Here is a 72089-nt window from a genome sequence, read left to right as displayed (position 1 = left end):
CATAACAACTATAAAGAGCTCAACAACTTATTTAGGTAAGTTCAACGTTGCTCGGCTCTATGATGCTAAGGTATGTCACTACTCCTCCACCTCCGTGTCATCTGGTCCGTAGACTATCCCATAGTCTACGCCTTCCACTCCGTCGGTAAGATCAGGTTCTTCGTAGACCAGCTCGTAGCTTCCTTCTGGTGCTCCATCGTTGATAGCCTCCACTTCCGGATCACAGTCTAGCAAGGGTGTCGAAAGAAAGTGAGTACAGAGGTACTCAGCAAGTTCTAAAAGAGTAAAAAGGTGTTTGATGCACTAGCTACGACCATTGATCAGGAAATCGCAGGTCAATGCATGTTTTTTGAAATCATTTCTTCAAAAGGTTGCTTTTATTATGAAAACTATGCCCGTCAGTCTTCACAGGTTGACTAGAACTTCATGGAGTTCCTTTCCTGCCGCGTTCGCAGTTCCCTTCCTGGAACAAGGAGTGACAGCCACAATTTGATACACTCTGCAGAGGTGCGTTACTTTTCCCACAAGAGATCTCACCCTTTTTGCCATCCGCAGGGACTTGCCCCCGTTCACACTTCCTTTGGTGTGAGGCCAGGTATAAAGATCCAAGCCCACACCGCCTTCTCCGCGACTGCAAACCCACCCTTTTGTCCACCCGCACACCTCCAGTAGACTTTCCCCGATAATACGGCTTTACTCATGGCGTACTTTGGACAATCCTTCATAGATCGTAGAGCCATCATCACTAATGGATGGGGATTTAAAAGGCTATCCCAACCTACGGCAGTGTCTCCAGCACCCCGCTGGCTCTACCAATCCGTTGGCGTGCAGAAGGGAAAAAATACGACTGGCTTCCCCAGAGCCATTATAGATCTCATGGTCAACGCGATTTGTACGGCGCTAGAATCACTGGACGGCATTGGTAATTTAATCCTAGGGTGATATAACCCATTGCAATGGAACCTCCACCATATCAACACATACCATGGTTCCATTGCCAGCCACATAGTCATATTCATAGTTGTAAAGTAACATTTCATTTGCGATGCAGGAATGATAAGTATATAGATTTGCATTAAAGTAGTATAAAATACTCAAGTTGACATGAGCAAGGGTGAACTTGCCTGTGGACTGCGAGATAGTGCAGTTCAATGCAGTTGATGGAACCTGGACCTCGGGTTCTGTAAGAAGCATCATTGTCCGGTAAGGACAATGTTATAAAATCCAAATAATGCAATCATGGATGTATTATTTTATGTTGAATCCCTTTACCCCGTTGAGTTATTACAATTTAGGGTTGTATTTAAGATTTATGTCTTTGACAGTAATTTACAATTGATTTAAAAGTATAAACCATTTTAATTCACACAAAGTACAACAATTCAAAGTAAAACTATTTACTTGGTGATTCCTTTAATCATTCTAAAAATAATTGAAAATTATAGAGTTACCGCTATAGTTTTTGGAATAAAAGGAATATAGTATTTTTCTGAGAAAAATACCCTTTTTTCAGAAGAAATGACTTCGAATAGTAGAATTTCATTTTGAAATGTTTGAAAATAAGTATTTGAACTTATTTGAGATTTTTCCTTGAATTTTAAATACAAGGAAATAATAATTTTAAATTCCAAGTTATTATTTAAATTCTGAAAATTCATAATTTTGAATTTGTTTCATAAATTCCATTTCATATTTTATTCTTGTTAAGATTTATTTTTCATTCATAAATCCAATTTTTATTGGATTTTTAGAGTTGTTTTTGATTTATTAAAATTTGGTAAAGTTTTTGTCTTTTATTAAATGTAAAAAGACCAAAATACCCCCCTGGACCCATATTGGGCCCAGCCCAATAACTTAAACCCAGGGACGGCTGATGTCTACTTCCCCCTCCTTTTCCTGTAGACAGTGTTGGGCCTCCAAGAGCAGAGGTTTGTAGAACAGCAGCAAGTTTTCCCTTAAGTGGATCACCCAAGGTTTATCGAACTCAGGGAGGAAGAGGTCAAAGATATCCCTCTCATGCAACCCTGCAACCACAAAGCAAGAAGTCTCTTGTGTCCCCAACACACCTAATAGGTGCACTAGTTCGGCGAAGAGATAGTGAAATACAGGTGGTATAAATAAGTATGAGCAGTAGCAACGATGCCAGAAAATAGCTTGCTGGCGTGTTGTCAACACCCGGATTTTTAAGTCCGAATGCCTATTATGTCATACATCGCAATCCCAGGAATATTGTTGTTGCGAGGCATAATAGTTAAGTATCACAGTCATCATTCATTACAACCCATAAGTCTTACAAATTGGAATCACATGATCCATATTACACGAATAGTTGATCTATTGATCAACGAACAAACACAAGTTCATAGTTCAACATAGCGGAAGCGTAAGATACAAGGACTCTCTAGTCCACAGGCCAACGCTTGACGTCGGAAAGCGCTTAGTTGTTGTAGGCGTCCTGCTGGTCATCTCCTTGTTCATCTTCATACTCTGGCCATTTGAATAGCCAGGGACAAAGCCGTGAGTACGTTGAGTACTCGCAAACTAATTCAAGAAAAAGTGCTAGACATTCTAGTAGGGTTTGCTAAGCTCTAGTTTATTTGCATAAAGCTAGTTTTGGTTCACAAAGTTTTGAGAAAATCTTATTCAAGTGCTAACTAACCCAAGGGGGGAACATTAGTGTCATTCCCACCATTCAAGTGGTGATTCCAATTCAATTCACCACAAGTCAATTCACCATCACCTTTCAACATCCTTTTCAAAGATATGACATCGGAAACTGTATGGCCTTTCCAACCGTCCGTAACCGTGGACGCGGCTATTCGAATAGGTTTACACTCTGCAGAGGTTGCACACTTGTGCCACAACATTTGATTTCATCCGTCGGGATTTCCCGAATAATCGTAACACGCATCGCGGATCATCAACCATAACCTTTCACTTACGAATCCTAGTATGAGCACCTCTCCCCATGAGCTTGGCCTCCCGGTGAAGACCAACCGTCAACACTGGAACCGCACAGGCTTGGGCCGGACATTCACCTCCTTTCGCATCATATCGTATCGTTTCTTTTGTGGTAGAGGCAGCTTTCGGCATAACCCCGATGACGCTTGTTTAGAGGGAACCCATACTAAGACGCATAAACTTCCAGTTAAGCCCTACCCATAATCAGGTATTGTGGGGGTACTTGAGAATTGGAAAGGTATCGCATTCAAACCCACATCATGTTTTATCAAAAATCACCATCTTCTCTTGGTCATATTCACCTTCAAAACTCATTCAATGGAATGCATCTTCATTCCAAGGTTTAAAAATCCTTTCAAAATCACAAAGTTCCCATCTAGAGTAGTTAAGGTTAGTTCATTAGCACTAGCTCTAATTCATGAGAGGTGCTACCTTGCTTTGCTTGGAAAGGCTAACTCCCTACTCTAAAAACCACTTGTATTTTGACCAAAGTTAACTATAAAAGGAAAATCATTTGGAAAACAAGTAAAAACTTGGGATGGGTTCACATAAGAAAAGGTAAGACATGGTGCCTTGCCCCAAGGGGCTTTGCACTTGGCAAGAATAAAAGCTTGCATAGTAATTTAGCTTGCCTTGGTAGTTCTCAAACTGTTCCTCTTCCTCCTCCTGGTAGCAACCTTCTTCTTCGGCATACTCTCCGGTGCTACCGTCTAAATTTGAATACGAGTATGATTACTCACTAATTCCAGGGCTATTCCACACATCACAAATCAACACACCACTACTCTAGGCACACACATAAATAAACTAGGGTGCATGGGTGGTGGGATTTAAATAGGATTTGTATTCTATGTGTAAATGATAGTTTCCATAGGGTTCTTGAGAAATAATTTCCTCTCATTGAAATCTTCTTAAGATTTAATTTCTCCAACAATCATGGATGAACTCATCTTGACCTAGATCAAATGTTCATCATCATCATCATTTAGTAGAATGATTTAAATGAGGTGGAACACCTCATGCCATTTAAATAACACTATATTTGATTTAAATCTCAAGAAATTCATATAAGAGAGTTTGGAACCAGGGGTCCAAACATCCCATGAATTCATGTGAGACAAGTTTAAATGAAGTGTAAGACTTCACACAATTTAACTTTAATAGTTTTGGATAATATCAACTAGTTAAACTAGTCAAAATATCCATTCATTAAACCATGGCATGATCATGCAAAGTGACCACACCCTTTTATTGCATAAACAATTAGTGTAAGTCAAAAGTGAGCTATTAGAGTTGGAAAAAACTTAATATCTATTTTGGTTGATTTTTAAGAATTATTTGAATAGGGAAAAGTCCCTGGCTTGTTATTTTTGTCACATTAATTCTACAAAGAATTTGACCAAGAGGCCAGTGGCATTGGATAGAGAATTTCAGTGGCTTTCTAACAATGTCAAATTCACTAAATTTGGTTTAGCCAATTGGAAAAGGTTGAATTTCAAAGTTTGGGCAGTATTGGAAAAGTTTGGAAATGGTTTAAATCAAATTTGAATAAAAGGGCCGGCGGGAAAGCGAAGCTGGGCCGATTTGAATTAAAACGGCCCACTCCAGCCCACCACGGTTCACAGACGCGCGGCGTGCTGACAGCGTGGGGTCCACGCGTCAGTGGCTGTTAAATCCCGAAACGGTACGAGCGACGTGGCGCGTTGGATTAGAAGACGATCCAACGGCGCACGGTCGTCGTCTTCTCCGGCGAAGCGAGAGGTTCGCGGCGAGGGCAGGGGGTCGGAGCGCTTACGGTGGCTCCAGCTAGGGTTGGCGGTGTGCGTGGTGACGATGTCGACGACGGCGAAGCTCCTGGTACCGGCGGCTCGTCTGGGCGGCTCCAATCGACGGCGAGCTTCGCGGCGACCACGGGCAGTGAGGCTTCAATTGGGCGGCGTCAGTGGCTAATCGAGGCAGTGGAGTGGCTCAGGTGATCGAGTGAGAAGAGGGGAAGGTGATGGTGTGCTCAGATCGACGAGGAGAGGTCTCCTTTTATAGGGACGCGAGGGTGCTGCGGGGCCGTGGAGGAAGTCGACCATGGCGCGGCTCCTCCGGCGAGCTATCGAGCTAGGCGATGTGGTGGCAGTGTTCTACGGCTCCTGGCGATGCTATTGGCGGCGACAACGGGGTCGGGCGGTGGCTTGGTTGGTCGCGTTGCTTCCGCGACGGGCACGTCTGCGGCGGATCGGGGTTCTCTTCTCCGGCGACGGCGGGCACGGGTCGTGGTCGAGATCATGTCTAGGCGCGCTGCGGTGTCACGGTGAGGCTCAACGTGTTCGCCGGGGTCCAGGGGTGCTCGAGGTCATGGCGTGGCGCGTGGCCGGGTGTGTCCGCGGCGTGCACGCGCTCGACGCGAGCGGCGTCCGTGGCGCCATGGACGCGTGCTGGTCTGGCCAATGCGGGGCTCCTCCTCGACAACGGCCGATGCTAGGCGACTCAGTAGAGTGAGGTGGAGTGCAGGGACATGGTGGCCAGGGTCGGCGATGAAGGAGAGAGGGGGAGGTGCGGCATGGCCGGCATGTGGCCGGCATGGCCATGCCATGCATGTTCTCTCTCCCTCCCTAGGGTTTCTATGCTGGGGTTAGTGAGAGAGGGGACCAGGGGACCATTTGGGGTTGGTTAGAGTAGGTTAGTTTGAGTAGATCACTATTTGCTATAGTGTATGAATAGGGTTCAAATTTGGAAAATACAAAAATATCAAAAATGGAAATAATTCAAATGGTGAATGTTTTTGAAAAGTGAAAGTTGAGATAAGTTGTACTTGACCAGAGATGAGTTGAGGTGGTGGTGGAAAGATTGGATTTCAAAAATGGCCCAAAATGGCTAAGTGAAGATTGTTGAACTCATTATAAAGTTGCCACTTTGGGTGAGCATAGCTAGTGATCAAAGATGAATTTGGCAGGGTGGTCTTCATCAAAGTTGTTCACCTTGATGTTGACTTTGAAATGGTGCAAGGAGTTAGCAAAGAATGGTTTGGGAAAATTGAATTGCAGGGGCTCAAAGTGGTGATCGACCGAAATTGGCAGATTTGGTCATCATCACATGTGAGTGGGAAAAGTGTTGGAAATTCATTTGAATGGTGAACCCTTGATTCCAAAAGTTGTAATAAGTGTTTCACAACATTATTCAACTAATGGTGAAGACCAAATAGGTCTAGGGTTAAAATTTCGAAAAATGCCATAGGGCATATGTGAGGGTTTTTAGGGTTTTTCAATTATGGGAATTTCTTCCCTTTTTGATTTATTTGGTTGGTGATCTCCACATGATCACTCTAGGGTTTTTAGAGCATATCAATAACAAGTAATAACAATCATCATGGCATATCACTCAAATGCACAAGTCCTATGCATGGTACTATATGCAAAAGAAAAGTTTTTGTTGGTTTGAAAATTTGTAATTCTGGAATTCTCTAACTTTCTTTTTCATTGAAATTTGGGGTGTTACAAACCCTTCCCCCTTACAAAAGATCTCGTCCCGAGATCAAAAAGAAAGTTAGGTACTAAAGAGATCTGGGTACTCCTTCTTCATGAAGTCTTCGCGTTCCCAGGTGGCTTCATCCTTGGTATGATTGCTCCATTGGATCTTTAGAAACTTGATGCTCCGGGTGCGGGTGGTTCTGTATGCTTCTTCTAGGATGCGAATCGGCACTTCGCGGTAAGTCAGATCCTTGTTGATATCCACCGATCGGTGATCGATGTTCTTGAACACTTCGGTCTTCTCAGGGACTTCAAGACATTTCCGGAGAAGTGAGATGTGAAAAACGTCGTGCACAGCCGACATTTCTTCAGGCAACTCCAGTTGATAAGATACTTCACCTCGGCGGCTGAGGACTTGGAAAGGTCCCACGTAGCGAGGTGCAAGCTTTCCTTTCAGCTGAAACCTTTGCATCCCTTTCAAGGGGGATACTTTGAGATAGACAAAATCTCCGATCTCAAAGGTCATCTCCCGACGTCTCTTGTCGGCGTAGCTCTTCTGTCTGGATTGCGCAGTCTTGAGGTACTCACGGATCTTGTGAACCTTCTCTTCGGCTTCACGAAGAACGTCTGGGCCGAAAACTTGACTCTCTCCGACTTCTGACCAGTTCAGGGGGGTACGGCACTTCCTTCCGTACAAGGCTTCAAAGGGGGCCATCTGTAGGCTGGCTTGATAACTATTGTTGTATGAGAATTCTGCGTAAGGTAGGCAGTCTTCCCACTTGGATCCGTATTCCAAAGACGCATGCTCTAAGCATGTCTTCCAAGATTCTGGTTTACTCTCTCGATCTGTCCGTCGGTCTCGAGGGTGATAGGCGGTGCTGAAATTTAGGCGAGTGCCTAGTCCTTCATGCACTTTCTCGCGTAACCTTGAGGTGAACTGTGATCCTCTATCTGACACTATCGATTTGGGGGTTCCATGCAAGGCGACTATTCTGGAGATGTAGAGTTCAGCTAACTTGGGGCCTTGATAGGTGGTTTTGACGGCGATGAAATGGGCGACTTTGGTCAATCTATCGACCACTACCCATATGGAATCATTGCCTTTGCTGGATTTGGGCAGTCCGGTGATAAAGTCCATTCCTACGGAGTCCCATTTCCATTCCGGAATCTGAAGGGGTTGCAACAGTCCGGCGGGTCTCTCGGTGTTCTGCCTTAACTCGGCCGGGCAGATGTCACACTTAGCGATATAGCTACCGATCTCTCTCTTCATTCCGTGCCACCAAAATTGTTCTTTCAGGTCCTGGTACATCTTGGTACCTCCGGGGTGGATTGAGTAAAGGGTGTCATGGGCTTCTTGCAGGATGACTTGTTTCAGGTCAGAGTCCGATGGTATGCAGAGGCGTTCTTTGTACCAAAGCACTCCGGCTTCGTCAATGGTGAATCCGGGGGCTTTTCCTGCGGCTATCTGTTTCTTGATTCCATCAATGCTAGCGTTGTCCTTCTGGGCTTCCTTGATCTGACCAATCAAGGTGGGTTGCGCTCGATGCTGGCTAGGAATCCTTCACTTACAAGTTCAAGTCTGAACTGTTCAAACTCTTGGTGCAAACTAGGCTGTTCGGTTGCGAGCATGGAGTTCAAGCTGCACGGCGATCGACTCAAAGCATCCGCTACCACATTGGCCTTGCCGGGTGGTAGTGAATCTCCATGTCGTAATCCTTGATCAATTCGATCCATCGGCGTTGTCTCATGTTTAACTCCTTCTGGGTGAAAATGTATTTGAGGCTTTTGTGGTCGGAGTAAATCTCGCATCGATTACCCATGAGGTAATGACGCCAAACTTTCAAGGCTAAGACCACGGCTGCAAGCTCGAGGTCGTGGGTCGGGTAGTTCTGCTCATGTTGCTTGAGTTGTCTAGAAAGGTAGGATACAACCTTTCCTTCTTGCATAAGCACGCATCCAAGTCCAGTCTTGGAGGCGTCGCAATATACGTCAAAGGGCTTTGCGATATACGGCATGATCAGGATTGGGGCTGTTGTCAGTCTACTCTTGAGCTGTTGAAAGCTCTCTTCACACTTGTCGGTCCACTCAAACTTTCTGTCCTTTTTCAGCAGTTGGGTCATTGGTCGAGCGATGCTCGAAAAACCTTCTACAAATCTGCGGTAATATCCGGCTAATCCAAGAAAAGCACGGACCTCAGTTTGTGTGGTCGAAGCTTTCCATTCCATAACAGTTTTGATCTTGGCGGGATCTACGGCAATTCCTCCTGCAGACAAGATGTGTCCGAGGAATCCAACTTCTTCCAGCCAAAACTCACACTTGCTAAACTTGGCGTACAACTCAGTGCTGTCTCGGGGTTTCTAGAACAATCTCCAGATGCTGTTCATGTTCTTCTTCGGACTTGGAGTAGACCAAAATGTCGTCGATGAAAACAACGACAAATTTGTCCAAGAAGTTCATGAAGATCTTATTCATGAGATTCATGAAATAAGCGGGAGCATTGGTCAGTCCAAATGACATGACGTTGTACTCATACAACCCATATCTGGTGGTAAAGGCAGTTTTTGGAATATCGGTGGCTCGGATTTTCAGTTGGTGGTATCCAGTTCTAAGATCAATTTTCGAGAAAACTCGGGATCCGGTGAGTTGGTCGAACAAGTCTTCGATCTTGGGTAAGGGGTATTTGTTTTTGATGGTGACATCGTTAAGCTTACGATAGTCGGTGCATAAACGATTTGCACCATCCTTCTTGTCGACAAACAAGACAGGGGATCTCCAGGGGGATGCACTTGGTCTGATCAAACCTTTGGCTAACATGTCATCTATTTGCTTCTTCAGCTCCACAAGCTCGGCTGCGTTCATGCTGTAGGCTCTCTGGGCGATGGGTCCAGTTCCGGGGATTAACTCGATGATAAACTCGATATCCCGGTCCGGGGCATACCGGGTAGATCATCCGGAAACACATCGTGGTAGCGACAAACGACCCTGATTTGATCCGGAAGTAGGCTTGGATACACTTTGGTTGCGGGTAAATTTTCTGGGTAGTTTTTCGTAGACGTGCTCAACTACGATTCCGGTGCTGCTAGTCATGGTTATGGCTTTCTTGGCGCAGTCTATCAATCCATTGTGTTTGGACATCCAGTCCATTCCTAGGACAACTTCCAAACCTTTGGTTCCAAGTATGATGAGATTTGCAAAGAAATCAACATCATGGATTTTGATTGGCACATTTTTACAAAATTTTCTGGCTTTGGTGGTTGATCCGGGGATTTGAACTATCATAACATGCTTCAAACTGAGGGGTTGAATTTTACTTGTTGATGCAAAATCTTCGGTGACAAAGGAATGCGATGCTCCGGAATCAAACAACACTCTAGCAGGGGTGTGGTTGACAGAAAACATACCCGTACCACATCCTGGGGCTTCCTGGGCTTCTTCGGCGTTCATGTGGTAGAGGCGGCCGTTGCGGTTGTTGGGGTTGTTGGGGGCGAACTTCTTGCCGGTGGAGACACGGCGTTGCTGCTGAGCAGAGCAGCGGTGTTGCCGGCGAGCTTGGCAAGACGCTTGGGACACTCGTTGGAGTAGTGCCCCACTACACCACACTCATAACAAGTGATAGTGCTCTTGTCCTGCTTGTTCGCAACGGGAATGGCATTGCTCCCGGTTCTGGGGTTGGTGTTGGTGTTGGTGTTGTTGGTGTTCGGGGCTCGAGGTGGAGCGCGGTTGTAGTTGTTGTTGTTGTAGTTGGGGTTGTAGCCTCCTGGCTTGGAGTTTCCTCCACTTCGGTTACGATAACCGGGCGAGAGTTCTGCATCGGGGGTTTGTTATGTCTCGGATTGAAACCTCCGCTTGAGCTAGGGCGAAACTTTTGGGGGTGGCTTGATCCACTCTGATTTGCCATGCGGCGCTTGCGGTTCTCATTGGCTTGGTTCAACTTGCCCTCCATCTGGATGGCGGAGTCAACAAGGGCTTCGAGGTCGGCGAAGGGGATGTTGACGAGGACAGTCTGCATCTCATCATGCAGCCCGTTCAGGAATCTCTCCTTCCTCTTTTCAACGGTGTCCGTCTCATCAGGGGCATACCTTGACAAGGTGAGAAACTTGTCGCGGTACTCAACCACCGTCATGCGACCTTGTTTCAGTTCACGGAACTCATCCCTCATCTTCTTGATAAGACCCGGGGTACATGGTACTTGCTGAACTTGAGTTTGAAATCCTCCCAAGTCATGAATTGACCTCCGTTCATGGCACGGGTACTTGTCCACCAAGCGCGAGCTGGTCCAGCGAGGTAGTGAGTGGCGAACAACACCTTCTCGTTGGCTTCCACTCCAGCTACTTCCAGATTGTTCTCCATAGTCTGGAGCCAATCGTCGGCGTCGAGGGGCTCCTCGGTCTTGCTAAACACCGGAGGGTTGGTGTTGGAAGTTCTTGAGCTTGGATCCGGGGTGGTCATGATTTCCATGGCCTTGGGCGATGTTCTGCAAGGCGATGATGTTGGCTTGGCGCTCGGCTCTCTCGGTTTCCCGGTCTGCAAGCAGGGTTTGCAGAAGCTGCATCATCGCGTCGTTGGTGCGATTCGGAGGGGCCATCTGAAGGTATAGAAGATCATGAGATAAGAGGGAACATTCTATGGTTCATTTAAGTTTGAAAACATTTGAAAACTTGTAATCTTTTCATGACAAACATAACATTCATTCATTCATGCAACACATAGTACAAACTACACACATACTCCAATGGTTTTAAGAACCATTCTCATGCTACGATACAAAGGACGGGATACAACTCACACCTACTATAAGTGAAACTAGTGCAACTACTCCTCATCGTCGATATCAATCGGGACGTAGTCATCCTGTCCGGCCTCCAGGAACTCGTAGTCCTCCTCCTCGGTGTTCTCGTCCTCCTCAAAGTCATCGTCATCGCTCAGAAAGGCGTCTCCTCCCTGAATATCGATGCCTTCATCGTCCTCCTCCATGTGACGAATCTGATCCTCCTGGGCCGTGACAGTGGCCTCAAGTGACGCGATCCGGTCGCGAAGGCGGCGAATCGTAGCGTCCTTCTTGGCACGCTGCTGGCGAAGGTTCCTGCGGTCGTTGTTGAGTAGCTTGATCGCCTCACCCTGCTCGATGATGTGAGCATGGGTCTGGTTCGCGTAAGCGCGAGAGGCGTCGAGGTCCCTCTGAGTCTGGTAGAGCATGAAGTCCAAGTGATCCACATGGTGCCTCAACTGGGGGTGGAGTGGCACATCCATGGGTCTTCCGTCAGAGTTACGCCGTGCGAGATGCGCAAAGCGTTCCTCACGAAGGGCTTCGGTATTCTGTCCGCACGTACGAGCAAGTGCTTCTGAAGAGCACGTGCAAGCCCGTCGAGCCGCTTGCTTTCCCCGAAAGAGAAAAGGATCCTCTCCGAGGTGGGAGGCTCCAGCTTGCCCCTCAAGTCGGCAGTGATAATCCACTGCAGTTCCCCTCCCGGCTGGTCGTCCACCTGAATCCCGTGAAACTCGGGGTGTGGGCGGCCAAGGTGATCCGACAGGGAGTCGAGGTCATGCTCGAAGATCAAGCTTCCTCCGTTTCCAAGCTGATAGAACTTGGTGTTGAGGGGTTCATTCGGCTCCATCTGAAAGAGAATTGGATGAGTAAGTTAGAGAGTGCAAAGTGTGGCAAGGTTTTAAGTTGATTTAAATAAGATAGACATGATCAAATTTTGGCAAAGTCTCGAAGGCAAGAGTGTAGTAAATTTTCACAAATAAGTCCTTTCATTTGATTTCAAAGTTAAATTTTTCAGAACGCCCATTCTAACTAAGGTCTTCTAAGGTCAAACAATGGCTCTGATACCAACTTGTCAACACCCGGATTTTTAAGTCCGAATGCCTATTATGTCATACATCGCAATCCCAGGAATATTGTTGTTGCGAGGCATAATAGTTAAGTATCACAGTCATCATTCATTACAACCCATAAGTCTTACAAATTGGAATCACATGATCCATATTACACGAATAGTTGATCTATTGATCAACGAACAAACACAAGTTCATAGTTCAACATAGCGGAAGCGTAAGATACAAGGACTCTCTAGTCCACAGGCCAACGCTTGACGTCGGAAAGCGCTTAGTTGTTGTAGGCGTCCTGCTGGTCATCTCCTTGTTCATCTTCATACTCTGGCCATTTGAATAGCCAGGGACAAAGCCGTGAGTACGTTGAGTACTCGCAAACTAATTCAAGAAAAAGTGCTAGACATTCTAGTAGGGTTTGCTAAGCTCTAGTTTATTTGCATAAAGCTAGTTTTGGTTCACAAAGTTTTGAGAAAATCTTATTCAAGTGCTAACTAACCCAAGGGGGGAACATTAGTGTCATTCCCACCATTCAAGTGGTGATTCCAATTCAATTCACCACAAGTCAATTCACCATCACCTTTCAACATCCTTTTCAAAGATATGACATCGGAAACTGTATGGCCTTTCCAACCGTCCGTAACCGTGGACGCGGCTATTCGAATAGGTTTACACTCTGCAGAGGTTGCACACTTGTGCCACAACATTTGATTTCATCCGTCGGGATTTCCCCGAATAATCGTAACACAGTACGCGGATCATCAACCATAACCTTTCACTTACGAATCCTAGTATGAGCACCTCTCCCCATGAGCTTGGCCTCCCAGTGAAGACCAGTCAGTCAACCTGGGAACTGCACAGGGCTTGGGCCGGACATTCACCTCCTTTCGCATCATATCGTATCGTTTCTTTTGTGGTAGAGGCAGCTTTCGGCATAACCCCGATGACGCTTGTTTAGAGGGAACCCATACTAAGACGCATAAACTTCCGCTTAAGCCCTACCCATAATCAGGTATTGTGGGGGTACTTGAGAATTGGAAAGGTATCGCATTCAAACCCACATCATGTTTTATCAAAAATCACCATCTTCTCTTGGTCATATTCACCTTCAAAACTCATTCAATGGAATGCATCTTCATTCCAAGGTTTAAAAATCCTTTCAAAATCACAAAGTTCCCATCTAGAGTAGTTAAGGTTAGTTCATTAGCACTAGCTCTAATTCATGAGAGGTGCTACCTTGCTTTGCTTGGAAAGGCTAACTCCCTACTCTAAAAACCACTTGTATTTTGACCAAAGTTAACTATAAAAGGAAAATCATTTGGAAAACAAGTAAAAACTTGGGATGGGTTCACATAAGAAAAGGTAAGACATGGTGCCTTGCCCCAAGGGGCTTTGCACTTGGCAAGAATAAAAGCTTGCATAGTAATTTAGCTTGCCTTGGTAGTTCTCAAACTGTTCCTCTTCCTCCTCCTGGTAGCAACCTTCTTCTTCGGCGTACTCTCCGGTGCTACCGTCTAAATTTGAATACGAGTATGATTACTCACTAATTCCAGGGCTATTCCACACATCACAAATCAACACACCACTACTCTAGGCACACACATAAATAAACTAGGGTGCATGGGTGGTGGGATTTAAATAGGATTTGTATTCTATGTGTAAATGATAGTTTCCATAGGGTTCTTGAGAAATAATTTCCTCTCATTGAAATCTTCTTAAGATTTAATTTCTCCAACAATCATGGATGAACTCATCTTGACCTAGATCAAATGTTCATCATCATCATCATTTAGTAGAATGATTTAAATGAGGTGGAACACCTCATGCCATTTAAATAACACTATATTTGATTTAAATCTCAAGAAATTCATATAAGAGAGTTTGGAACCAGGGGTCCAAACATCCCATGAATTCATGTGAGACAAGTTTAAATGAAGTGTAAGACTTCACACAATTTAACTTTAATAGTTTTGGATAATATCAACTAGTTAAACTAGTCAAAATATCCATTCATTAAACCATGGCATGATCATGCAAAGTGACCACACCCTTTTATTGCATAAACAATTAGTGTAAGTCAAAAGTGAGCTATTAGAGTTGGAAAAAACTTAATATCTATTTTGGTTGATTTTTAAGAATTATTTGAATAGGGAAAAGTCCCTGGCTTGTTATTTTTGTCACATTAATTCTACAAAGAATTTGACCAAGAGGCCAGTGGCATTGGATAGAGAATTTCAGTGGCTTTCTAACAATGTCAAATTCACTAAATTTGGTTTAGCCAATTGGAAAAGGTTGAATTTCAAAGTTTGGGCAGTATTGGAAAAGTTTGGAAATGGTTTAAATCAAATTTGAATAAAAGGGCCGGCGGGAAAGCGAAGCTGGGCCGATTTGAATTAAAACGGCCCACTCCAGCCCACCACGGTTCACAGACGCGCGGCGTGCTGACAGCGTGGGGTCCACGCGTCAGTGGCTGTTAAATCCCGAAACGGTACGAGCGACGTGGCGCGTTGGATTAGAAGACGATCCAACGGCGCACGGTCGTCGTCTTCTCCGGCGAGAAGCAGAGGTTCTGGCGGCGAGGGCAGGGGGTCGGAGCGCTTACGGTGGCTCCAGCTAGGGTTGGCAGTGTGCGTGGTGACGATGTCGACGACGGCGAAGCTCCTGGTACCGGCGGCTCGTCCTGGGGCGGCTCCAATCGACGGCGAGCTTCGGCGGCGACCACGGGCAGTGAGGCTTCAATTGGGCGGCGTCAGTGGCTAATCGAGGCAGTGGAGTGGCTCAGGTGATCGAGTGAGAAGAGGGGAAGGTGATGGTGTGCTCAGATCGACGAGGAGAGGTCTCCTTTTATAGGGACGCGAGGGTGCTGCGGGGCCGTGAGGAAGTCGACCATGGCGCGGCTCCTCCGGCGAGCTATCGAGCTAGGCGATGTGGTGGCAGTGTTCTACGGCTCCTGGCGATGCTATTGGCGGCGACAACGGGGTCGGGCGGTGGCTTGGTTGGTCGCGTTGCTTCCGCGACGGGCACGTCTGCGGCGGATCGGGGTTCTCTTCTCCGGCGACGGCGGGCACGGGTCGTGGTCGAGATCATGTCTGGGCGCGCTGCGGTGTCACGGTGAGGCTCAACGTGTTCGCCGGGGGTCCAGGGGGTGCTCGAGGTCATGGCGTGGCGCGTGGCCAGGGTGTGTCCGCGGCGTGCACGCGCTCGACGCGAGCGGCGTCCAGGGCGCCATGGACGCGTGCTGGTCTGGCCAATGCAGGGCTCCTCCTCGACAACGGCCGATGCTAGGCGACTCAGTAGAGTGAGGTGGAGTGCAGGGACATGGTGGCCAGGGTCGGCGATGAAGGAGAGAGGGGGAGGTGCGGCATGGCCGGCATGTGGCCGGCATGGCCATGCCATGCATGTTCTCTCTCCCTCCCTAGGGTTTCTATGCTGGGGTTAGTGAGAGAGGGGACCAGGGGACCATTTGGGGTTGGTTAGAGTAGGTTAGTTTGAGTAGATCACTATTTGCTATAGTGTATGAATAGGGTTCAAATTTGGAAAATACAAAAATATCAAAAATGGAAATAATTCAAATGGTGAATGTTTTTGAAAAGTGAAAGTTGAGATAAGTTGTACTTGACCAGAGATGAGTTGAGGTGGTGGTGGAAAGATTGGATTTCAAAAATGGCCCAAAATGGCTAAGTGAAGATTGTTGAACTCATTATAAAGTTGCCACTTTGGGTGAGCATAGCTAGTGATCAAAGATGAATTTGGCAGGGTGGTCTTCATCAAAGTTGTTCACCTTGATGTTGACTTTGAAATGGTGCAAGGAGTTAGCAAAGAATGGTTTGGGAAAATTGAATTGCAGGGGCTCAAAGTGGTGATCAGACTGAAATTGGCAGATTTGGTCATCATCACATGTGAGTGGGAAAAGTGTTGGAAATTCATTTGAATGGTGAACCCTTGATTCCAAAAGTTGTAATAAGTGTTTCACAACATTATTCAACTAATGGTGAAGACCAAATAGGTCTAGGGTTAAAATTTCGAAAAATGCCATAGGGCATATGTGAGGGTTTTTAGGGTTTTTCAATTATGGGAATTTCTTCCCTTTTTGATTTATTTGGTTGGTGATCTCCACATGATCACTCTAGGGTTTTTAGAGCATATCAATAACAAGTAATAACAATCATCATGGCATATCACTCAAATGCACAAGTCCTATGCATGGTACTATATGCAAAAGAAAAGTTTTTGTTGGTTTGAAAATTTGTAATTCTGGAATTCTCTAACTTTCTTTTTCATTGAAATTTGGGGTGTTACACGTGTAGTTGATGGTGGTAGTATTGCAGCAGTAGTAACGCAGTAAAACAGTAAACAAGCAGCGATAGCAGTATTTAGGAACAAGGCCTAGGGATTACACTTTCACTAGTGGACACTCTCAACATTGATCACATAACAGAATAGATAAATGCATACTCTACACTTTTGTTGGATGATGAACACATTGCGTAGGATTACACGAACCCTCAATGCCGGAGTTAACAAGCTCCACAATTAATGTTCATATTTTAGTAACCTTATAGTGTAAGATAGATCAACAGACTAAACCAAGTACTAACATAGCATGCACACTGTCACCTTCATGCATATGTAGGAGGAATAGATCACATCAATACTATCATAGCAATAGTTAACTTCATAATCTACAAGAGATCATAATCATAGCATAAACCAAGTACTAACACAGATGCACACACTGTCACCATTACATCGTGCAGGAGGAATAAAACTACTTTAATAACATTGCTAGAGTAGCACATAGATAAATTGTGATACAAATACATTGCAATCATAAAGAGATATAAATAAGCACCTCACTATGCCATTCAACAGTGAATAAGTATTCTGTGAAATATAGCCTAAGAGACCCACACGGTGCACACACTGTCACCTTTACACACGTGGGACAAGGAGTCTCCGGAGATCACATAAGTAAAACTCACTTGACTAGCATGATGACATCTAGATTACAAGCATCATCATATGAATCTCAATCATGTAAGGCAGCTCATGAGATTATTGTATTGAAGTACATAGGAGAGAGATGAACCACATAGCTACCGGTACAGCCCCGAGCCTCGATGGAGAACTACTCCCTCCTCATGGGAGACAGCAGCGTTGATGGAGATGGCGGTGGTGTCGATGGAGGAGCCTTCCGGGGGCACTTCCCCGTTCCGGCGGCGTGCCGGAACAGAGACTCCTGTCCCCCAGATCTTGGCGTCGCGATGGCGGCGGCTCTGGAAGGTTTTCTCTGGTTTCGTCGTACGTATCAGGGTTTTCGATCCAGGGGCTTTATATAGGCGAAGAGGCGGCGCAGGAGGGTCGAAGGGGCGACGACACCATAGGGCGGCGCGGCCAGGGCCTGGGCCACGCCGGCCTATGGTCTGGGGGCCCAGTGCCCCCCCTCTGGTCCTTCCCGGTTGTTCTGGATGCTTCCGGTGAAAATAGGAACTTGGGCGTTGATTTCGTCCGATTCCGAGAATATTTCGTTACTAGGATTTCTGAAACCAAAAACAGCAGAAAACAGGAACTGGCACTTAGGCATCTTGTTAATAGGTTAGTTCCAGAAAATGCACGAATATGACATAAAGTGTGCATAAAACATGTAGATAACATCAATAATGTGGCATGGAACATAAGAAATTATCGATACGTCGGAGACGTATCAGCATCCCCAAGCTTAGTTCTGCTCGTCCCGAGCAGGTAAAACGATAACACAGATAATTTCTGGAGTGACATGCCATCATAACCTTGATCATACTATTTGTAAAGCATATGTAGTGAATGCAGCAATCAAAACAATGTATATGACATGAGTAAACAAGTGAATCATAAAGCAAAGACTTTTCATGAATAGCACTTCAAGACAAGCATCAGTAAGTCTTGCATAAGAGTTAACTCATAAAGCAATAATTCAAAGTAAAGGCATTGAAGCAACACAAAGGAAGATTAAGTTTCAGCGGTTGCTTTCAACTTGTAACATGTATATCTCATGGATAATTGTCAACATAGAGTAATATAACAAATGCAATATGCAAGTATGTAGGAATCAATGCACAGTTCACACAAGTGTTTGCTTCTTGAGGTGGAGAGAAATAGATGAACTGACTCAACATTGAAAGTAAAAGAATGGTCCTCCATAGAGGAAAAGCATCGATTGCTATATTTGTGCTAGAGCTTCTATTTTGAAAACATAAAGAGAGCATAAAAATAAAGTTTTGAGAGGTGTATGTTATTGTCAACGAATGGTAGCGGGTACTCTAACCCCCTTGCCAGACAAACCTTCAAAGAGCAGCTCCCATTTTATTTTATTTTGGGTGGCACTCCTTCCAACCTTTCTTTCACAAACCATGGCTAACCGAATCCTCGGGTACCTGCCAACAATCTCATACCATGAAGGAGTGCCTTTTTATTTTAGTTTTATTATGATGACACTCCTCCCCACCTTTGCTTTCTCAAGCCATGGCTAACCGAATCCTTCGGGTGCCGTCCAACAATCACATACCATGGAGGAGTGTCTATTTAGATTAATTAATTTGGGACTGGGAATCCCATTGCCAGCTCTTTTTGCAAAATTATTGGATAAGCGGATGAAGCCACTAGTCCATTGGTGAAAGTTGCCCAACAAGATTGAAAGATAAACACCACATACTTCCTCATGAGCTATAAAACATTGACACAAATCAGAGGTGATAAATTTTGAATTGTTTAAAGGTAGCACTCAAGCAATTTACTTTGGAATGGCGGAGAAATACCATGTAGTAGGTAGGTATGGTGGACACAAATGGCATAGTGGTTGGCTCAAGTATTTTGGATGCATGAGAAGTATTCCCTCTCGATACAAGGCTTAGGCTAGCAAGGTTATTTGAAACAAACACAAGGATGAACCGGTGCAGCAAAACTCACATAAAAGACATATTGTAAACATTATAAGACTCTACACCATCTTCCTTGTTGTTCAAACTCAATACTAGAAATTATCTAGACCTTAGAGAGACCAATTATGCAAACCAAATTTTAGCAAGCTCTATGTATTTCTTCATTAATGGGTGCAAAGCATATGATGCAAGAGCTTAAACATGAGCACAACAATTGCCAAGTATCACATTACCCAAGACATTATAGCAAATTACTACATGTATCATTTTCCAATTCCAACCATATAACAATTTAACGAAGAAGAAAACTTCGCCATGAATACTAAAAGCTAAGAACACATGTGTTCATATGCAACAGCGGAGCGTGTCTCTCTCCCACACAAGCATGATGTAATCCAATTTATTCAAACACAAACAAAAATAAAAGCATACAGACGCTCCAAGTAAAGCACATAAGATGTGACCGAATAAAAATATAGTTTCAAGAGAAGGAACCTGATAATTTGTCGATGAAGAAGGGGATGCCTCGGGCATCCCCAAGCTTAGACGCTTGAGTCTTCTTGATATATGCAGGGGTGAACCACCGGGGCATCCCCAAGCTTAGAGCTTTCACTCTTCTTGATCATAGTATATCATCCTCCTCTCTTGACCCTTGAAAACTTCCTTCACACCAAACTTCTCATAAACTTCATTAGAGGGGTTAGTACATAATCAAAAACTCACATGTTCAGAGGTGACACAATCATTCTTAACACTTCTGGACATTGCTCAAAGCTACTGGAAGGTAATGGAACGAAGAAATCCACCCAACACAGCGAAAGAAGCAATGCGAAATAAAAGGCAGAATCTGTCAAAACAGAACAGTCCGTAAAGACGAATTTCTAATAAATACTTCCGTTGCTCAGATCAGAAAACTCAAAACTAATGAAAGTTGAGTACATATCTGAGGAACACGCACGTAAATTGGCATATTTTTCTGATTTTTGTACAGAGAAAACAGCCCAGATTCGTGACAGATAGAAATCTGTTTCTGCGCAGAAATCCAAATCTAGTATCAACCTTCGATTAGAGGCTTCACTTGGCACAACAAAACACAAAACTAAGATAAGGAGAGGTTGCTACAGTAGTAAACAACTTCCAAGACACAAATATAAAACAAAATACTATAGCAAAATAACACATGGGTTATCTCCCAAGAAGTTCTTTCTTTATAGCCATTAAGATGGGCTCAGCAGTTTTAATGATGCACTCATAAGAAATAGTATTTGAAGCAAAAGAGAGCATCAAGAGGCAAATACAAAACACATTTAAGTCTAACATGCTTCCTATGCAAAGGAATCTTGTAAATAAACAAGTGCATGAAGAGCAAAGTAACAAGCATAGGAAGATAAAACAAGTGTAGCTTCAAAAATTTCGGCATATAGAGAGGTGTTTTAGTAACATGAAAATTTCTACAACCATATTTTCCTCTCTCATAATAACTTTCAGTAGCAACATGAGCAAACTCAACAATATAACCATCACATAAAGCATTCTTATCATGAGTCTCATGCATAGAATTATTGCTACTCCCAACATAAGCATAGTCAATTTTATTAGTTGTAGTGGGAGCAAATTCAACAAAGTAGCTATCATTATTATTCTCATCAAGTGTAGGAGGCATAGTATTATCATCATAAAAATTACTCTCCATAGTAGGCGGCACTAAAAGACCAATATCATTATAATCATCATAAATAGGAGGCAAAGTATCATCAAAGAAAATTTTCTCCTCAATGCTTGGGGGACTAAAAATATCATGCTCATCAAAGCCAGCTTCCCCAAGCTTAGAATTTTCCATATCATTAGCAACAATGGTGTTCAAAGCGTTCATACTAATATTACTACCAGCATGCAAATAAGATTCCATAGGTTTTTTAATTTTCGCATCAAACAATCCATGTTTTAAATCAGGAAACAGAAATAGAAGCTCATTCTTGTCCATTATGCCAAACTAGTGTAAACAAGAAACAAAAAGTTGCAATTGCAGGATCTAAAGGAAATAGCTTTGAGTACTTACAATGCGCCGGGAAATAGCTTAGTAGCCGAGATCCGGAGTGTGAGTACCTTTTACCTTTCCTCCCCGGCAACGGCGCCAAAAAATAGCTTGATGTCTACTTCCCCCTCCTTTTCCTGTAGACAGTGTTGGGCCTCCAAGAGCAGAGGTTTGTAGAACAGCAGCAAGTTTTCCCTTAAGTGGATCACCCAAGGTTTATCGAACTCAGGGAGGAAGAGGTCAAAGATATCCCTCTCATGCAACCCTGCAACCACAAAGCAAGAAGTCTCTTGTGTCCCCAACACACCTAATAGGTGCACTAGTTCGGCGAAGAGATAGTGAAATACAGGTGGTATAAATAAGTATGAGCAGTAGCAACGGTGCCAGAAAATAGCTTGCTGGCGTGTAGTTGATGGTGGTAGTATTGCAGCAGTAGTAACGCAGTAAAACAGTAAACAAGCAGCGATAGCAGTATTTAGGAACAAGGCCTAGGGATTACACTTTCACTAGTGGACACTCTCAACATTGATCACATAACAAAATAGATAAATGCATACTCTACACTTTTGTTGGATGATGAACACATTGCGTAAGATTACACGAACCCTCAATGCCGGAGTTAACAAGCTCCACAATTAATGTTCATATTTTAGTAACCTTATAGTGTAAGATAGATCAACAGACTAAACCAAGTACTAACATAGCATGCACACTGTCACCTTCATGCATATGTAGGAGGAATAGATCACATCAATACTATCATAGCAATAGTTAACTTCATAATCTACAAGAGATCATAATCATAGCATAAACCAAGTACTAACACGGATGCACACACTGTCACCATTACATCGTGCAGGAGGAATAAAACTACTTTAATAACATTGCTAGAGTAGCACATAGATAAATTGTGATACAAATACATTGCAATCATAAAGAGATATAAATAAGCACCTCACTATGCCATTGAACAGTGAATAAGTATTCTGTGAAATATAGCCTAAGAGACCCACACGGTGCACACACTGTCACCTTTACACACGTGGGAGCGGGAGTCTCCGGAGATCACATAAGTAAAACTCACTTGACTAGCATAATGACATCTAGATTACAAGCATCATCATATGAATCTCAATCATGTAAGGCAGCTCATGAGATTATTGTATTGAAGTACATAGGAGAGAGATGAACCACATAGCTACCGGTACAGCCCCGAGCCTCGATGGAGAACTACTCCCTCCTCATGGGAGACAGCAGCGTTGATGGAGATGGCGGTGGTGTCGATGGAGGAGCCTTCCGGGGGCACTTCCCCGTTCCGGCGGCGTGCCGGAACAGAGACTCCTGTCCCCCAGATCTTGGCATCGCGATGGCGGCGGCTCTGGAAGGTTTTCTCTGGTTTCGTCGTACGTATCAGGGTTTTCGATCCAGGGGCTTTATATAGGCGAAGAGGGGGCGCAGGAGGGTCGAAGGGGCGACGACACCATAGGGCGGCGCGGCCAGGGCCTGGGCCGCGCCGGCCTATGGTCTGGGGGCCCAGTGCCCCCCCTCTGGTCCTTCCCGGGTGTTCTGGATGCTTCCGGTGAAAATAGGAACTTGGGCGTTGATTTCGTCCGATTCCGAGAATATTTCGTTACTAGGATTTCTGAAACCAAAAACAGCAGAAAACAGGAACTGGCACTTCGGCATCTTGTTAATAGGTTAGTTCCAGAAAATGCACGAATATGACATAAAGTGTGCATAAAACATGTAGATAACATCAATAATGTGGCATGGAACATAAGAAATTATCGATACGTCGGAGACGTATCAACGGCCCAATAAGGCTGGTCCCCTTTTGTGTTCGGTGGCACCGAAGCGGCCCACCTCACTCTCCTCACTCGGCCCTCTCACTCGCTCGCCTAACCCTAACCTCTGGCGACTCCCGTGGCGATGGCGTCGTCGCCATGGCCGCCGCCTCGCTCCGGCCATCGCCGTGCTCCTCCGCCGTAGCCACCTACCGATCCTGAACCGCCGCGTGCAGATCTATCGATCTGTCCGCGCAGTTTTTCCCTTCTCGTCCTCTCCTGGCGAATCGCCTCCGATCTGGATCTCGTGGAGAATCGCCTCGACGAACTCCGGCGAGATCTCGTCCTCGCCGACGATGGTACGTGCCTGGGGTTGACCTGGCGCGGGTGCTGCTTGCAGTACTCGTGCCGTCGCCTCAGGTACTTGCTACGGTGGTGCTGGTTCGTGTCTGGGTTCGCCGGCGTAACGTCGGCGCCTACCCTGGACTTGCAGCTGTTAGGGCCGCGCGAGCACTGCCTCGCCATGCCCTAGCCTCTACTTCCAGGCGCAAGTAAGTGTTGCATCTCCTCTTCTCTTCTGTGCGCCTCCCCTCGTTACTGTTCTTCTTCCTCCTCATGCTCTGCTGCTCTCTGGTGATCCTGTGATCACACAGAGCCATGCTATTCCTACGCAATTTGCCTGTGCTTCTGTTAATTGCAAGTTCATGGCCCAATTACCATTTACTGGTACTGGCACATGCTGCTTTGCTTGCTGTTCATGCTGTGCTTGCTTCTCTGCTGCTCCTAGCATGCTCTACACTTGCCATGCTCTGTTGTACTTGCTCAAGAGCTAACTATGCCATGCTATGCTTGGTTATGACTTGCTTATGCTTACTGGTCTATCATGCTTGCTTGTCTAGGTGTACTTGTGATGCATCTGTGACACTTGTGTGTGTGCCAGTGGTATGCTTCAGTGCTACCTCTGCAAGCCAATGATCCATTGGATCATTCCTTGCATGTTGGCTAACCTCCCTGTGTAGCTTGGCTTGCTATAATTGACCCATTTGATCAATTGATTATCAGTGATAGCTTACTGGCTAATACTGTGGCTAATTGATTCAATTATCTTTGTGATGCTGATGCTCAAGCATCACTGTGCTGTTGCTTACTTGTGCTGTTTCTCATCTTAGCTACCTAGACTTGCTCTAGTGGCTATAGATTAACTGTGTTGCTCAACAAAGGTGCTATCACGCTGCTTAGCATGGATCTGTGATAAATTCATGCTTGTATTAATTAGATTATGATGAACTGCTTATGCAGTGATGATTTAAATGACTTGCTTGTATATGAATTTGCTGTTCATGATTCTTTTACAAGCAATTAGAGTCTGAATCCATTTCTGGATAGTGATGTGATCTATTTGGCTTTCTCTTAATTGGTGCTAAGTGTGATGTGACCTCAGTAGCCTTGCTACTGACTGGTTGCTCACATGGTTGGTTGGATCTTGTTGGCTACTCATCTTTGCTTGCATATTTGGGAATCATAATAAATATGAATGCCAATATGCTTGCCTGTGAAGAAATCTAGGGTTTCTGATGGTTGTATGCTTAGGATTTACTGTGTAGTCTTAGCTGCTAATCCTTGCCATCTACTGGTGCTATCTATGCATCAAATCTGGCTAGTGTGTGCATCTGTGCATATGTGCTAGTTTCTGTGTATAAGATCTGTACCTAGATGCTTTCTATTTTAGTGGCTTTTGACTGGCAGTAATCCTTGGTGAAAACCAAGTGATGATCTACCCATATGAGCATCTGCTCATCCCATGCTTATTTCATGCATATGATGGATCAGATCCCTTGGATCTTTTCCAGGAACTAGGTATACCTTGTTCCAGCTCCTAGAAAGAAATGTTTTGTTGATGCAGACTTGGGTTTGTGTCACAGCCCTTCACCTCCAGGTCTTGGATGATCTTCTCAGGTCACCATGATTTCTGGTGGTTGAGTGGGTATGTGTGTTGGTTTTGTTCTTGCTCAAGAACTGGATGAACTGAGCTTGTTCTTGCTTCACCCTTACCTGGTGAATCCTTATCTGGTCGATCGGTCCTTGTTTCTAGGGATTGTGCCCCTTTTAAATGAACCCTGCTTCTATCCCTGCATTGACACACAAGTCTGGCTTGCTTGGTGACTATTCTGTTGCATGGCCTTCTTGTTGCTGCCCAAAGACACTTGAGCTGTGTGCTCTCATATGCTGAAACTTGAGCCCCCTGGTGGTGCTCGGGTTTGGTCTCACTGCCCTTATCTTGTGCTGTCCATGGTTTTGGACAAGCACAAGTGTGCATGACACTTGGTTCTGTCCAAACTGAAGTCTTTGGCTAACACTAACATTCTGGCTAGTGTTGGTTCTTTGTTTTGCAGGTTTTGAAGATGGACATGGTCAGAAGATATTCTCCAAGTCATTTAGTCTAGGTTTTAGTTTAGGAGCAATATTGTAATCTTTATTTTCATTTCTGTTTATTATTCATCAATTCTTGTATCAAGAATATTGTAAAGACAATGTAATCTGTGTTGTGATATCAATAAAGCCCAAGTTTTTGTTTATGAGCTTTTGATTTATGTTATATTTATATTCTGGAATAAACATTGTATTTATGATTCACTTTGAAATTCAAAGTTGTTTGAATTCATAAGTTGTGTTTAAATTATGAATTCCATTTTATATTGTTCAATGCTTATTGTTAAATGTATTAACACTTGTCAAATGAAATCAATTCCCCAAATCAACAAGATACAAAAGAGATCATGTCAAAATTTCCCTAACTCAAGTTGCCTAACCCTAAGTGCAAAATGAGAGAGAACCTCGATCCCTCTTAGGTTTAGTTGCAATAAGGCGCGAAAATTTCCCCCGTTTTGCGATGAAATGCACATCCCATTTCTAAATCTACCCTTCGTTGTTCCTATGTTCTGGGTTATTACAGGCTGGAGGGCGGGCGGTACCGCCCGCCGGGAGGCGAGAGGGGGGCGAGACGACAGCGCGGGGCGGTGGATCCACCGCCCGGCGGTAGCGCCCGCTACCGCCCGGCTGCCGCCCGCGCTGGGGGTGAGAGGGGGGCGAGAGGGGGGGCGAGAGCGAGGCGGCGCGCTAGCGGGTCGGGGCGAGAGCGGGGGCGAGAGGGAGGGGGTAACGGCTAGCTGACGTGGCGCGATCTAATTCGTCCACGTCAGCTAGCCGTTGGGGTAGCCGTTGCTCGCTCAAAAAATTCGAAAAAAGCCCAAAATTTCCTCCCCACCCCCTATAAATACCCCCCATATGGTTTCACTCACTCCACACCCATTTCATCTCATTCATCTCCTTCACTCTCTCAAATCTTCTCCACCATGTCTGGTTGGACTCCAGATATGACCTCGTTCACGGATCTCTTGCAGCCCAACGGGTCACCAGCCACCCTAGATGATGTCTCTCCGACACATCGTCGCTCCAATGTCGGTTCTTCGCCGCTTCCCCGAGTTTTATACTCCTCCGGCACACCACCTCCGGGGCCATATGGGCCATACGCTCCACCTCCGGCGCCATATGGTTCATACCCTCCGGCTCCGTATCCATACCCCCACCACCTCCACATGCTCCACCTACAGGTAGCGGGAGTGGGACTGTACCTCCTTACCCACCACCTTTGTACGGTTCATACGCTCCACCTCCGTATCCATACGCGCCATATGGTCCGTACCCCCCACCACCTCCTGAAGCCAGTGCTCCAAGCTTCGAGTCCGATGCCGCGGAAACAATCCTACCAACGCGTCCAAAGAGGCTTGACTGGACGGGAGGCGACGACGGAGGAGGAGCGTCCAACGGGCCGCGATAGGGCGAAAGCCGCGACACGTAAGGATAGGAGGAAGGGGAAGGAATCCTCATCAAGCAGTGAGGTAGCAAGTAAATCCTTCGCGATGAAGAACATGTGGAATGGTTTAGTGAAGGCTAAGCTACTCAAGCAATGAAAAATGAAAGACAGATCAACCGCCGACATGAACGAAGCAGAAAAGCGCAAACATGCGAAGGCTATCCAGATGGTGGAAAAAGAGCTTGGTCTGGAGGACGAAGATGATGACAACGAGGAGGAGGAAGAGGATTATAATTTATTTATTATTTATTATGTAATTTTAAAATTTATTATGCAAATTTATTTGTTATTACATTTTGAGTTGAATAAAATAATTTTCTTGCATTATTTTGAATGTCTAAAAAAATCGAGTGAAATAACTTAATCTGAAAAAAAAATGGTGATGTGGAGGAGAGAGAAGTGAGAGCTGGTACTATAGCCCGTGCACTGAGACCGTGGGGTAAGAGTGGGATGAGAGTAGGATGAGAGTGAAGGTAAAAGCTGACGTGACGAGGCTATAACAGATGATGCACTGGCACCAGCCCATCTGTCTTGCAGTTCTCCTGGAATCAGTCACCAAAGCTAGTTTTACCACGCACGATCGCTCGTGATTAGCATCACGGAGCACCAAACAAACTTGTGGCGCCGAGACCGGCGCCGACGCGTCGACCTCCGACTGGACGCCGGGTCGCCACTTAGTCCAGGCCATGGCCCCCGCCTCCGTGGTCCGTCCTCCGTTTCTCGTCGCTGTCCTGCCATGCTTTCGGGACCACAGAAAATATCATCGCGGTTCAACAAGTCCCATCGGCCGCCATGCCGCTCGACGGACGGACCTTGCTGCTTTTAACCCTCTCCACAAAAGTGGATAATGGGCGAGAGATCCTCCTCAACTTGTTCAGGAAAGAAAACAGCGACGGCAACGACGCGTCCACCACCCACACACGCTATTGTATCGCAAACCACGTCACCAGTTTGAACTTAATTTGAAGATGCTCTTTGGGCTCCTCCCTCGATCGCGGAGCTGAATTTTGAAGTCAACCTTGAGAAAACTAATACTCCGTCAATAACAACAAAAAAATCTTAGATTTGTTAAAATTTGGACTACCGAAATCTCTAGCGGCTCTACGCATTTCGGACACCAAAAGTGTTTGTTATGATCTGTTTGGGCCAGTCGCAGATACCAAATTGATCTCATTTGCCTGAAATGTCCGTTTGGGTCGGAGGTAGCCCAGCGCACCAACGCATTTTGATCCCGTCGGGCCACTTTTGTTCATTTTCACCATATTTTCCAAATAACACAAAAGAATAGAAAATAATAATGCTTAAATATAAATAATGTTAAGTTTCTTATCACACCATATTAACAAATAAATGACAATGTTCACATGCAAATAAAATTCATAATCGAACAAATAAAATTGCAAAAAATAAAGACAAACACAATTCAAACAGCTTAAATTTTATGCGATGAGTACTCCTCGGTCTCCTTATGCCCTTTCAATGCCTACTCATGCCCAATAATATCGGCTTTGAGACGAGCGGATATGTGGCTATCATGGAACTCGGTGTTCATATGGAGAAACTCCTCAAACGTTGATGCCCTTAGCTGCGGCTCGACCAACTCACCCTGAAATTGCCATCCTTGGTCATGGAGGTTGCCATCACGCGCTTGCTCAATGATAATGTTGTGTATGATCACACAAGCAGTCATCACCACATACATTGTTTGAGCATTTCATGTTCTATCAGGGTGATGAACAATAGCCCACCAAGGTTGCAGCACACCAACTGCCCGCTCCATATCTTTCCTGCAAATCTCTTGCCTTTAGGGAAACCTCTTTGTTTTCTCTGTTGGGATTACATACTGTCTTCACTAGTGTGGCCCAATCCGGACAGATGGCATCAACAAGATAATATGGCTTGTCGTGTGCATTGCCATTGATCCCATTGCTAAGCACATGAAAATGTTGCCTTCTACAAGCCTTGAGAATACCGGAGAGCGATGGAGCAAGTTAATGTTATTGTGGGAATCGTCCATGCAAAAGAAAGAGTGTCAAACCCACATATTATGTGATGCCACCGCCCCAAGAATGACAGTGCACCCCTCGGCATGCCCGCTATACTGCCTCTGCCATGCAAATGGATAGTTTTTCCACTCCTGGTGCATGCAATCTATGATTCTGATCATTCTCGAAAATCCTCTTGCCTCGTTGATCGCGATGTCGGCAACAATTTGCTCTCGAGTAAATATCGTCGCACACCGCAATCACAACTCGACTGAACATACACATTGCCTTCAGGCAGGTGGTCTCGCTCATTCGCAAGTACTCATCAAGGAGATCATTAGCCACTCCATACACAAGCATGTGAATAGCTGTGGAACACTTCTGATAAGAGGTGAATCATAGCTTACCAGTGGCATCAAGTCTGTATTCGAAGTAGGGGTCGTAGTCTCTCACGCCTCACAGAATAGTCAAGAACATGTCTCTTTATATTCGATGCCGCCGTCGAAACAGGGCCTCCGTGAAGACCACCTTGGTGGGGTGGAAGTAGTCCTGATACAGCCAGCCACCCTCTCGATCCCGCTTTAGGTTGCCCCTGCGAGGCCTCGTCGAGCCTATGTGCGTCGGCCTCTGCGTCTCAGTGTGCCATTGGATGAGGGACGTCGCGGCAATCATGAGCCCTGAATAGGCGTATGACTCCTCTTGTGACAAGCTGTCGAGGATGTCGTTGATGAAGAAGTCGGACCGCTGACATTTTTATGTGCATGGTAGTAGGGTAATAGTATCCCTCCGTTCCTCAAATCTAGTCTTAGATTTGGATTAGTCGATACACAAATAATGAATGGATACATCCAATTCTGAGACAAAAAATTATGGAACGAATCAAGTACTAGTCAACTCTGTTCAAAAAAAAAAAGGTACTAGTCAACTGAGCGATTATCATTTCCTACCGAAAGAAAACGAATACACAATTGATTTGATTTGAAGATCACGGAGAGAAAGCGACAAAGGAAAAGGTCGATTGATCGGCCCGCCGGCCCTAACACCACTACTTAATTATTAGCCTGCAGGTTAGCCAAGTTTTCTGCTTAGTGCAAAAACGACGTGCTGGTCCACGGCACTCCAAGATAGCCATCATCACGTGTGTTTGTGGCTCTAGACTAGAGGATGGCTATCTTGGAAAATTAACTAGAGCCTCTAGTTAATTTTCTTCATGCCTTATTAGAGCAAGTTTAATAGTATAGCCAGCTGCTGGCTATAAGCCATGTGCCATGTCATTTGTAGCTAACATATAGCCAACATGTATAATAGTGAGCTATAATCATGTACTACTTTATCAATGGATGGCCCACATTTCACTCTCACAAAGTGCCTAGGAGCACGTGCTAGAGCTGGCTCTTGCATGAGAGCCCACTCCTCTTCTCTCTCCTCCTCTCTCTCCTCCAACTAAGCATGAATATATTATTTTAACCCTTATAGCCAGCTGACTAGGACTTATTATACTTGCTCTTAGCCGCATAGCATCGTCGCCTACGATCACCGGCGCCTCCAACACTCTGTCCGACAACAGCGCCGGACAAACCGGTTTGGACGCCGGCACACGCGCGCGTCTGTTTACGGCCGTCTACCCAAGATGGCCGGTCGAACTAGTTTTTCTCAGCATAGTTTCATACAACAACTTAAATAATTACATTTAGAATTAGATTAGTACGTCTCTTCAGCCAAGCATGTCAATATAATTCTTCCAAAATTAGCTTGATCTTGTTCATATTTTCCTTGCTCTATTCATTTGCTTTCAGAAGATCAAATAATATGTTCCGGTATTTTCCTTCTTCGATCCTTTTCTTTCCTCCTTTCGCTTCTTTTTTTGCCTATATGAGTAGGTTTTCCTCTTTCTCTATCTTTTTTTAGACGGATGGTTCGAGAAGGGTCCAGCTTTAAATTTGCGAAGTCATCAACCAACTAGGAGTTACAACATGAGACACACACAACATAAGCCAACACAAAAATACCAAGCCGAAGCCCGCCAGATCCAGGGAGTCTTTCTTATGTTGTCTCGGAGCAACCACGGCCCAGACCAGGCCAACAAACCTCCTTCACACCAAAGCAGCGGCCCAAGGGGGAACTCAGGCCATCAACCTAGCATAACTTGAGGATCCAAAGGAGGGGGTCTTGCGGCGAGCCACCAAGAAGGTAAATGGTGCGAGAATACGTCATCGGCATCGGCGGAGATCGAGGTCCTGCAAAGCTTTCACCTAGACCCCGAACCACCACCTCATCTTTCTCCGTCTGTCTAAACTCAACTAATAAGTTGGGGCACTTCGTAACCATGCATCATTTTGAGTTTTTTCTTCAATTCTAGAAGTGTTGATGCTTTCATACATGCCCCACAAACTAGATAGTGTATGTTGTAATTTTGCAGGCCACTAGGGATCAATCCGAGAAGCGAAGCCACAATTTATGACGCACTAGAAATGTAAATGATAGACACTAACAATGCATAGTATTTTGTGATCGTAGATCGGCTAGAATTTAGCAAAACACACTACCACTTGCATTGTGTTGATAGCATTTTCAGTGAGCCCGTGGAATGTTAGGTTGGCAATGGACACATGAGCATTGTCCACCTATGGATACTACAAATGGAACAAAATAGGACCAAATTTAAGCTAATAAAACCCTAAATCAGCGAAAAAATCATCAAATTGGCTAAGAAGACCGATGTTGCCTAGCTAGGACTCGCTAGACATCTCGCCGTCGTTCCATCTTGGTGTGTCGAAAGGCAGCGGCGGAAACGCAAAGCAGGAGGAAATGAAGTTGTTCGAGCTGCGCATAGCCAGACCGAAGTTGCGGTGGCTTTCGAAAGATGGACCGAGCGACATCCAAAGTGTGCGTGTGCCGGGGGCGGGGGGGGGGTTGCTCCATAGACAGCGCAAAGCTGTCGGTTAGCTTGAACATGGGAGATTTTGCAAGCGATTTGCGGGGCAGGAGGCGAACGCAAGTATGGTTGGGAACATTTGGGGGTGCTAATGAAGATTCTCTAAACCATATCTCTTGTGTATGGTTGTCGTTGAGAAGTACTCCCTCCGGACTCTTTTAATTGACTTATATTTAGTATAACTTTGTACTAAATTCGAGTAAATTAAAATGGACAGGAGGAAGTACTATTGTTGACTTGATTTCCTTCTATGAAACATTGTTAACGTTGAGTAGTAGCATGTATTGTGTTCTCTCACTGAAACCTTTGTAACTTGAATTCATAGTACTAAAACACTAGGTTGGGAAACATTAGAGTGTCACAATTTCAACCCACTACTACCATCCAATTATCCACGCCAATGTTTCTATTGTTATAACGGACAGATATGATATAATAGATCCCAAGAAAAACAAATAAATCGACGCATCATTATTTTATATTTTTTCTTCCTTTGGTCTATGTTTTTGCAGTACAACGGTATGATATATGTTTCCAACGAGACTCGCTCAAATTATAGGTGTCATGGACGATGGAGCTGGTGTACGATTATTCACTTTTTTATCCCTATACAACGATTATTCACGTTGTATCCCTATCCAACGATCACTTCGCCCCTCCGGTCCAACTTCGTTGCGCCACACCCTTATCCCATTGATCTTCCTCGTGCTTCATCGTCAGATTTGTCATCACCAACCTCTTCATGCCTACCCATACTCATCGGTGACTCTACCGCGACATCTCTCTAAGTTCAAATATCTCGACAATGTCCACCTGCCGTACCGACCCCGGCGAGCCCCTCCCCGTCATTTCCACATCCGCGTGATCATCATGCACGCAACCACATCGACGACGCATGAGCCTTCGCTCCCCGCCGTACGATTTCTCAAACCATAACTATTTATCCTCTAATACATATTTTCATGATAAATAAAAAAAATATACAATATTTTTTTTCCAAGTGTGAAATTCACTCGCTCTCGCAAGCAGTATGTGTCACGTGCTCACGCCGAATACATATGGCTGTCGTTCCTCTACCCCGCGCCAGCGGTCCCCTCTTCCCCACTGCTCTCTGCTAGCTGCACCCATCCTCCTCTTAACTCGCCTCTCTCTCGAGGTCAGAGGCGGCAGCACTCCAATTTCGAAGCGTGCGCGACCGACCCGCCCTCGTCCACGCCGCCGGCGCGCCCTGCCCGCCCTGCCCGCGGGGCGATCGACCGACCGGCCATGGCGTACCACTACCACCAGGACCACGCGCTGGGGATGGACCCCGCTTCTGCGGCGGCCGCGGCGGCGGGGAACCCTAGCTTCGCGCCGGTTGGGGGCGCGGGAGGCGGGGGCTGGGAGCGGGAGAAGGCGGCCATCGAGGCGCACCCGCTGTACGAGCGGCTGCTGGAGGCGCACGTCGCCTGCCTGCGCGTCGCCACGCCCGTCGACCAGCTGCCCCGCATCGACGCGCAGATTGCCGCGCGCGCGCCGCCGCCCTTGCCCCACCCCGCCGGCGCGCCCGCCGGCGGCGAGGAGCTCGACCTCTTCATGGTATGAGCGCCCACACACACACACCTCCCCCCGCCCGCCCGCCCCCGCGCGCGCCCTGTTAAATTCCTCGCCGCGTTTGTAGGTTCCGTCCGTGCTTCTGTCTGTGGTCCGAATGAAATTTCCCCCGCTTGCGTTGTCTCGGGCGTCCTGCGAATTCCATGTTAAGATTTAGGAACACCGTGTGGTGACGGATTGGAGCGGGGTTGCTAATAAATTTCCCTGTTCGGATTGGAATTTGACTTAGGAACCGGTTATAATACTCACACAGCAAGAGATTACGGAATCAGTAGCAGCGTACTAAAACAAGTCATACAACTGAAGCTGCTAATTCAGAACTTGGTTACCGCTCCTGCTTCAAAATAATCCCCGATTGATATGGTTATAATTTACGAGCAGCTAACTTGTTTTTTTATGCACTACACTACAACTGTCCCGTTGATTATCTAATATAGCTCCGTTGTCTTTCGCTTGGAAACGACGATCCTGCTTAGATACCATCGTATTGTTCCCCCTGCCTGCCTTCTCTATGTTCTAAAAAAAATTGTTTTCCTTTTCTTGCAGACACATTACGTGCTGCTGCTCTGTTCGTTCAAGGAACAGCTCCAGCAGCACGTGCGCGTTCACGCCATGGAGGCGGTGATGGCTTGCTGGGAGCTCGAGCAGACCTTGCAGAGCCTTACAGGTAGGTGGCACTAGAGCTTCTTATGATCTCTAGGAAGAGGATTTTACAATCTGTACCATGCATGCTACCTAAGTCACAGTTTTGCTCTTACTCATGGTCACATTAAGTATCATGCTAGAATTAGGGGGGCGCCGTTTTATGGGATCTCGGTCACAGCAAAATAAAATAACAGTAAGAGTTTTGTTGCTTCCGCCCTCTTCACCCAACTGAGTGCAGTGACACAGTCCACGAAAAAAGTTCATTGTTAGAAAACTCAACTAGAAAGAGCTCAATTTAGTTGACCTTTTTTCCTCTATTGTTGCATGCTCTGATAGAGAATATAAGTCATAATCTGCACCCTTGGAAGCCTTACACATACACAAATCGCAAATTAGGTCCACCTTTATAGCAGTACCGGTTCCTTATTATGTTTTGTCAGATACAAGAGTTACAAACCAAAGTTCTTAAACCTGAATTTAAAGCTATACCTATTGAGATTTCAGCTCGGTCTTCGGTGTAATTGGCAGTTCTCCATGAACCTTGTGTTGTACCAACCATGCAACTGAAATTGTGATCATTACCTTACCTAAGTTGTCCTGATAAAGTTTCCCTTACTACGTCTAGTGCAATGAACTTCCACGGAGAACATTTATGAAACATGTAATTGGGAGCCTTGACATAAGGGGGTGCCCTATGAGGTACTTCATGTTGTTTGTCAAAAAAAGAAGTTAAAAACAGACAACAACAGTTAGTTGGAGTAGCAATATTGAGTTTCATCATGAAAATTGGAAGAAACAATAACTTGTTCGGTTAGGAAAAGAAGCCCCTTTCCCTAGTGCAAAGAGCTTTTACGTATCAAAGAATTTGTGATGGTTATGAAACAACACTGACAGAGCTACAAAAATCTGTAGTGGACTTGTATTGGACAGAGATTTGGTGCACATGGGCACCAGTGATCTCGTTTTTTTTAAAAAAATAAAAATAATAGTTTTGAGTTGTAAAAAATTTTGGAAAAAAATCCACACATAGTCAATGATGTATCCCACAAACGGGCAAAAAATCAATTTCAAATACTTAATATTTTGAGCTACACAAAAATGACAAAATTGTAGATCTGAAGTAGTCATTTTCAAATCTCCAAAACATATCAGAATTTGTCATTTTTGTCCAGGTCAAAATAAAAAGAATTTCGGATTGGGATTTTCCATGATTGTGGGATGTATCATTGGTAATCTACAGAATTATTTTCATGATTTTTTATAACTTGTAAAAATATTTTTCAATTTTTTTAACTGAGCGAGAGCACTGGAGCTCGTGTGCTAAAAGCACTTTTCGACTTGTATTATACTTTAATTTACTGGGAGGTTGCCTCTATTGTTTCTTGAACCCTGCTAAGGCATATCGATTTTCATTACGAAAATTGGAAAAAACAGTAACTCGTTTAGTTACGTAAAGAAGTCCCTTCCCTTGTGCAAAGAAGTTTTACATATGAAAGAACGCTTCATGGTTATGAAATGACACTGACAGCTTCAAAAATTTACTTAAATTTACTGGGAGCTTGCCTGCTATTGTTTCTTTAACCCTGCTGATGCATAATATTTAGCCAACATTTGCCACCATTCTGACTATGGGCATCAGGAAGCACGTACGCATGAGAAAACCATGCCAATATGCGTTCGCACACTTAATCTGATGTCTCTGCGAGGGACTGATTTTCATTTTTTTTAATGGGCATTTCCATTTTGCATGATTTGTTTGAATGTGTAATAATCAATCGGTTTGCATCAGTTTGCGATTGAGATGCATATGTTTGAACATGAAGTGTGCATCAAGATAATAATATTGAGTGTTGTGTCAGGAGAAGTTATAAAGATATACCTAGAGCAAGTTTAAGCCTGGATAGTCTTAGTTATAATTTTACCAAGATAAGTTGGAGATTGGCCAATTCTGAGTTGTGCTAATACCGATTCTTCCTGTAGGGGCATCTCCTGGTGAAGGCACCGGGGCAACTATGTCTGATGATGAAGACAATCCGGTCGACAGTGAGAGCAACATGTATGAGGGAAATGATGTGTCAGATGGTATGGGCTTTGGAATGCTAACCGAGGGTGAGAGATCCTTGGTTGAGCGTGTAAGGCAAGAGCTGAAGCACGAGCTTAAGCAGGTAAAATTACTGCCTCCCAGTTTTGTCGGTTGTCACCATGTTGTTGTCTTAACTATAACCAAAATTCCTGACTTTCAGGGGTACAGAGAAAAGCTTGTGGACATTAGGGAAGAGATACTTCGCAAGCGAAGGGCCGGAAAACTCCCAGGAGACACAGCGTCTACTCTGAAAGCCTGGTGGCAAGCCCATGCAAAATGGCCATACCCCACTGTAAGTGACAGCTCACAGGCACCATCATCGCCCTTTTAACCTGCACACCTCTTTTCCGCTACTGATGATCGTCTCCGCTTACTTGCTTAGGAGGAGGACAAGGCCCGCCTGGTGCAGGAAACCGGGCTGCAACTGAAGCAGATCAACAATTGGTTCATCAACCAACGCAAGCGCAACTGGCACAGCAACCCCACCTCATCCTCATCAGACAAGAGCAAGAGAAAAAGGTATGGTTTCATGACAACCGGCTGTTAAATTCTAATATACTATATGCTTGACACCTTTTTGGTCTCCGTTTCCGCGATGCTTATTCTTGCAAATAGAAACAATGCAGGTGATGGCAACGCCGAGCAGTCTTGGTAGGACACGGTTGGAGAAGAAGAACACGCATGTGTAAATTAACATTTCCATCGTGGAGAATGGGTTGATATATTTATTGCTCCAGCGACGAGCATTCCGACGTGGCGTCTCCCGGACCCAACATCTGTACCCCCCCCCCCCCCCCCCCAAAAAAAGTAAACACGTAATGTTGTGATTAACCGTGTGTTATGGTAGTGTCTTACCTGAAAGCAGCTTTCACCTCTTGGTGCTGCTCGGTGAGCGTTTGTGGCTGTTGTGCTGTGCTGCGTCTTTGGTGTCGCAGGACAATCTGAGTGTATACGGTTTTGTTCCGTGATGTTGTATTTTTAGGCCGCTACTTTGTGATGTTTTGTGAAGTGAATCGTGGGATGGAAGTGGTGTGTGATCTGTGTGGTGTTGTATACTTGCATATATTTATACGTGTATATTGGCCATGATGCAGCATCACTGTCGGTGCACCTCTCGGCCCATCTCTTCGTCTGTTCTTTCTCGCTGCTATGATGATGTAGCAGTTCTCTTGTCAGGAGAAAATCCTGAGCAGCCATAAAACATCACACCTGCAAAGAGGACCTAGGTGTTGCATATGAAGAGCGGTAGGTGTAAACGTGCAAATTCAGTTTGCAATGATCGACCTTTTTTTGTTTTCTTAGGAAACAGCAGGACTGTTGTGCACTTTACTGATAATCAAACACACTTGCATCCTTAATCAAAAAAGGTAAAATAAAGCTAGGGGATCATCATCCCAGTTACAGGAACCGGAAGGCTGAAAACTAAACTTAGCATGTTCATGTGCCACAACATTTGCATCTTTTCGGCAGTATTCATAACTTGCTTTTGCAAAATCCAAAGCCAAAATATTGCAATAATAAAATATCGCTGCTGCAGTAGCAGCCAAGAAGCCTCCCTCTTTCATCGTCTCCGCCACTATAGTGTTATCAGATTGGAATGAGACTATGAACATCTCTCCACCCGAAAATGTTAACTTTGGATTGGATGGAGTATTCAGCTTCCACAATTTTTTTCTTCCAAACTAGGCTTATGTCGGCTCTTCCCACTCCTAAAGCTCTTCTTTCGTTCCGACCAAAACCATAATCCCACTCATATTTGTTGACGCCATGCTGTGAAGTCATCCATAGCTGGAGGTGCAGTAGGGATCTCCATAACTCGATTAACATCACCATCCCAAAAGAGGCTCCGAAGAAAGTTCTTCTTCCCACAATCCTGGTATTGGATCAATATAAGGTCAGCCACCTTACTGGTAATAAGAACATTGCTTCACGGAGTTGCCAATTTACGTGCAGGACCTCTCATATGTTAAGTTGTGTGCCATCTCAAATTCTCTAAATACGTTCTCTTTTAAAAGTTTCCATCACAATTTGCCATGTAGTTTTGCTTGTTAACGGATTGCCGTCTGGGTAGGGTGTGATCAGACCTTTTCTTTTGGGATGCATGAACAGGAAAAGGAGAGAAGGTGTCTGCAAATCAGGGGGAATGGAATCGGTCCCCTGATCTTGTTGGCGGAGGAGGCGCGCGTAACCGTGCGGCGAGACGCCGGTCATGTCACGCCCGTTTCCTGGGGATCACGATCGAGACCAGTACTACAACTGCCACCACGATGTGTGCTCCGACTCGCGAGGCTGGATCAAGGGCCTTGGCAGTTGCATTGGCACTGGGCACTCGGGATTCGGGACTACTTGGGCGCCGCGTCAGGTCACGTTGGATACGCCCAACGAGCCGGCCATCACGGGTCGCCGTCGGCAAGCACGCCACATGCGCATCCCGTCCAAACCGTGAACACGCTAGCCTCGTCGACGTGCTCGCCGCATGGGCCGCTGACTCCCCATCACCATCGCTGCACACCTCCATCCCATGGCCGACTTGATTCCGAGGAAGGATGCAGCGTTCACGAAGGAAGGTACAGAAGGCCATATTGCTTATAACGAACATTTGATCAGGCACACACACGCTGGTGCCCAAATATCAGCATCCATTCTCAAACGTGAAGAGAGATAATAACCGCATGACAAAAGATTGAGCGATAGTAAAATAGCCTGACAGAGGAATCAAATAAACTGGTATCTTTTTTTACAAGGATACTGAACCATTCGGTATACATTAACATCACCAGGAACACACAAAAAACACAAGCTTGCAGAGCTTGTTACAAGCATGGACCTCACTCTCAGTCTCCCAAAACTTGTATTACCCACCCAGATACAAACCAGTTCCACATCCAGACCGACCAGACCAGACAGACCGACAACGACTTCCGAACACCTGGATTATTACCCAGAGCCAAGGGGGGAGGGGACAAATAAAGGAAGAAAAGGAAAAATATAAATATGGACTCTCTATAACCGACAATAGACCTAAGCTTATTGAAGCGCGCCTCTAAAGCCAAAGGGTATAAATGAAAGAATACGGGTCTCCATCACGATGCTTCTTCTAGACACAGGCGGGGGCTGGCGATGAACTTATGATTACAAGATATGAAACAATGAAGGGGTATGAACAGATAGATCCTAGGGAGGGGACGACGCAATGAAGCCATATATATCAGCACCGGATTTTTTGTTTCCTAGATACGCGAATATGGGAAGAGCTTGTCGACGACGGATGCCGCTACTAGGATTGCACCTTCTGGGATGCGGCCATGGCGCGCAACCTGACAGCAACCTGGGTAAAGCTTGGCCGTTCAGACGGTTCTGTCGCCCAGCACTGCTCCATCAGTGATCTCCACTCTGGGTCGCATGACTCGGGCACCTGCGGCCGCAGAGTGTTGCTCACAATGCCACCTGCAAACAGAAGAATAGTTTGCATCAGCTTTGACCATCTACCGGAACTATAATTTCTGTGAGGGGGTATCACATCATGGCTGATTTGTACCCACCAATAATAACACCATAATGTAAATCTGCATACGGTTCCTCTCCTGTGAGGAGTTCCCACAGAACAATCCCAAAAGAGAAGACGTCAACCTGAGGGAAACATGTCCACATTAATGTGTGAGCTATACATGAACCAGAATATATATAGCTATCCAAATGTAGTGACAGAAGCAATATAAATCGATTAGCAGACCTTTTCAGAAACCAAGCTGCTACTTCCATTCAGAAGTTCCGGGGCCATCCATGGAAGCGTTCCCCTCACACCACCAGAGATGAGGGTCTGACACTTAACTTTCGAAAGCCCAAGATCACCAACCTGCATCATCCAAGAAAATCATTACTAATATATAGAAAAAAGGAATGGTCTTAACCTAAATGATTAAATTTGATTTGTTCACGTTAGTCGATACAGTTTATTGACAGTTCGCATAAGCAATATTCCATTTGCATGTGACAATGCAAAATATTAACATCAAGCCTTGCTTATCCTATAGATAACGTCGCATTAACATTTAGACGATCCAGTAAGAGAAGACAATATTCAGATGGCAAACAAGTACTTCCTAGATGAGATAAGAGTATTTGTTATCAGATAGTAGATATACCTAACATATAGGTATAGTAACTTCATGCGGTTAGGATTTACTCCTTCCGTTGCGATTAAATCGACGCGGAGTGGTGGCTACGCTAGCATGCAGGTACGTGGTGTCCAGCGTTAATTAAATCAGAACGGAGGTAGTATATACTGGTGTCCATTTCATATTCTGTAGCCTTGCATTACCAAGAGAACAGCAGCTCCATCATCCAGATATACATACCCTATGTTCCTTCCAGTATCAAGTAATGGTTCCTTAAGTTTAGCTATGCTAATCTCCAGCTAAATCTAAATCAACGGTGTCTGTTTTAAGATGCAACTCACCAATTACCTAAGCACAAGCACATTCTAGCATAAATGAACTCCAGTTCTATCAGCAATTATTTAGCAGCAGAACCAAATGACCATACGAGTATCACAACAAACACTGTGTGTTCCAAACTAAAGAACAGACTGCCAAGTATGGATATGATGCTAAAAATTATCACTAGGTGGTGTCAAATTTGGGAAGTCGATATAGGATGGATTGCACAGCATCAAGTATCGAATACCTAAGAGAAGAAACAATAGTCTAGCAATGTAGTGCAACAAGCCAACAGTAGAATACAAACAGAAGAGTCATGCTTCTTACCTTGCATATTGGGCGTTGAGGATCCCTTAAATTAACAAGTAAATTGTCACTTTTCAGGTCAAAGTGCACTATGTTTTTGTTATGCAAGTACTCCATTCCAAAAGCTGTATCCATGGCAATGATCAGTCTCTTCCGTCGATCGAGGCTCCTGCACATGCAGAGAATTTTAATCCCTTCAACTTCATGTAAGATTATAAAGTTCTACCAGATTACTTGTAAAAGGTATGCTAGAGTACTAGACATATAAACAGTGGACATACTTGGAATTTTTCAGCAAAGCCGTCCTAAGTGAGCCATTAACCATGTATTCTGTAACTGTGGCGATGGATCCCCCAGGTCCATCTAGAACAACACCATAAAAGGCCACAACATTAGGGTGGTGCAGATCTGCAAGGTTAGATGCTTCATTCCAGAAGTCATGCCGCTGCAAATATTGAGGACCTTTCAGTATAAGGAAAAACATAAGCAAATTTTTAAAAAAAAATCTCAAATATGAATTAAGAACTATACCATTTTTTCTTGCTCAGATGGCTTCCCAGCGAAGCATCTGTCATTAATTCTTTTTATTGCAACATCAGAGCCTCTCCATTTACCATGATATACAGTTCCAAAAGTGCCAGAACCAAGTTCTTGGAGCTCTTCAAGGTCATCATTCTTTATAATCTGAAATATGAACATGTGGTTGGTAAATATTTTGCTTCATATTTAAGATGTGCATGAGGAATAAGACATGTTTCCTGATTGTAACCTGCAGGCGTCCATGCTCATCTACTGGTAGACCTGAAGTCCAATCTCCTGGTTTGCTCTTCGTAACCTGCACATTTATCTTGTTTAGCATTAAAGATGACATAAATCAGGGCATCTATGAACTTCTAAGGAATCACATCTTAACCTCATTGGTGTGAGCTTGCCCATCTACTTTATTAGTGACAGCCGCAACCCCTTCATTCAGCAAAGGAGGTGGAGGCTCAAATGCGGCTAGCCCATCCTCGATACCCAGTAAGTCTGGATTAGTGATACCATCGCCTGGATTCATGAAAGAAAGGAATAAGAATTCACAACTTATAACTCATTAAGTACCATATACTAGCAAGATAACAGTCGGAAGTATGGTTAAGCATCAAACCTTTAACAAACCGAGCTTGTTCTGCATGTGCGTCTTTGTGATATGGTTGTTCCTCCGCTGGGATATTCAAATCTGGCCCTTTGCAATTTAACAAGGAATTTTGGGAATGAGCATCCTTTGAGCTGATGTTCTCCCTGCTTGGTATCCTCTTAGGTCTTGGTGGAAGTGCGTGCGCATTGTTGAACTGTTGGCCTGGTAAACTAGACTCCTGGAGTTGCTCGACATTTGGAGCATGATTTGTCAATGCTGGTGTCGGTAATGGTACCTGAGCATTAGCATTTGTAGGAGGAACGGATTCATGTGGCGCTTCCCTGTGATAAACTTCAGGCAAAAGATCCTTCTGCTCACTTACTGGGTTAACAGCGGCTTTTGCATACGCAAGATCAACACCATAAGCTGATGGAGGCAGGCCCCCATGCCCAATTGTAGCGGCGACATAACTGGGGTACGGTCCGCCGATGCTCACCATATGTGGCATATGGCTAACATTGGGATGCTGGACATTCTGCATATAAGGACTGGCAACAGAAGGTAGTGGAACTGGTTCAGTTGGAGGGGCTACCTTTGGTTCATTGACATCAAAAAAGGTATTGGTGTTGCTCTGAAGGTACTCTGGTGTTGCACTCTGGGGTAAACCATTCTCAGCATAAATCCTTTGCTCAGGAGAGCGAGACTCGTTGGGGCTCACCCGTAGTGAATCCATCATCCTGTCCACATTCACCATATAACTTGGCACGGCCACGGGTGCCACTGGCGGCATGTTATCACGAAGGACCTGCCCATCCTCACGGTGCCTCGAATTGCCACTTAAACTGCCTTCGCCTTCCAGCGGATTAGTGGGATTGCTTGGCCTCACTAAGTACTGCGCCATTCCATGGACTGAAGGCAGTTGATGCAGCATGGATTGTTGATGAGAGCTCGCCATATCAGAATGGGCGGAATTCGGAGAGACCATCTCATTAGGCATCACAGGGACATGGTTAAATCCTCCATAAGTCGAGGGCACTTGCTGCTGGGGTGGCAATTGCTGCTGCTGCTGCTGTTGTTGTAACTGCTGCTGTTGCTGTAACTGCTGATGTTGGTGTTGCTGCTGCTGCTGCACATAGACGTGCTGATGGAAGCTAGCTGGATCAACAGGCAGCGGGTTGGTATGCTGCACAGGATGCATATGAGTGTAGCCATAAGCCCCCATCTGAGCGGGCACCTGCCGCTCCGCCATCATGATCCTCGCCACATCTTCAGGCCGCAGGCTCATGAACACCGGCATCGGCTCAGGCGCAGCCCCGCCGTGCACATCGCTAGCATAGTCATTCATGACCGGGTCAGAGTGAGCATGAGGCAGAGCCTTGACGCACATATTGCAGTCCTGGAACCAGGTCGCATTGTCCGGCGGCGGCTGGTTCAGACCCTGCATAGCTTCGTTCATGAACACAGGTGGCAGCGGTGGCAGCTGCGAGAGCGGCTGCCTGTACCTCGCCGCCTCCGGCTGCGGCTGGGGTGGCTGTGGGGCAGGCGCGGTCTCCTGCGGCGGCGGCTGCTTCAGGGGGGCAGGCGCGGGAGCGGCATTGCTGAAGACGTCGACGAGCGGCTGCTGCTGCTGCTGCGGTGGTGGTGGAGGTGCGGCGTTGAAGGCCGATCTCGCGGCGTCGTAGGAGCAGGTGGAGGTGGGGGAGACGGGGGACGGGGAAGGCGGCGCGGCAGGGGTGGGAGCAGCAGCAGGGGGGCCGCCGCCGGCATCGGAGCACTGGGTGGAGGAGAGGCTGGCGATGCTGTCCTTGCGCACAATGCCGTTGACGGCCTCGAGGTACCTGAGCCCGGCGTCGAACCCGGCGGCCTCGTCCTCCCCGCTGGCGGCGGCGTCGAAGACGGGGAAGATGAAGACCCGCAGCTTGGGGCTGGCGACGGCGAGCTTGTCGTACTCCTCGACCATGTTGTCGAGATCCTCGGGCGAGGAGACGGAGATGAGCGCGTCGAGGCCCTCGTCGGGGAGCTGGTACTTGACGGCGAAGTGCGGGCCGGTGGCGCCGCCGTAGGCGTCGGAGAGGCGCGCGAGCAGGTCCTGCAGCGCCACCCCGCGCGGGACCGACACGATCCGGGTGTCCCCGCCGGCGTACCGCAGCGTGCCGTCCCCGGGCCGCGGCAGGATGCGGCCGCCCAGGCTGCACAGCAGCTTCATCTTCTCGGACCCGCCGCCGACGCTCCCGCCCTCCTCGCCGGTGGTGGCGGCCATCCCGCCGCCGCCGCGGCGCGGGTCCACCCCCGCCCGGATCTACCCCGCTAGGGCCACGAATCGAGGGCCCCCGCGCGCGCGCGCGATCACGGGGCGGGTTGGCTGGAGGATCCCGCGCGGCGGCGCGCCTCCCGGCGGCGGTGGGTTGAATTTTTGGGGGATGGAGGTTGAGGAAGAGTGGGGAGCGGAGATGGAGCAGGGTGCGTTCTACTCAAAAACCCTGGCTTTGGTTTGTTTGTTTTGCTCTCCACTCTCTGCGCTGCGCTCCGCGTTTTATATATTTTCCGGCGTTGGAAATTTCCTATGCCGGATTTTTGGACACTTTCTAGTTGGTTTTGCGTTTGTTTCCCTTGCCAACCCATGGTTTCCTGTGTTTCTGTTTTGCTTTCTTGGCATTTTTAGTTCTGGACCGATCATTGGGTTCTGAGGGTTGTTAGAGGGTTTGTGTACATTAGCAATTTGTTTTGAGGAATTTGGATGTAGGTTCTAACTTTCAGTTGGAAAAGATGAGGGGAAATGGGTGGTCTAGGCGAGTTGAGTGTTCGCCCGCGCCGCCGCCGCCGCTAGATCTATCGCGCATTTATTGTGCTGAGAAGATATTATACCGGTGATATTTTGTTTATACTACAAAACATGGTAGGTAATTATGGAAGGAAATACAGCAATTATCTAATTGCGTGCCAGAAAATGGCATATAACAAGTATTGATGGTGAAATAATTAGGTGCCTGATGATAAGGATGGAAGACTTGTAGCCAGATTGTGATGCGTCGACACTTGATGGGAAACAAAATTCATTGCGCATGATTTGATATAGAAATGGATACACGCATTTAAATCTAGATACGGGTATGTATACTGGCATAAATACGATCATAGTGACCTCCGAGGTGCCTAGTAAAAAAATTGTGTGGTATTCATGCTATTTAAATTTGGTTGTTGTATTTGTATTTGTTTCTTTGGAGAAAAATTAGGGCAGAATTAAATGTTTCCTAATCAAGTTGCGTGTAGTAAAACAGGTTCAAGAAACTTACTGCTTAGGGGTCATGTCCGGATTCATTCCGCGAAGACGAAATTTCGGTAAGTTAAGATCTTGGGTTTGTTTCCGGCAAAAACAAAGGTCTGGGGTTTGTGCAAAGACCCAAGACATGGAAATAGGGGTAGCAAATAAACGACGGCGATATGACGGTGTTTGTACTTTGGTTGTGGGAAGAAAGATCGTAGTGGGTGGCGCCATGGGCCGGTCGAAGATGAGCTTGAGAGGAACCTTTGTGGGATGGTGTGATGCCATCGATGGACGGGCCAAGAATGAGTCCTCGGGGTAGATAGAGAAGGGAGCGACTATGGAGGAGTAGTTCGATGTCACCTCCTTGGGAGGTGACATTGGTTGGGTCTGGTGGAGAGAGGGGTTAGAGGCGCGGGGGCGGCGGCGAGAGGGGGAGGGGATGATTAGGTCTTGACGGTACGACGTAATAGGTTAGCATTATATAGCGGTGGAGTGAGACCGCGTGATCTATATCTAAAGATAGGAGAGGCTTTCCTACAAGGCTCAAGGGGCGGTGGAGAGAGAGGGGACAGTAAGCCCGTAAGAGGTGAGATTTACGCGGCTAGTGGATATAGTTCTAAATACCTAGAGAGGTTTCGTGCCATAAAATTTTCTCCTATTTTTTACCGCCTGTAAAATAGAAATGTATATAGAACATGTTTAAATAAGAGTGTTTCAATTTCGTTATATTTATTCTTTTTTAAAAATTACAATGCAAATAGGTTAGCTATGATTGCAAGAAAAGGAAACATATGCAAGATGTCCAAAAAAATATTGTTTATTTTCAATCTTCTTTACGAGTTATATTTGCAAAATACAATGTATGCTTTCTATTTCAGCTTATTTTGGGCTATTATCTAGACTAACCACAAAAGGCTGGCTAAAAGAAATCTACATCATATTACATGAAGAAGTTTTTTTTCATTTTTTCTTACTCTAATCTTTTGTTTCAACTCAAGGCTAATGGGTTGTTAAGAAGACATGTCTTCTTTTAGTATCAAGAACAAAAGGTTGGATATGCTTGCAACAAAGAAATATATATTAAATGTGTATACAATAGTTAGTTTGGTTTTGGTTTTGCTTGATCTTCTTTTTAGAATCAAGCCTAAAAGTTTGTTAGAAAGGTATATGAGATTGGCTATGGTTGCCAACTAAAAAGCAATGTACATAAGATAGCCCAAACCAAATTTGGTATATCTCATGTTAGTTGGCCTTGTGTTTTTCGAACAAGACTAAAAGTGGAAAGGAAACGTATACGGGACATGTCTAACAAAAAAAGTTGTATTCCATATTGTTTTGTATTCTTATGGATCAAAACCAAAATTATGGTTATGCATGAACTTCTTTTTACATAAATACAAAGGTTGTTAAAGAAAGCATACGTGTCCTCTTTTTTACGTACACAAAAAGCACGGGCATCCAATTTAATTTCTATCAAGAGAACACATAATTATTTGGTGCCACTAACAATGACATAGATGGAATTATAAGTTTGGAAGGAATAATAGAAATGAGACAATAGCGGAAGGTGCAAATAATTCAGTTTGGGAGAAACTATGGAGCTTAGAAGTTCCGAGTAAAATTAAGATTTTTGGCTGGAGAGTTCTTTATGCCATGATCCCTTGCCGCGGAGTCCTTGCAAATCGCCACATTGGCAATCAAGGGGGCTGCCCTATATGCATGGAGAGTTGGAGGATATCAAACATATGCTTTTCACTTGTCCAAGAGCAAGGGAGGTTTGGAAATGCCTGGGCATGACCAATATCCTAGATGAAGTGATTAACATGGACAGATCCGGGTCTGTGGTGGTAGAGGAAATTATAAAGAGGGGAGGGCGTGTGCAATCTCTTGATGAGGTCGGCTTAGCTGAGTTGGTCCTTATTGCTGACTGGTACATTTGGTGGGAAAGAAGACTGAATGTTCATGGTGAAAATGTCCAAACTCCGTTTAGATCAGCTATGTCTATCAGGGTTTTAGCGAAAAATTATATGACAGTGCTAAAGAAACCGGATGCAAAGCAAAGAGAAGGATGGAAAAAACCATTGGAAGGCTGTTTGTTAATCAATGTTGACGCGACATTTGATGAAGATTCTGGTAAGGGGGCGACAAGAGTTGTTATTAGAGACAGCACGGGCAATTGTATTGCTGCCAGGCAAATTTTCTTACCACATGTGGTAGATGCTCCTATGGCTGAAGCCTATGCATTCCGGGAAGGATTATCTCTGGCTCAACATATTGGAATCCAGAATTTTACGATTCAAACTGATTGTGCCCAAGTGGTACAAACTATGAAGGATGGGGGTTTTTCAGCGACATCGGCTGCAGCCATTTATGATGATTGCAATATTCTTTGGAGTGGTTTCGGCAATGTGCTTATTGAGTTCTGTAATAGGGAGGCTAACCAGGTAGCTCATGAGGTTGCTAGAGTTTCTTGTAGTTCTGGTAGTTCCTGTACTTGGGTCGATGAGCCCCATAGTTTCATACTCAGCAAGCTCGTAAATGATGTAACTATTTTGTGATGAGGGGCAGTAGGTTCCAGACGCACTCTTTTCCTTCCAGGGTATCGAAGGGGGCTGGAAGGTTTTTAATGAGGCGGCCTGCTGTCCAGATATATAATGGAATTTGTTGTTCAAAAAAAAAAAACAATGACACTACCTGAGATAGAAAAGGTCAAGCATGGCAAACAAAGTCTCAGCCCCATCTCCACAGCGACTAGTATTTACCAGCACCTCAGGGAGTCGTAAATGTCAAAGCAATTGAGCATTTTGAGAATGCAAAAATACGAAAATGTCAAGCGCTCATATTTCTCCTTTTTTTAGAGGAATCGTTCATCGTGTTATGACCATATAAAACCACATAAAAATATTGCAACAGAATCCAATTGATTCAAACGATTAACCACTAATCTTGGCGCTTCACGTGACACCCTCGTACGTCAAGTTTTCAGGTGTTGTTAAAAGATTCAGGAGTAGTATACTAAAATCACTTCTCTGTCATAAGGACTTTGCCCTGTATAGAAAACCATTTATGGGGCCAAAACACGACAGATCTCGCGTCCCAGTCACACGAGCAGAGAAATTGAAGAGCCTTGACCTTAGGTGTCATGTGCATTTACTGGGCACAACTCACTGGTTTAAAACTACAGCTGGGCTGCAGGAATGCAACAGCCAAAAAACTCAATTTGGCAAAGTTCACTAGCAGGATGCTCTTTTTAGATGGTTTGAGAGGTTGATCTTTTCAGATGTGGCATGAGAGGATGCAGTGATTGAAGTCTCTGCATCCTAGTACTCCAAGATCAGTAAACAAGATTAGCTTCAGCTTTCCAGGCAGATTTGGTAGGTCACCCATGTTTCATTGCTTCTTACGTTGCTAAGGGCATCTCCAACCGGGCGATCCAAACGGACGCGCTGGGCCGTCCGTTTTGGGCCGTTTGGGTCGCCGCCAGGACACGCGGACAGCGTCCCGCGTCCGCGTGTCCGTTTGGGTCGCGCGCTGCGCCCAACGCGGCGACCCAAAGAGACGCCACGTGGTTCGTCTTCCTTGCGCGGCGCTGCGCCATGGCAGGCCTCGACGGGACAGCCATGGTGGGCGGTGGAACGCGCGGGAAAGATCCCGCGCGCAGCAAGGTTCCCGCGCGCGCGAAAACGCCATTGGCGCGCGCTCGCGCCAAGTTTCCCGCCGGACCGCCGGCTATAAAGACGGCGGCGGTCTCACACGAACCGCCGGACCTTCCTCTCCCACTCCACCTTCTCCGGCGGCCACTCCACCTTCTCCGTCGCCATGCCGCGCACCCCCGCAGCCACATGGGCCAAGCTCTCCCTCGCCGCCGGGCCAGGTTCCCGCGGACGGTGGAGGAGGAGCGCGCGGACTCGCGGTGGGTCGCCGACGACGAGGCGCTCCGCGTCGCTGCCGAGGCGGCGGCAAAGAAGGCCGGTGACGCGGAGATGGTGGAGGCGGCCGCGGAGGGCTGGCACGAGACCGCGGACGGCTGGTACGAGGCCGCGGAGGAGGGGGCGGCCGCCGCGGAGGAGCCCGTCAACGAGGAGGACCTCGCGCTGGCGAACATCAACGCCGCCATCGAGGAGCGACTCCTCGACCTCACGCGCGTGACGAAGGAGCACGAGGGCATCTGGCGGGCCGGCCGCCGCCGCTTAGGCGACCTCCTCGGCCAGAAGAACGAGCTGCTCGCTATGCGAGCAGCCCGTCACCTCATCCAGATGCCGTCCCCCGAGCGGCGCGCCCGGGAGGATGCTGAGTCGGCGGAGCGCGGCCGGCAAGAGCGCATGCGCCGGCGGCAGGAGATCCACGAGGCCCAGGCCCCCGCCCTCGTCCGCGTTGAGGCGCGCGCCGCTGTGGAACGCGCCGCTCTGCAGGAGGTGGAGCTATGCGGGAAGCGGATGATTCCGCCGCAGGAGGCGGAGCGCGAGCGCGCCCGAGGTGCGCGGACGGAAAGGAGGAGGATGACGGCCTCCTTCCAAGCTGCCCAAGCCCGCGCCGACGCCAACGCCCGCGCCTTCGCCGACGCGCCACCCAGCCCGTAGTAAGCTGGAGTGGAATCCTCACGCGTACAGGCCGCCCGCGTCGAGTGAAATCCACGGCCCCGACGGCGAGCCGGCGAGGGAGTCGCCGGCGAGGCCGCCGGCCCCGTACGTATTTAGGATAGAAGTAGTACCTAAAAAAAATGTAATGAGTTCTTTTTAATGAAAAATATTATTTATGCCTATGACACGCGGGCCAGGGGCGGACAAGGGGCGGACGCGAGCGACCAGCCTTTCGCGTCCGCGGCCACGCAAACCCGGCCAAGATTTGGGCCGGGTTTGCGTCGATCCGGACGCCGCGGGCATCCGTTTTAGGGATGGGTCCGCGCGCTGGGCCGGGTTTTTGTCCGGCTGGATCCATCCGGACGCGCGGGCGCGGGATGGGTCGCCCGGTTGGAGATGCCCTAAGCCAAAGTTAACGCTAATTAGTACAGTCGATTACTCAAAGTATATCACAGAGTATTGCGAGAACTCTAGTTCTAGATCTTACTAAATCTTGACTTTTACAAGCTTAACAGCTTATGAGTTATGACCCTGACCTTTTCTTTTCGGGTAGCATAAGGAAGACGAACATAATCATTAAGAACACAGCCGTGGTTGCAGGAACACAACGGCCCATGTTCTTAATGTAGCTAGTATGTTCATTAGCAGGATGCTTTAAGGTGTAGTACTACGTAGTTACACGGCCTGAGATTGATGTTTTTCAGATGTGGTACAAGTCTACAAGAGGATGCAGTGATTGAAGCCTCTAGCATCATACGGAGTAGTAGTAAACAAAACTACTTTGAGCTTTCCAGGCTGATTTGGTAGGTCACCCATGTTTCATTGCTTCTGGCATCGCTAAACCAAAGCTAATCCTATTTAGTACAGTTTGATTACTCAAAGTTTATGACATAAAGTATTGGGATAACTCTAGTTCCAAAACGCAAATCATGACATAAAGTATTGGGAGCATAAGAGCTTCGACCAGCGGCCCCAATAACAACCCGTATATGCTTATTAGGGCCCGACGCCCACATAAGTAGCTCACGGGTTTTAGAGAAATAGAATAGCAGGCATACCCATGCAGGCCCCTATGAACTGAGTGTGGAATGGGTGTGTTGGCGCACCGGCGTTCCGCGGCATGCCGAACGGAATCCCTAGGCCCGGTTGGCAGCCGTTGTGACCGCTCAGTTCAAACCGGGCCAAAATAGGCGTCAACAGCGGCCGGATCGGCTTTCAAGATGCCTGTCGTTTGGGCTTCCAAGACGTCAAAGTCAATGGCACCGCCATCCACCCACCTACCGTAAATAGCTATCTATTTGACCCCTCCACTCGTACATCGTCAACTCTAGCCCCACCGTCTATCTCGCTCTCTCTCCACCATCACCATGGATAGACCTTGGTTGTCCTGGCACGAGGCCACCCAACTCGCCAAATAAGGCATCCTTGCGTCCCCTAAAGCGAAGGTGCCAAAGGGCTTCACCATCAGCCTGGGCAGGGTGCCCGTGCCGCCACCGCCCAAAGGGACACTAGTAGGAACCTAGATATAGATGGAATGCCTTTTTGTGGCGCATCTAATAATCATGCGCCACTAAAAAAATTCTGTGGCGTACCCAGGCACGTGCGCCACTAAATAATGTCATTTTTGTGGCGCACCAATGATACGTCTCAAACGTATCTATAATTTCTTATGTTCCATGCTACTTTTATGATGATACTCACATGTTTTATACACATTATATGTCATTATTATGCATTTTCCGGCACTAACCTATTGACGAGATGCCGAAGAGCCAGTTGTTGTTTTCTGCTGTTTTTTGTTTCAGAAATCCTACAAAGGAAATATTCTCGGAATTGGACGAAATCAATGCCCAGGGTCTTATTTTTCCACGAAGCTTTCAGAAGACCGAAAGGGAAACGAAGTGGGGCGACGAGGCGCCGACACAACAGGGCGGCGCGGCCCAGGTCTTGGCCGCGCGGCCCTGGCGTGTGGGGCCCTCGTGTCGCCCCTAAACCCACCCTTCCGCCTACTTAAAGCCTTCGTCGCGAAACCCCCAGTACCGAGAGCCACGATACGGAAAACCTTCCAGAGACGCCGCCGCCGCCACCCCCATCTCGGGGGATTCAGGAGATCGCCTCCGGCACCCTGTCGGAGAGGGGAATCATCTCCCGGAGGTCTCTTCATCGCCATGATCGCCTCCGGATCGATGTGTGAGTAGTTCATCCCTGGACTATGGGTCCATAGCAGTAGCTAGATGGTTGTCTTCTCCTCATTGTGCTATCATGTTAGATCTTGTGAGTTGCCTATCATGATCAAGATCATCTATTTGTAATGCTACATGTTGTGTTTGTTGGGATCCGATGAATATTGAATACTATGTCAAGTTGATTATCAATCTATCATATATGTTGTTTATGTTCTTGCATGCTCTCCGTTGCTAGTAGAGGCTCTGGCCAAGTTGATACTTGTAACTCCAAGAGAGAGTATTTATGCTCGATAGTGGGTTCATGCCTCCATTGAATCTGGACAGTGACAGAAAGTTCTAAGGTTGTGGATGTGCTGTTGCCACTAGGGATAAAACATCGATGCTTTGTCTAAGGATATTTGTGTTGATTACATTACGCACCATACTTAATGCAATTGTCTGTTGTTTGCAACTTAATACCGGAAGGGGTTCGGATGATAACCTGAAAGTGGACTTTTTAGGCATAGATGCATGCTGGATAGCGGTCTATGTACTTTGTCGTAATGCCCTGATTAAATCTCATAGTACTCATCATGATATATGTATGTGCATTGTTATGCCTTCTTTATTTGTCAATTGTCCAACTGTAATTTGTTCACACAACATGCTATTTATCTTATGGGAGAGACACCACTAGTGAACTGTGGACCCCGGTCCATTCTTTACATCTGAAATACAATCTACTGCAATTGTTATTTACTGTTCTTCGCAAACAAACATCATCATCCACACTATACATCTAATCCTTTGTTTTCAGCAAGCCGGTGAGATTGACAACCTCACTGTTACGTTGGGGCAAGTACTTTGATTGTGTTGTGCAGATTTCACGTTGGCGCCGGAATCCCTGGTGTTGCGCCGCACTACACTCCGTCACCAACAACCTTCACGTGTTCGTTGACTCCTACTGGTTCGATAACCTTGGTTTCTTACTGAGGGAAAATTTGCTACTATACGCATCACACCTTCCTGTTGGGGTTCCCAACGGACGTGTGTTAACTGCACGAATCAAGCACTTTTTCTGGCGCCGTTGCCGGGGAGATCAAGACACGCTGCAAGGGGAGTCTCCTACTTCCAATCTATTTACTTTATTTTTGTCTTGCTTTACTTTACTTTATTTACTGCTTTGTTTGCTCTTATATCAAAAACACACAAAAATTAGTTGCTAGCTTTACTTTATTTACTGTCTTGTTGCGTTCTCTATATTAAAAACACAAAAAAAATTAGTTACTTGCATTTACTTTATTTAGTTTGCTTTATTTACTACTGCTAAAAATGAGTAATCATGAAGTTGAAGTTCGTTCGTTTAAGCAACAAGGTGGAGAAAGCTTTAAAGATGCTTGGTATAGAATTAGTGATGCTCATCATAGGTGCACTAAGAAACACTCCACTATTATCCTACTTAGGAACTTTTATGTTGGTATATCTAGCTGGAATATGTATGTTCTTGATACTCTTTCGGGGGGTAATTTCCTAGGTACTCCTGCTTTAGAAGCTAGTTGCATCATTGAGAGCCTAGTTGGAATACCACCTATTAATGAAACTAAAATTGAAATCTCTCTTGAGGATGTCATGAAAAAGTTGGAAGCCATAAGAAAAATCTTCCAAGTGTTGATACTAAACTGGGAATATTACTTGACAATACTGATAAACTTGATAAATCCCTAGGAGGAATTAATGAAAGAATTGCTATTTTAGAAACTTGTGCTATTCATGATAATCAAACCCATAGGATTGGTAAACTTGAAGAAGCTATGGGAACATTGGGTTCGACTTTTTCTTCTCTTAAATTTAAGAGAAAGCTTACGTGGGCAAGGAGCAAAAATTCATGTATGTCTCTAAGGTGCCTAAGCCAAAGAATTATTATAAGCCTAAAGCTGATAAAACCCTTAGTACCACTATGGGAAATTTAGATAATGGAGCATCTAAGGTACCCTATGCAACAAGTTGTGTTTGTAAGGAAAATTATGATGTTGATGCTTCATCTCTTGATGTTACTTGATTCACACTTTATGCGCCTAGCTGAAAGGCGTTAAAGAAAAGCGCTTATGGGAGACAACCCATTATTTTACTTCTGCACTTTTGTTTTATATTTGAGTCTTGGAAGTTGTTACTACTGTAGCAACCTCTCCTTATCTTTATTTTATTGCATTGTTGTGCCAAGTAAAGTCTTTGATAGTAATGTTGATACTAGATTTGGATTACTGCGCAGAAACAGATTTCTTACTGTCACGAATTTGAGTAGAATTCTCTGTAGGTAACTCAGAAAAATCTGCCAATTTACGTGCGTGATCCTCATATATGTACGCAACTTTCATTCAATTTGAGAATTTTCATCTGAGCAAGTTAAGGTCCCCAGAAAAATTCGTCTTTACGGACTGTTCTGTTTTGACAGATTCTGCCTTTTATTTCGCATTGCCTGTTTTGCTATGTTTGATGGATTTCATTGTTCCATTGACTTTCAATAGCTTTGTGCAATGTCCAGAAGTGTTAAGAATGATTATGTCACCTCTGAATATATGAATTTTCAATTATGCACTAACCCTCTAATGAGCTTGTTTCGAGTTTGGTGTGGAGGAAGTTTTCAAGGGTCAAGAGAGGAGGATGATACAATATGATCAAGAAGAGTGAAAAGTCTAAGCTTGGGGATGCCCCCGTGGTTCATCCCTGCATATTTCAAGAAGACTCAAGCATCTAAGCTTGGGGATGCCTTGGGCATCCCCTTCTTCATCGACAACTTATCAGGTCACCTCTAGTGAAACTATATTTTTATTCAGTCACATCTTATGTGCTTTACTTGGAGCGTCTGTTTGTTTTTATTTTTGTTTTGTTTGAATAAAATCGGATCCAAGCATTCCTTGTGTGGGAGAGAGACACGCTCTGATGTTGCATATGAACACATATGTTCTTAGCTTTATTCTTAATGTTCATTGCGAAGGTTGAACTACTTCGTTCATTGATATATGGCTGGAAACGGAAAATGCTTCATGTGGTAACTGGTATAATGTCTTGAATAATTTGATACTTGGCAATTGTTGTGCTCATATAGATCATGTTTAAGCTCTTGCATCATGTACTTTGCACCTATTAATGAAGAACTACATAGAGCTTGTTAAAATTTGGTTTGCATGATTGGTCTCTAGAGTCTAGATATTTTCTGGTTAAGGTATTTGAACAATAAGGAGACGATGTAAAGTCTTATAATGCTTACAATATGTTCATATGTGAGTCTTGCTGCACCGTTTTTTACTTGAGTTTGCTTCAAACAACCTTGCTAGCCTAAGCCTTGTATTGAGAGGGAATTCTTCTCGTGCATCCAAATCCTTGAGCCAAAAACTATGCCATTTGTGTCCACCATACCTACCTACTACATGGTATTTCTCTGCCATTCCAAAGTAAATTACTTGAGTGCTACCTTTAAAATTCTATTCTTTGTCTTTACAATACATAGCTCATGGTAAAATAGCCTTAAAAACTATTGTGGTGAAGAATATGTACTTATGTATCTTATTTCTTAATAAGTTGCTTGTTGAGCGGTAACCATGTTCCTGGGGACGCCATCAACTTTTACACCTTTGTTGAATATCATGTGAGTTGCTATGCATGTTCGTCTTGTCTGAAGTAAGGGCGATTTGCATGATCAAATGGTTTGAGTATGCATATTGTTAGAGAAGAACATTGGGCCGCTAACTAAAGCCATGAATCATGGTGGAAGTTTCAGTTTGGACACAAATCCTCAATCTCTTATGAGAATATTATCTGTTGTTGAATGCTTAAGCATTAAAAGAGGAGTCCATTATTTGTTGTCTATGTTGTCCCGGTATGGATGTCTAAGTTGAGAACAATCAAAAGCGAGAAATCCAATGCGAACTTTCTCCTTAGACCTCTGTACAGGCGGCATAGAGGTACCCCTTTGTGACACTTGGTTGAAACATATGTTATGCAATGATAATCCGTGTTAATCCAAGCTAATTAGGACAAGGTGCGGGCACTATTAGTATTCTATGCATGAGGCTTGCAACTTATAGGATATCTTATACATAACACATATGATTTATTACTACCGTTGACAAAATTGTTTCTATGTTTTCAAAATGAAAAGCTCTAGCACAAAAATAGTAATCCATGCTTCCCTCTGCATAGTTGAATATTTAGAGGAAACTCCAATAGGCTTTGAATGCCAATATATGCAATTGAAAGTCAAGATCATTCACACATGCATATATTATGGGGGAGTTTGCTCTATATATATTCAACTTATTTGTTACTTAAATTCCTTATATAAACCCTCTCAAAGAGATTGTCATCAATTACCAAAATGGGGGAGATTGAAAGTGCATGGAGCCCCCATGTGTGGTTTTGGTAATTAATGACAATCCCTATGGACTAATGTTTGCATTGAGTTATATTTGTAGGAGTTGTCCATAGGCAATTCTTGAACCATTTGTTGGCTTCAAGGTTGCAATAAGAAGAAATTGATGAAGGATATCAAGTGTCAAGTATGTCTTGAAGATGAAGATGAAGTGAGCCCTCAAGTTACTTCAAGACATCAATATGATGAAGAATGAAGAAATGAAGTGCAAGTTCAAGATGTGCCATCTAGAAGAAGCTCATATGCTTGAAGCTTGCCATCCATATGGTGTTCATGGATATGTGAAGTTGCGCCGAAGAAGAAGCTCTCCCATGGTGGATTATGGGGGAGCAATCCGCAAGACTTCATCAAGCAAGCACAATCAAGAAAGGCGTTCCATCTTGTTGAGGTCAAGATCGTCATCATCGAGCTCAAGTGGAATGCGCAAGTATAAGGTTTGCTCTTGATAGGGTTTCTTTCTCACCGGTCTCATAGTGTGGTTGGAGACCGGTTTATAGTTTAGTTGCCGTACTATCAAGAGGGCTCTCGAGTGAGTAACTCGATCGTATCGTTCGGAGAGAGCTCAAACCTTTGCATCCTTGCATCATCTTTCTTGGTTGTCATTTGGATCTTATGCATGTGATGATTTAGAGCTTGTGCTTTTTCTCATGACAAGCTCTAGTTCATCAAGAATGTTTTTTGCACGGGCAACTTGTTGCATTTTCGAGATTGGAGGTTTTACCGGTATGTCTTTTTAGATAGGTCAAACCTTTCATTATTTGTTTCTATCTTCCCTTGTTGGACTATGACGGTTTCCTGCATGATCTTGTAGAGCTTGTTCCTAGCTTCAAAACAAGCCCAAGATCATCAAAATCGGAGTCCGGATGCTAAAGTTATGCCCGTTTTAGTTTTGGTGTTTCTGCAGTTTACTTGGGCCGGATATTTCGGAAATATCCGGGCTGGATTATCCGGGCCGGATATTTCGGAAATATCCGGCCCCCTCGAAATCGGCTAAGGACCTGAGGAATTGCTGCTCAGTATAGGGGCCGGACATTTGCCCGGATTTTGACCAGGTTTTGACCCAGAGGCCGGATTATCCGGGGGGGGGCGGATTATCCGGCCCTTACTTAGGCCGGATTATCCGGCCCTGGTTTTGCCCAACGGCTCGATTTTCTTGGGGGGTATAAATATCCCCCTTCTTCCTCCTTGGGCTGTAGCTTCTCTCACTCTCTCTCTCCTCCATTGTTGAACTAGAGAAGCTTGCACTATCTCTCAATCCCTCCATGATTCTTGCCCCCATTTGAGGGAAAAGAGAGAGGAGATCTAGATCTACTTTTCTACCAATCAAATCCATCTCTTTGTGAGTGGAACTCTCTAGATCTTGATCTTGGTGTTCTTTGTGAATTCCTTTGTTCTTCCTCTCTTATTCCCCCAATAGCTTTTGTAGCTTTGTTGGAATTTGAGAGAGAAGGACTTGAGCATCTTTGTGGTGTTCTTGCCATTGCATTTGGAGCATCGGTTTGAGTTCTCCACGGTGATTCATGGAGGTGAAAGCAAGAAAGTTGTTACTCTTGGGTTCTTGGAACCCTAGACGGATTCTAGGCCTTTGTGGCGGTTTGTTGGGAGCCTCCAATTAAGTTGTGGATGTGTGCCCCAATCTTTGTGTAAGGCCCGGTTTCCGCCTCGAAGGAAATCCCTTAGTGGAACCGTGACCTAGGCCTTTGTGGCGAGGGTCACCGGAGATTTAGGTGAGGCGCCTTCGTGGCGTTCGGTGTGTGGTGTGAGTACCGCATCTTGGGGTGAGGCCTTTGTGGCGTTGGTGTGCATCGAGCAACCACACCTCAAGGTGAGCCTCTTGTGGCGTTCGGGAGCACTAAGCAACCGCACCTCTCCACCGGAGATTAGCACTCGCAAGAGTGTGAACTCCGGGATAAATCATCGTCTCCCGCGTGCCTCGGTTATCTCTATACCCGAGCTCTTTACTTATGCACTTTACCTTGTGATAGCCATCGTGCTTGAAGTTATATATATCTTGCTATCACATACTTGCTTGTATTGCTTAGCTTAAGTTGTTGGTGCACATAGGTGAACCTTTGCTTAGAATAAGTTGTTGGTGCACATAGGTGAACCATAGTATATAGGCTTTGGGCTTGACAAAGTAAACGCTAGTTTTATTTCGCATTTGTTAAGCCCATCTCGTAAAAGTTTTAAACCGCCTATTCACCCCCCCCCCCCTCTAGGCGACATCCGTGTCCTTTCAATTGGTATCAGAGCAAGGTCTCTCATTCTTAGGCTTCACCGCCTTGAGAGTAAAGATGTCGGTTAGGGGATTAGATCACAATAACTTGTTTATATTTGATGGCTCAAATTATGATCTATGGAAAATTTATGTGCTTAATATTTTGCGGGGTATTTCCCCGAACATGGAGCGATTTCTTGACATGGGGTTTTCTTCTCCTAAGGATCCCCAAAATTTATCTTATGAGGAGAAGAAAAACTCTTGTCTCGATGCTCTTGCTTCTCATGTGTTTTCCATTGTTGTGAGCAATGTAGTTACTTCTTCAATCATGCCTTTTGGGAGCGCTCATGAATTATGGACAAAGCTTAAAGACAAATATGATGTGTCCAATATTATTGAGGATGATTGTATTGCTTCCACTTCCGGCCGTGATGAGTTCTCATCTTCATCCACTTCACCAAAGTGTGGTAAGACACAAGGTAATGATATGGTGAGTGGTGATGAAAATTGCAATGTTGATATTGAGCGTACTATTGATGATTCTTCATCTCTATCTCATTGCAATGCTTCATCTTTGGACTTAAACACATCTAGCACTAGAAATGATTTACATGCTTGTGTTCATAGTCCTTGCATATCATGTGTAAGTTGCTTGAATAAATCTAATGATGATATGCTTGCTTTGTCTTGTGGCCATGATAAAAATGCTTCTATTTCTTCTAGTTGTTGTGTGACTAACATTGTAGAGGAAACCAAAGATTCTATTGGTCAAGACAAGTTCTTGAAAGGAGCCTCAAGTAACTCCTCATCTTTATCTCACGGTCCTCATATATACCTTATGGCCAAGGGTTCCACGGTACCTCCTACCATGGAACCTAATATGTCTCGTGGTGATAAGGATGAGGATGAATATGAAGAAGAGGATTGGGTTGTCTCTCTACGCGATAAAGGTGAAAGTGTATTCAAGGTTCTTTACAAAGATAAAATTGCTAGCTCTCACTTCTTTGAAATCTTGACTACCGCTATTGAGAGCCAAAAACTTATTTGGATGCATGAGAACACCATTGATAAAAAGGGTGCTCTTGAACGAGAGTATGCCGATGATGTAGCATCATTAAAGAATGATCTTGAAGAAGAACAAGAGACCGTAGCCTCTCTTGAGGAGCAACTTCAAACCCTTGAGGTGTCTCAAAATGAAATATTTGCTAAACTCACTAAAGAAAGAGACCATGCTAAAGCTAAATTAAAATTGCTTAAAAGTGAAAAGTTCAAAGTTGGTGTTGATAAACTTGTTAAGGATCTAGATGATCTAGACAAGGCCCACAAGGCCTTGGAGAGCGAACACTCTATCCTCACCAAGTCATATGAGTAACTACAAGCTTCATATTTAAAAGAGCATGCTATGTTACCCTCTCTTCTTGATATGTCTTGTGATGATGCTTGTGCTACTAACTCTACTTCTTGTGAAGCATCTATCTTGAAGGAGAATGTTGAGCTAAGGGCTCAACTTGATTTGCTAACTAGCAATTATGGGAAATTGGAAGAAAATCATGGAAAGCTTGCTAGCTCCCATGAGGATCTTCTAGCCTCTCATGATAGGCTAAAGTTAGCTCATGAGGCTATCATATCTAAGGCAACACCTTGTGAGCCTCATGTGGGTACTAGCACTACTACTCAAAATGTTATATTGCCATGTGCTAGTCCTAGTAATTCATCCACTCATAATATTGCTAAATCTTGTGATGAATTATCTTCCTTGCCTTCTTGCTCTAACAATGAAGGTTTTACTTCCTCTAGTACTTGTGTTGTTACTAACCATGTAGAGGAAATCAAAGAGCTCAAGGCTCAAGTCACTTCTTTGAAGAATGACTTGGTAAAGAGTCATGAAGGGAAATGCAAACTTGACAAGATGTTAAGTGTGCAACAATTCCCCAATGATAAGAGTGGACTTGGATTCAAATCCAACAACAAGAACAAGTCCAACAACAACAACAACAACAACAACAACAAGAAGGGCCAAGTACAAGTCAAAGACCCGGCCAAGATTGTTTGCTTCAAGTGCAAAATTGAAGGGCATCATGTTAGATCTTGCCCTTTGAAGAAGAAGCAAAAAGGGAAGCGGCCTCAAGCTCAAACTCATATTCAACCTCAAGTTGAAGAAATGCCACTTCCCAAGAAGAATCAAGCCAATGCTCCCATTGTGGAGAAATCTAGTGAGAAGGAGAAGAAAAGAACTTGCTACATATGCCGTGAGAAGGGCCACATCTCCTCTTTTTGCACTATTGGTACCTCATCCAACTCTATCTCCATTGATGATGTTTATTCTCTTCGTAAGGATGAGGGTGGCAATGTGTTTGCCAAATATGTTGGTGCTCAAAGTGGTGTCAAGAAAAGAACCATTTGGGTTGCCAAGCCTATTGTGACTAACCTCTTAGGACCCAACTTAGTTGGGGACCAACAATCCAAAACTTGATCAATAGGTGCTTGTTTGGAGGGCATTGGAGACTTGGCTACATCATGAAGAATTAAGGGATCTTCATCATTTATATTATATCAAGCCAAGTCTTTTGATTATCTTGCTACTATCACTACAAGAAAAGTTCTGATAGACAACGTCTCAAAATCGTCCGCTAAGGGGTATTTTTCGTCGCCTATGGGCCTAACCCGACGATATGGGTTCTGTTGTGGAAACTGCGTCAGGCAAAGTCCTACGACGATTTTTTCAGTCCATCGCGCTTGGGCGCCCTTCCGCCACGGAAAATCGGACCGTTGCCCAAGTGTTTCCGGGAGCCCGTTGACTGCTGACGTCATGCAAACTGACACGTGGCAGACGCCGTTAACTGGCAGTTAACGGCGTTAACCGGCTGAAACCCCGTGGTAGATGGTAGGCCCACACGAGGCCTGCCACGTCTTAAGCGGGCCGGCCCATTAAGTTTGCGGGCCGGGCCAGCTGACTTAGTTTGACCGGTCAACTATATAGCTGGGCTGGTCCATTAGTTACGTGGGCCGGGCCTAACCTCTAAGGTTGACTGGTCAAAACTTTAATGGGCCGGCCCACTAAGCATGTGGGCCGAGCCGAATGCACTCGTTGACCGGTCAACAGGCAAAAGGGCCGGCCCACAAGACATGTGGGACCCACTTTCCTGCTATCGGGCCGGCCCATTTACAAAGTGGGGTCCACATTAAAGCAACTGGGCCGGCCCAAGAAGTTATTGGGCCGGCCTAATAAGCATATGGGTCCCACTTTCCTGCTATCGGCGCCCATTTAGTACGTGGGGTCCACATTTGATCAAATGGGCTGGCCCAACAAGCCGATGGGCGGGCCAAAAGCACCCGTGGGTCCCACTTTCCTGTTAAAGGGCCAGCCCATTTAGTATGTGGGGTCCACCATATAGCAAGTGGGCCGGCCCAACAAGATAGTGGGCGGGCCAAAAACACGGTGGGTCCCACTTTCCGGTTGAAGGGTCGGCCCATTTAGTATGTGGGGTCCACCATATAGCAAGTGGGCCGCCCAACAAGATAGTGGGCGGGCCAAAACAAGGTGGGTCCCACTTTCCGATTAAAGGTCGCCCATTTAGTATGTGGGGTCCACCATATAGCAAGTGGGCCGGCCCAACAAGATAGTGGGCCGGGCCAAAACACCGTGGGTCCCACTTTCTGTTAAAGGGCGGCCCATTTAGAATGTGGGGTCCACCATATAGCCAGTGGGCCGGCCCAACATGCTAGTGGGCCGGGCCAAAAACACAGGTGGGTCCCACTTTCCTGTTAAAGGGCCGGCCCATTTAGTATGTGGGGTCCACCATATAGCAAGTGGTTCGGCCCAACAAGATAGTGGGCGGTCCAAAAAGACATGTGGGTCCCACTTTCGTCTTAAAGGGCCGGCCCATTTAGTATGTGGGGGCCACCACAAAAGCAATTGGGCTGGCCCAACTAGTTAGTGGGCCGGCCCAGTAGTGGGTGGGGTCCACCTTAAAGCAAGTGGGCGGCCCAATAAAAGTGTGGGGTCCACAAGAATCAAGTGGGCTGGCCCAATAAGTAAGTGGGCCAGCCCGTTTAGTTCTTGTTTATATGCCGGCGTAATAGGCGCTTTAGGATTTTGCGGGCGGCACATATGTGATTTCGCTTAATTGGGCCGTTTAAGGGATGGGAATTCGTGATTTAGCTACGAGAATATTTACGCAGCATTGATTTACGTCCGATAGCCTCACTTACCACAAGCACCAAAGAAAAAATGCGCGAAAGAACTATAAAAACTAACTAAATATTACATCACCGCAAGGCATTGAAAAATATTACGTAACCCAGAGAAATTGAATGGTAATTAAACCTAGCAATACAATGAAGGGATCCCAAAATCTTTTAAGTTGTCCATGCAGACCTATATCTGAAACAAAGACATTACAAGTTAAGACAGCAACAATGGAAAGGCAAAGACACTACAATATTGTTTGCCAAAGAATTTGGAACTCATCATTTCGTCGTTATAACAAGATCATTGTAATGCGCACAATAAGCAAAAGAGTGCATGCCGCATACCAACAGCCAATATAACAGAGCATGTTAGAATGAAACAAATGAGACTTACTACGTCGAGTCCCATGCAAACCAACATGTTCGGGGAGTACAAAATTGGCATGAACAACATAGTAGCAGGCTATAAATTTTGTAACAACGATCGGGCAAGATGAAGTTATGATGGCTACATCTACGAGCAGGGAATGTAAACCAAAAATAGAAGTTACGATGGCAAAAGCTAAAGAGGAGGGAATGTGAACCAACATGTGCCAAGTGCAATTACTTCATTTTGGCCGTGAACTAAATAATACTCCTGAACTTATAGTGAAGGGGACGCAAATCAAGATGTTTCGGGATATAAACTTGTAATGAGCAACACATAGAGGATAGTTAATGCTGGAGCTTAGGATGGACCAGCTACAGAATATAGTGGGATCACCTGTGAACTTGTATAAGAGGGAATGCAAACCAATATGTTCAGCTTTCCATATGTGAGCGTCATGCCAAGTCGAGAAACAAGTCAATAATGCAGCTTTTGAAGAACAAGATGGCACGCAAAATTATTATCTAGTAGTATGACAAGTTTATTTGTACTACGGGCTAGATAAGCGTAGTGATAGCATGCCAAACTAAGTCCTTACTTTGTTAGCTTACAATGAACTAGATACAAAACAATGGCATCACCCGTAGTACGGGGAATGCAAGCCAACATGTTCATGGAGTAAAAAATTGGCACAAACAACATAGTAGCAGGCCATAATTTTTGTAACAACGATCGAGCAAGATAAAGTTATGATGGCTAGATCTACAGAAGCGGGGAATGTAAACCAAATATAGAAGTTACGATGCCAAAAGCTATAGAGCGGGGAATGCGAACCAACATGTGCAATTACTTAAAATTGGCCATGAACTAAATAATAGCAGGATGTTACTATAATACCTATAATTTTTGTAACAACGATCACAAGCAAGATAGAAGTTATGATGGCTACATCTACGAGCAGGGAATGCAAACCAAAATGTTCAATCGCTTAAAGTTAGCAATGAAGTAGAAAATAGCAACGTGTTACGGTCATAGCTAGGAATGAACTAAAAGAGCTTCGGACAAACAAGCATCCGAACCCGTAACATGGCGCTAAAACAAGGGACTTACATTAGGAGAAGCACTGTGGGAGTCACAAAGCAGATCTTCCCGGGGTTGATAGATCCGGTGATGAAGTACGCTACTTGTGCTTGTTGGGGTTGTAGAGACGACCATTACACTTCATGATTACTCATCTCATCTCGCAAAAACGTAACGGCGCGTCGTTAGCACAAACAGTTCCCCCAAGATTAAACAAGAACTTGCAGCAAGCAATAGAAAAGCGACAGTAGAAGAGTTTAGATCATGCACGGCGCCGGTGAAGCAGATCCGGTTCGTGCACAGCGGTGTCGGTGAGCAAGATCCGATGCGGTGGACGACGGATCCGGCGAAGCGGCTCCGGTGGGGTGGACGATACCGCAGCTGAAGCGGCTTGCGGTAGACTGCTAGATGAGCATATGGTTTCGAGGTTTGGCGGGGATGATCCGATCCGGTTGATGACGGCGTCGATGAAGCGGCTCGGCGGGCAGCCGGATGACGAGGATCGCGAGGGCTCGGGTAGGCCGGGGAAGTCCGGCGGGGATGTTCCGGTGCGGTGGTCGTGGAGGTGGGAGAGAGGGACTTGGGAAGTTCCGGTGGGTGGTCTCGAGGGAAATGAATTTTTTTGGGAGGGTTTCCGGGCTAGGGAGGTGGTGATCCAAAAAATGACGGGCAGACTCCCCACCAACCGACTTTGTGTCATCTCCACAGGGGTAGAATGGGAATTTGGAAGCGTGTGAATTTTTTGTATTTTGTAGGCGGGAAGTTTTGCCGCTATGAGATTTTGAATTTCGCTAAGGTCCAAGTATAATGATAAAAAATTGTGAGACCGTACTAGTACCTCTGTTCAAGGCCGAGTGCAAAATCAAATCATCGTCACCTTGAATATTGGTCACTACCATGGTCATGATCTATCTCTGAAATTAGCGTATCCGCTATATCTTGCAAAGTATAATGATAAAAAAAAATGTGAGACCGTACTAGTACTTCTATTCTAGGCCGAGTGCAACATCAAATCACCATCACGTTGAAAATTTGTTACCATGATCATGATCTATCTCTGAAATTGGCGCATCCGCTATATCTTTCAAAGTATAATGATAATAAAAATTGTGAGACCATACTAGTACTTCTGTTCAAGTTCGAGTGCAACATCAAATCATCATCACGTTGAAAATTTGTTACCATGATCATGATCTACCTCTGAAAATGGGCGCATCCGCTAAAACTTGCAAAGTATAATGATACAAAATTGTGAGACCGTACTAGTACTTATGTTCAAGGTCGAGTGCAACATCAAATCATCATTACATTGAAAAGTGTGTTACCATGATCACGATCTATCTCTGAATTTGGCGCATCCGCTAAATCTCGCAAAGTATAATGATAAAAAAATTGTGAGACTGTACTAGTACTTCTGTTCAAGTTCGAGTGCAACATCAAATCATCATCGCGTTGAAAATTTGTTACCATGATCATGATCTATCTCTGAATTTGGCGCATCTGCTAAATCTTGCAAAGTATAATGATAAAGAAATTGTAAGACAGTAGTAGTACTTCTGTTCAAGGTCGAGTGCAACATCAAATCATCATCACGTTGAAAATTTGTTACCATGATCCTCTGAAAATGGGCGCATCCGCTAAAACTTGCAAAGTATAATGATACAAAATTGTGAGACCGTACTAGTACTTATGTTCAAGGTCTAGTGCAACATCAAATCATCATTACATTGAAAATTGTGTTACCATGATCATGATCTATCTCTGAATTTGGCGCATCCGCTAAATCTCACAAAGTATAATGATAAAAAAAATTGTGAGACTGTACTAGTACTTATGTTCAAGGCTGAGTGCAGGATCAAATCATCATGATGTTGAAATTTGTTACAACGATCATGACATATCTCTAAAATTGGCGCATCCGCTAAATCTTGCACGTGGCGCATCTCGGTGCGGAGCAACAAGCCGGTGCTATCAAGGTTGAGGCGTCGGTAGCGTCATCGGGCTCTCCTCTTTTGATAGATCTTCTACATGGCGTGGCGCACCGCCCACCGAGAAGCAGTCACATGTGAGATCGAGGTGGAGACGTCGCCGGCATCCTCGAGGCGCGACCGCCCTTCTACGAGCCAGAGTCGACTCAAGGTATGAATCCATGCGCTGTCGCGTCCCTTCTGCATATGAAGTGGGATGTCTTAGATTTATTGTTCTTCTCTTACGATTATTTCTAGCCGGACATGTGTGCTCTTTCTCTGAATATATTGCTTGAAAAGCTAACCAAGTTACTTAAATTCACTTCGTTCTTAATCTTGCGTGCTAATTTTGTTATTTTTGCTGACAGTGGTGCGCGCAAGGAAATTTATTTCTGGGTGTGCTGAGCTATTAGGCCTAAGTCGAAATCCTCAGCTAAACAAGGCCTCAGCTTAACACGTAAAAAGGTGTTCAATCTCGCCCACAATGTCCTCTTCTTTCCTCTTCCTTTATTGGAACTTGTTTTGCAGACAAGGAAAGTGGCACGTGTAATGTGAGTAAAACCCTCTTAGCCAAAATCAGATACGAGCAAGATTTTATGTATTGTAGATTCCCCAATTGACTCTCATCCCCAATGTAGTCTTTTTTATGTCAGTATAGACTTCTTTACTGGATGTATACTATCGTACATGGCATGCATTTGCCTAATGAGGAGCATTGTATTGCCATTCTAGCCAACCTGATCGATCTGTCAAGCTTCATGCACGAGATGCCATGTTTAATTTACTCCCTCGCTCTCCATATTTCTTGGTGTAAAATGAATGTGAATCGGAGGGAGTACTCTTCTTAGATAGTACTATACCAGTTCAAAAAAAGTCTTGTACTACTACATCACAAATGCATCTAAAGAGTACTACATCACAAGACCACCACGGTTGTACTAGTAGAGTTTAATTCTTAACTTCCAAAGGGGATAAGATTACACATATGAACTTTAAACAGGCGCTGTCCGATGTCTGCTTGTTTGGGAGCACAACATAAATAATATTACCCCCGTCCATACATAAGTGACTAAACTTTGTCTGAAGATGGTTTCATCTATATATGTTTTTAGTGTGTAGATACATCCGTATCTTGAAGGAAAAAGGTGAGCCACTAACTTTTTGAATAGAGTGAGTAATACAATTCGGATAAACAATGGTGTAGTAAAACAAATACTCCTGCCCATCATAAAACAAAACACAGACTGACTCAAATATATGTACAGATCACAAAAAAGGTTTCATCAGAACCCGAACATATACATGCGAGATGACCGTTTGATCACATAAAACAAAGGTTTCGTGGCATATTTATGTCCCAAAACAAGCGGACGTAGGACAGCGCCAATGTACTAGCAGCTAGCACTATGGAGCTGCAGTACAAACAAATGGTGCAGCGACATTTCCACCGTAACGAAAACTAAAAGACATCGAGACCAAACAAAAGCTGGGCTATCACTTCTTGCCCAAACAAGCCTTGCTCCTTCATATGCGACTTCCTTTTCTCTTATGGATGTTGAACTTTGAATTAGATGGGTTCTGACAGCTGCGTTCTTTTTCGTGTCCTTGATGTTGCACTGGATCAGGTCGATTCTTGTCAGGAAATGAACAAATTGATCAGCAAAAGTCATATGTAAATGAATGCAAAGGTTACATATGAATGACTAACCCGGTCTAACCGAGTAGGGATGTAAAGTGCACCAACGTCTAGCAGAATTGTACTTTCTCCACTTGCCGAGTTGCTCATATCTAATTGGAATACTCCCTCCTTTGCCCGTACAACCAGCTCATTTTTGTCCTCAAATACGCAGAGTAACCTTACTGCATGTTTCCAATTGTATGGAAATAATGTGTCAAGGCCAAAAAAAGTATCCAATTCAAAATTTATATGACATGTCCATGACTCGTGATCGCCTGTTGATGATCTTGTACTGGCCCATGTTTGTAGGGTGAAATCTCTTATAACAGCAAGGGCAACATCTCCATTATGTCCCTTGAAGATGTGAATGTTAAGCATGAATATATCATGCGTCTCATGAGGGCACTGAATATATTTCAGAGCCTTCTTTGCATGGTCAAGCTCAATGATATATCTAGACTTCGTTGGCCCGTCCAAAATACCCCCTATGAGAGTTGCCTTAGGTCTACGGTCAATCTCTGACAGCATCGGAGTTGATCGAGCTAGAAACTCCCATTCTTTTGAATCTGGTGAGTAGATATGAGCATGTGCATCGTAACCTTTAGTTGTTATCCAAACAACCGAGAACTTGCCACAATGTGTAAACGGTTCAGAGTTGTTTCTCGAACAGAGAATTGAGCCGCTGCTTTCAATTGTGTGATTGCGCCACAATGGTGGTTCTGGTATCGCTGTGAGAACTTGCCTAATTGGATCCCAGACTGATATATACCCACTGGATACATTAGAATGGAGTAGCACCATACCATCGCGGCATCCCAGGACATAGATTTTGGGACCGTTCACCTGAGACGGGATTGCCAGCATCTTCAAGATGGCCGGGTGAAGATCATGCTCTGTGATGAATCGATTGTCCTCGGAGTTGTTGGTGAAAAACCCTAGCAACGGGTTTCCTCCGTTGTGTGACACAGTTAGCTTTCTGAAATAATTGCTTCCCATACATTGCCTCCATGCTTTCTTGGTGCCTGATGCAGCTAGTAAGCAGGTTGGATGGGGAGGAAGCCTGACAAGAATCTGAGAGACTACATCTCCAGGTGACATGGGCATACCCTTCGGGTACCCATTATTAGTATACCTGGCTCGGCCCAATATGGAGAAGACCCAATATGGAGAAGGCCCAACAAGGCAACCTGAAGAAGTAGTCGACTAGGACTCTTGTAAAACCCTAGGCTGGTTGCATATATAAAGCTAGCCAGGGCACCCGAAAGAAAGAGGTCAACATATAGACAGAATATAGACAACATAGCTCCGCCTACGGCGGCACCCTGTAAACACATCTATGATCATATACTGGATTGCTAGCAGCACATAGGGATCCTCCACCGAGGGGACCCGAAGCTGGGTACGTCGTGTGCCTAATCTCGTCCCCGGAATCTCCATCGTCGCTCTTTCCCGAAACCCTAGTCTACAATACGTAGGCATTGCCGAGGTGATCCCTCGTCAATTGGCGCCGTCTATGGGAATCGCGACGCTGGATTTTGTCATCCGGGCGGGATCTATCGAGTTCATCATCAATAAAGTTCAGATCGCATGTGGGAAGAAAATTATCAAGTTCGTCAGCCAGCCGGCGGGATTTTTTTCGCTTTGGATCTAGACAGAAGTCGACAGCGGCTGCACCGCGTGCTTGGATGGAAAAATTGTTTCCGACAGCACAGTCGAGAAGCTGCTAGACACTCACGCGTTTGATGAAGATGCAATCATCTCTGGAGCTATGTCCGTTCGCGACAAAAAGAAGGCTGGCAGGTGAAAGATTCCAAGGCAAAAAAAAAAAAAAAAATACATCGGCCGCGAAAAGGAAATCGCTGTGCTCAGAAGGCGTGGTGCGCAGCCGACGCAGAGCTGGCAGGGGCGCTGCTGCGGGACAAGATGTCCATCGTGAAGAAGATGCAGGTCTGATTGGTACGCAGCTTGTTGGGACGTTTTCAATGGATGAATACTAAGGTTCTGGAGGAACAAGAAAAGAAACACACGGAGGAGCAGAAGGCCGATCTGTTTTTGCTATTCCCATGGTCTAAGAAAAAAGTACCTCGCGTGGATCAAGACCCAAGAAAAAAAAAAGGCACAAAGACATGGGTACCAAGAATAGCGATTCGGCTGCCAACCGAACAAAATCCGATTTCGCCATCAGATACAAAAATCAGGTGCTATATTTCCAATAATGCAAAATTTATTTTGCCAATTTTCTTTCGGCTAGTACTATTATTTGCGCGCAGTTTTTTTTGCGTCGTAATATAATTGCAGATCGGACCGCGCACAGTCGCCTATCACGGATTCAACACAGTCAGGTGCTCACCTGCCACGGATCCGCCACTTCGGTTGCATCTTTTTCATCAACTATGTCTGCCACATCTACTACTTCCGGCCAGACGCCGCACGACTACAGACTACGTCTAAGGCACGACCTACTTCCACGTCGACTCCGCCGCACCCGATAGAAAAGCTGAGTGTTCCTCTTTCGAGAGTTAATTATTACTTTCGCCACACCAGCCCGGGGGCTGCGCCATTACATTATTACAACAAATTCACCCAAACACTGGGGGCTACGCCATTACTTCATTACCACAAATATACTCGGTTACTTGGGGAATTTCTTTTCTTCGGCTCTGGATGTATCTTCTTCGGCTCAGTGGAATTATTTTCTTCGACTTAGTGGATTTATCTTCTTCGGCACAGTGGATTTATTTTCTCCGGCTTACTGGATTTATCTTCTTCGGGTTATTATTGGTTCACTCTTATAAATAATACCCGATGCTTTTCCGGGTCAATGGATTCATCTTCTATGGTTATTACTGGATTCTTCGGGTCAATGGATTCATCCTCTATGATATCGACGGATTTATCTTCAATACATACTATATATTTGGTGGTGTAATCTTTAATATGAATTCATCTCAAGTACTTCATCTCGGATTCATCTTCGGTATTTCATCCTTAATGGCTTTCTTTCGGCGACACGGATAATACTCGGGGCTCGACAACGACTTCGCCGAGTAATAATTGTGACACGTCGTCTCGACAACAATCATGACATCACCTCAGCAACGCTCGGGGGTTCGGCTATTTCTCAATCAATAATTTGGCGACATCTACTTTCATTATTTTATGGTTTCTACTTTGGCTAGATTTCTTATCTACACTCGAAGACTTCATCATGCATCGACTTCGTCGTGTCCAAAAAGCTAAGTGTTCTTTTATTTTTGCACAAAGTTGATTATCATTTACTTTTGCCGCACCCGACGCTCGGGGGCTGCACGGCATATATTCACTTTACATATCATCAAATCCGAGCATCTAACACCGCATGCGAAAAAGAGAGTCAAGGAAAAGATAGAAAAAGTTTGTTTATTTGTGCAGGAGATAGCAAATTTCAAAGTATATAAAAGAGCACCCGACGAAATTTTCTTCAAGAGAGAACCCGACAAAATCTTCTTCAGGGAGGAACCCGACGAAATCAAAAGAGCACCCGACAAAATCTTCTTCAGGGAGGAACCCGACGAAATCAAAATAGCACCCGACGAAATCTTCTTCAGGGAGGAACCCGATAAAATTGTGAGAGAACCCGACGAAATTTTCTTCAAAAGAGAACCCAATGAAATTTTATTCAAGGAGGACCTGAAGAATTATCTTCAAGGAGTTGCCGAAGAATTATCTTCAAGGAGTTGCCGAAGAATTATACTCAAGGAGGTGCCGAAGAATTATACTCAAGGAGGTACCGAAGAATTATCCTCAAGGAGGTGCCGAAGAATTATCCTTAAGGAGGTCCCGAAGAATTATCTTCAAGGAGTTGCCGAAGAATTATCCTCAAGGAGGTGCCGAAGAATTATACTCAGGGAGGTGCCGAAGAATTATCCTCAAGGAGGTGCCGAAGAATTGTCCTCAAATAGGACCCGAAGAAATTTTCCTGAAGGAGGAACCCGAAGAATTGTCCTCAAAGAGGACCCGAAGAATTGTCCTCAAGGAGAACCCGAAGAAATTTTCCTGAGGGAGGAACTCGACGAAATTATCATCAAGGAGAAACCAAAAAAAAAAAAAAAAGTAGAAAAAAAGGGAGAAAAAAAAAAAGAGGATGGACAAATCTTCGGGTCCATTGACTCGTCATTTGTTCTGAGCAAGAGCATCGGCGATGTG

At 45.2% G+C, this 72089-nt stretch overlaps 2 protein-coding genes across 3 annotated transcripts; one reads left to right on the top strand and one right to left on the bottom strand.

Moving 5' to 3' along the window:
* The first annotated feature begins 32952 nt into the window (after nucleotides 1-32952).
* On the top strand, nucleotides 32953-36889 carry LOC127317172 (homeobox protein knotted-1-like 2). Of its 2 annotated transcripts, none has more exons than XM_051347695.2 (6): nucleotides 32953-33359; nucleotides 33921-34041; nucleotides 36000-36184; nucleotides 36263-36394; nucleotides 36485-36621; nucleotides 36729-36889. In XM_051347695.2, exons 1-6 carry the CDS (start codon nucleotides 33048-33050, stop codon nucleotides 36730-36732), a joined length of 891 nt encoding a protein of 296 aa, XP_051203655.1. In that variant the 5' UTR covers nucleotides 32953-33047; the 3' UTR covers nucleotides 36733-36889. The 2 variants fall into 2 exon arrangements, with proteins under 2 accessions (XP_051203655.1, XP_051203654.1); XM_051347694.2 differs by having other exon boundaries at nucleotides 32954-33359; nucleotides 36718-36889.
* A 1928-nt stretch (nucleotides 36890-38817) lies between these two features.
* On the bottom strand, nucleotides 38818-44481 carry LOC127317173 (uncharacterized). Its single transcript, XM_051347698.2, has 9 exons — nucleotides 41995-44481; nucleotides 41761-41894; nucleotides 41617-41682; nucleotides 41379-41531; nucleotides 41129-41292; nucleotides 40869-41016; nucleotides 39836-39958; nucleotides 39645-39732; nucleotides 38818-39549 (listed from the first exon to the last, which is right to left on the bottom strand). The coding sequence occupies exons 1-9, from the start codon at nucleotides 44222-44224 to the stop codon at nucleotides 39380-39382; spliced, it is 3276 nt and encodes a 1091-aa protein (XP_051203658.1). The 5' UTR covers nucleotides 44225-44481; the 3' UTR covers nucleotides 38818-39379.
* Nucleotides 44482-72089: the final 27608 nt, after the last annotated feature.

Source organism: Lolium perenne, chromosome 7, assembly GCF_019359855.2.
Source record: "Lolium perenne isolate Kyuss_39 chromosome 7, Kyuss_2.0, whole genome shotgun sequence".
NCBI lineage: Eukaryota > Viridiplantae > Streptophyta > Magnoliopsida > Poales > Poaceae > Lolium > Lolium perenne.
Note: the sequence above shows the minus strand (reverse complement) of the source record. Positions and strands in the feature narration are given on the sequence as shown.

What these genes read in the sequence shown, in the direction of transcription:
- LOC127317172 (XM_051347694.2), top strand. Translation starts at nt 33,048, where the DNA reads ATGGCGTACCACTACCACCAGGACCACGCGCTGGGGATGGACCCCGCT. An exon ending in TGAAGCACGAGCTTAAGCAG is followed by an intron (nt 36,185 to 36,262) that starts GTAAAATTACTG and finishes CCTGACTTTCAG; the next exon opens with GGGTACAGAGAAAAGCTTGT. An exon ending in GACAAGAGCAAGAGAAAAAG is followed by an intron (nt 36,622 to 36,717) that starts GTATGGTTTCAT and finishes TCTTGCAAATAG; the next exon opens with AAACAATGCAGGTGATGGCA.
- LOC127317173 (XM_051347698.2), bottom strand. Translation starts at nt 44,224, where the DNA reads ATGGCCGCCACCACCGGCGAGGAGGGCGGGAGCGTCGGCGGCGGGTCC. An exon ending in GCTTTGCTGAAAAATTCCAA is followed by an intron (nt 41,017 to 41,128) that starts GTATGTCCACTG and finishes CTGCATGTGCAG; the next exon opens with GAGCCTCGATCGACGGAAGA. An exon ending in GCAGCTTGGTTTCTGAAAAG is followed by an intron (nt 39,733 to 39,835) that starts GTCTGCTAATCG and finishes TGTTTCCCTCAG; the next exon opens with GTTGACGTCTTCTCTTTTGG.